This window comes from Nyctibius grandis, chromosome W, assembly GCF_013368605.1.
Source record: "Nyctibius grandis isolate bNycGra1 chromosome W, bNycGra1.pri, whole genome shotgun sequence".
NCBI classification, from domain to species: Eukaryota; Metazoa; Chordata; class Aves; order Nyctibiiformes; family Nyctibiidae; genus Nyctibius; species Nyctibius grandis.
Window position 1 is genome coordinate 19,330,847 of NC_090694.1, and position 72,089 is coordinate 19,402,935.

General features: G+C 43.3%; 1 protein-coding gene across 2 annotated transcripts; it reads left to right on the forward strand.

The window, feature by feature from the left end:
* The first annotated feature begins 3,153 nt into the window (after positions 1-3,153).
* On the forward strand, positions 3,154-26,462 carry LOC137675791 (activated RNA polymerase II transcriptional coactivator p15). Of its 2 annotated transcripts, XM_068422008.1 has the most exons (6): positions 3,154-3,229; positions 5,170-5,242; positions 6,980-7,099; positions 20,377-20,485; positions 22,928-23,040; positions 24,631-26,462. In XM_068422008.1, the coding sequence occupies exons 2-5, from the start codon at positions 5,171-5,173 to the stop codon at positions 23,005-23,007; spliced, it is 381 nt and encodes a 126-aa protein (XP_068278109.1). In that variant the 5' UTR covers positions 3,154-3,229; position 5,170; the 3' UTR covers positions 23,008-23,040; positions 24,631-26,462. The 2 variants fall into 2 exon arrangements, with proteins under 2 accessions (XP_068278109.1, XP_068278108.1); XM_068422007.1 differs by lacking the exon at positions 24,631-26,462 and having other exon boundaries at positions 22,928-23,254.
* The last annotated feature ends 45,627 nt before the right edge of the window (positions 26,463-72,089 follow it).

Here is a 72,089-nt window from a genome sequence, read left to right on the forward strand (position 1 = left end):
AACAGAATAAAATATAGTAAGGGTAATTTACCAAAAAGCTCAAACAGCCACTAAACTCAACTACCAGAATAATTCTTAAAAGAAACCCATCATTACAGAAAAACATAACATGAAATCCCCAGTCCTAGTGTGAGAAACGAGCCTCAGTCTGAAACGCCAATCATAATTTCGGTTTATTGCAAAGCAAAGGCAAAACAGCACTGGGCAGCACGGGGGGTAATCCCACCAAAATCGTGCGCGCCTTTCACAGTAATTCATTTTGTATTTATGTGGTAAAGTGTTACATATTCATCATCATTTTAAGGATGCCTATACATATTCATGACTGTCCCCGAAAAGGTGGTCTTTATTATAATGAGCCCCGAGAAATCATTTCCATAGTCTCCGCCTTTAATTGCTCCTGGTTGCGCACACGCGGTTTCTCCTGGTGGTCGTGAGCCGGGGTCTCAGGGATGAAGGCCGTATGTCTTCCTCGCTGTGCACTTTTTACCCCAACTGCAAAACCTGCTGAGACCAGCTTTCTTTTGACAGCAGTTATGTGATTTCCTTGACAAGTCCCTTCCTTGTATACATTCTACTCTATCTTATGTTTTTCCTGTGGTTAGTAGTTAGTTCCTATTTAGGGGCTAAGATTATAGATATATAGCTTAAGCTAAACAATGGTCCTGATGGTTCTGTTATTAACCCTTAAGTGTTAGTTTCTCCTCATCATAGTGGCTTAGTATTTTGTGGTCACTTACTTATACATTGCCAAGAAGTCTCTACTTTTTCCTCTTTATTCTGACACGAGTCATATTTCACTTCTCACACTAGCAAACACTCTTTTCCCTCACTGACCTGTTTTTTTGGGGAATTCAGCTGTAAAAATAAACTTGGTGCTTGCTTTGGAGGAAACACTGCAGATGGGAGAGGTTAACTCATTAAGATCCAGCAGAAAAATCTCTTTCTTTTAGTAATTTTGATTTATTTCAAGGCTGAAGGACTTGATTAAAAATGCATAAAGAATTGTTGATTTAAATGTGATGCTCCTAAAACCTTAGCATTCTTTGTGTACCAGGTATTGACCTATAAGAAAGCAAAGCAGACAGGGATTACAAAGACTGGAACTGCCATTACTATTCTAATATGAAAAGTTAGTAAAAGCCTTTAAAAGAATAGCTATGTTTTTTCAAATTAATATTCCATATGTGGAGACTATCTTGTGTGGAATAGGTTTGTTTGGTTTTTGTTTTTTTTTGAGTTAAGCATTAAGTATTAAAAGATCATCTGTTCATCTTCCACAATTATGTGGCTTGACAAGCTTGATATTTGCACAGTGATAATTACTATATTTACATACATATGATTTACTGTGCTTTGATTCTGTGTAAACAACCATAGCTTTATTTTCCAAAGGCCAGGCATGTAGTAAGAACTGTATATTTTTGCTATTTTTCTTTTTGTTTTGCAAGATATATAACAACATTATGAAACAGCCAATTTCCAAGAATTAGTTAAAAGAGTGCACTTTTAATTTCTGGTCTTAACTTCCTATTTTCCTGCTACTAAAGTGAAAAAGGGTCATACTGAGAGCCAGTTTACCTCAATTCATAATGAGGGCTGTGCAGACCTCATGGATCCCTTCTAAAAACCTCTTCTCCCACCTCCCATAAGTATTTTTTCAGAAACTGCTTAGGATTGCTCATGCTGACTTTTGGGGATTATCCCCACATGATGTTTATCTTCCTGGCCCATGTTAATGAATAGGGATCTTTGGAATTTAGAAAGCATAAGACTTTTGGTTTTAAACACTTTATTGAGAGGTGTTTGTTCTTGGAACTACAGAGGCCGATCACCCACCACCATCTGTACCAACAATAACTTTACCTAGAAGCTAGGATTGGGACTAGAGTCCACTTCCTATTTCTGATAGTTTGTTTACACTTTTTAAAAAAAGCTTGCATTGTCGTGGTAGCAAAAGCACAGGTCTAGAGGTAATAACAGTGAGAAAAGGACTAAACTAAACTGATAATGGGTATCTGAAGCACTTGCATCCTGCCATGCTTACAGCACAACTACATGACCTATTGGTGCAGTGATAAGCAAACAATGACAGGCTACATTAGTTTTGTGTGAAGTTATATTGACTACGATAATAATTTAATGTTAATAAATCTAATCATAAACTGAAAGAAAGTACAGGCTCAAATATGTAACACAGGAAGACAGAACATGAAACCACTCATGCTCCAACAGCATGCTTGGCCTATTGCAGTTTGTGAAGGCTGCTAAACGTCGTCTCCTTTCACAAAGATAGGGGCAGGGGACCCTTTCCCCACCTCTCCTCCAAAGAGGTGTTATTTTGGTTTATCCCAGAAGCTGTTGCATACTTGTTTAGATGAACTAAACTTACTGCCCTCCTTCAAATCCTGACACAGGGAAACAGCATCAGCAGGGCACTTATGATGCAGTGTTCTGATGCAAACATGCTACAGAAATAGGCAAGATTGTCAGATTATATTTTCAAGGGTTTTTTGCTTTTTGCTGCCAAGATAGGAGCCATAAAGCTCACCCGCCCCCCAACTGCAAAGCCCGTCAGGAAGAAAACAAAACGCAAGTCACCCGGCGAAAGAAAGGGGAACCAGCACTTTCCTGAACAGCGCCTCAAGGTGCCACGATTTCAGTATGCAAAGTCAACGCAGCTACACCACCTTACAGCGTTTCCTCCCCTTCCCTCGGGCATGGCTGCTGGCGGGGCAGCACTAAACGAGATCGAGGAACCGCTGCAGCATGCAAAAGAAAGCAACAATTTACAGATTTATTTTTTAAGGGTTCCTTTTAGGTATTAAGGACCCTCCTCCCGACCCCCTCTCATAATCCCTCAGAGGAAGGCAGGCAGCTGGTGAAGGCCCCGGCCTCGCCTCACCTCCCCTCCCCTCAGCGGGGCCGCAGCCCCGACGGGGCCTGGCTCCAGGCTGGGCTGCGGGCAGGGCCCTGCCGTCAGCCCCACAGGCCTCCCTCGGTTAGCGTGAAGCGGCAGATGCAAGGACTAGCCCCACGGGAGACTTTTGTTTTGTTTTGTTTTTTTGCTGCTGTCCCAGCGGGGAGGGGGGACGAGTACCAAAGGAACATGTCCCCTTTAACCACCTCCCCCCGCCCCCATCACGTGGTGCAGGGCAAGGGCGGGGATTCCGCGATGCGTCACTTTTGTTTCTCTCGTAGTGTAGAGGAGCCGCGCGTGGAGTAGGACGTGAGTGTTGGGGTTCCTCCTCGTGCCCAGTCAAGGCCGCCGCCATTTTCTCCACTTCCCACCCCTGGCTGTCGGGGGTTCGGCACGTCCCAGCTGGCGCAGGAGAGGCGCGCTGGGCAACTGTGTGGCGAGGCTTCCCCTTTTACTCGAGTGCCCGCTGTGTCCCGCGGGAGGAATGCCCCGCCGTGGAGCGGGCATGGGGTGGGAGGAGGAGCCGCTGCCATGTTCGGGGAGCAAAGAAGCAAAGAGGATTTGAGTGAGGGAGAAAATGGTGGTGGGGAACCGCCTGGCTCCGTTCCCCCCACGCCAGGATGTGGCCCTGCCCGCTGACGAGCCCCGACTTTTTTTTTTTTTTTTGTGTTGCCTTTTCTCTCCTTTGCCGTTGGTAACCCGCACCCCCTCTTGTTGCCAACCTGCCCTGGGAGGACCTGGGTGACCTTGCCCGCACCCCCCCTATTGGGCCTTGGTTCCTTTCACCTGGGGGAGGGGAACACGAGCCGTAGAAAAGATGAAGAGGAGAGAAAAATGGCGGCTGGGATCTGCCTACCTGGTGTTCCTAGCTCGTACTCGCTTGTCTTTCTCATCTTTCTTTCCCTCGTCCTCGCTTGGCCCGTCTCATTTCACCCTCGCTCTCCCCGGTGCTTTGGTGTCTCCTCACGCTCTGCCTGCCAGCTTCTTCCGAGGGGCACCCACCACCCCCCATTTCTTTTTCCTCCAGTTTCTGCCCCCACCTTCCTCCATATTGTTACTCCCCCATCCTGATGCGGTCTCTGGGGTTATCTTCTGCTGGTGCACCCGCCCCCCCCCCCCCCCCCCCGTATCAGACTTTTCTTGTTCGGCTTCCCGATTTCATGTCATCACTGTGCTTATTTTTGCATTGTTCCATTCCAGCTCTCCTCTGCCTCTATCCTGCAGCGTGGCTTATGTATGCTTCCCATACTCTGTTTCATTTTCAGTGCTACAGCTTCCATCGTTGGTGCTCTAAACTATTATAACAGAATTTGCCCTACTTTAGAACTACCTTGATCCATTAGCATTATTCAGACTCCGTTTTTTCCTTTGCAGATGGTTTATTTCATTGCCAGTTTAAAAACTGCTATTCCTTTTTCTTTCCTGACGTATGCTTCTTTAATCTTTTATTAGCCTTTCTTAGCTGTAGTTTATTTTATACAGTTTCTCCCTGTGCTGCTTATTTTTATTCTGAAAGAACAAATGAGCTATTTATTTGTTACAAAGAGTTTCTAGTAGTAGGCAAGATGTTCAACTGCTCTATCTAACCACATGTTTGCATACTAGAGAGATGTAGAAGCACACCTGGCAGAATGCATTCAAGGAAAGTTGAATGTCCGCTTGTCTGGCAAATGAATAGACTCTAGTGACTGATGTGGTAAAGCTGTAGTGAAAATGTTAATTGCAGTACTGTAGTTCACTGTAACTAGGATGTTTTTTTCAGACTTTTGTGTTATCGATGGGAACTTTAGATTTGTGTATGACGATTATGCAGCTGTTGCTTGCAAATTCAACTAGGCGAAATGCCTATGTAAGAATATACATAATGCTGGGGCCTTAATCGTTTATATTTATGAATGTAATATTGAGAATTCAACTGGAGGACAGTATTGTATTGTATTTTTTACATTATGGTTTCTACCATACCCGGGGGTACATGAAACTGGTGAAAAATTGTCCCTTTGTAAACAGTTCAGAATCTAAAACACTGCATTTAAGGCAGTTGCAGCAAAAAGGCGAAGAGATATAAGAGGGAAGGGTGTTTGAGATCATATTAATAACGTGTATTAAAGCTTATATGAAAAGGCAGGAAAGTCTTCAGGAGGGTTTTGAATAAGATGAGCCTTTAAGAACAGATTTGAAGATGGCTTTCTAGCCATAATGGGATGTATTCATTGTATAGTGTTCTCATGTTATCTTTCTCTTCCTAGAATGCCTAAGTCAAAGGAACTTGTGTCTTCAAGCTCATCTGCCAGTGATTCAGATAGTGAAGTTGACAAAAAGGTGAACATTATATGCAGTTTATAACTACTGTATTAACTCTTATATTTCAGGCTGGGGTTAAAGAATTAGGTGAGCATTATGTCACAAAATGCATGTCATTACATATGATTTATCAGACACTTAAAAAAAACAAAACAAAACACCCCTCCCAACAACAACAAAACAAAACCCACCCCTCAAACCCCCTAAGATTAGGGTTTGGGTGGATGCTTTTTGCTTTGCAGTAAACTTTTCTTAAGTTGCATTTTGCTTTCTTCAGTATTTTCCATATGCTATATCTAGCCACAAGCTTCTTGGAATTCTTTGCTGCTTTGTGGCAAGTGATAGAAGGCTTCTATATAAGCTGCCCCTGGTGGCAAGAATTTGGACTAATTTTGAGGACACTCCCCCTGCCCCCCTTCATTTTGGTATCTGGATTACTTGCAAGTCCAAAACAAAAACCTCCACTTGCCCTGTCATCCATGTGCTGCTTGCTTGTCTTGTTCATATGTTCTTTTTCTTTTGTTTCAGATTCTTATGTTTACTGTAATACCATCTGCTAGTTTCTTACTTAAAAGCTGAGCCAACCTGAATGTCTTTGAGTTGATAATTTTAACATTAACTGTTTTAAATGTATAAATTTAGTGTTCTCATTTATTTTTAATAGTTATTTAATTTATAAGTTTGTATAGATGTACCAGTCATTATGAACAAAAACTGAATAGAACAGTGAATTTATCTTTTTAAGAAATGCTAGGTGGTAATGCAGACATCAGGTCTTTTAGTGCAGTATGCAAAGAGACTTGGTCTGCTTTACTGAGTTGGTTCAAATGTGACTTGATTGCACTTAGCAAATTAGGTCTTTTGTCAAATCTTAATATAAGAGAAAATGGTCAGGTGATTTTTTGTTGTTGTTAGGGAAATCTATTCCTGAAAAGACATAGTCTAACAGTCTGCTTCAGTGGGCAGTAAGGTTGTTTTTTTTTCTGTGACAACCTCCCATATTTGTTGGAATTGTTTGTCTTTAAAAGAGGTTATCTATAATATAATTCTAGCAGGTGAGACTAATTTTTGGTATCTTTGTATTACTCTTTCCTTGGGGCAGGCATGATTACTATATAACCATTAGTAGAAATAGTAGCTTTGTAGCATCTGCTAGCAAAGTAATCTGATTTACAGGTGATATCATCTGAATGTTTTTAAAACATGTTTAATTTATCATGCTATGGACAGAGATTGGACTCTGATTTTTAAAAAAAAAACCAAAAAAACAACAAAAAAAAACAAACACAAAAATCTCCTTTGGATTTGATTTCCAGATCCTTTTTTCATTATCTCATCTATTATTTTTTCTTTTTTAGAAGAGTTGTTAGCTGTCCTGCATTTTTCATTGCATTCAGTGGAAAGGAAGGTGAAACTTCTATCGGACTTTAAAACTTTAATTAAAGCTACTGAACCGACAATATTACTGCACAAAAAGAGTAGACTTTTTGAAATGTATTTTGATCTAATTCAGTTCTCTTTAAAGCCAAAATATTATGGTAAACTTCACTGGGAACAGAATTAGGCTCATTTGAAGATTATTTTTTTTTTAAAATTCCAGTCTAAATGTACAGTATTGGATTCCTGCCTTCACAGAAGGAAGGTGATAATGTGTATTGCGTAGTAGTAGTTTGTGACCTCTAACGTAAGCTTTTTTGTAACTTATAAAATGAGTTGTGGTTCATGCATTTCTTTTTTTTTTATTCTTGCTCCAAGGCAAAGCGGAAAAAGCAAGCAGCTCCAGAAAAGCCTGTAAAGAAACAAAAGACCGGTGAAAGTTCAAAAGGTGCAGCTTCTTCAAAGCAAAGCAGTAACAGAGATGAGAATATGTTTCAGGTAAAATTGATGACTCTCTTAGAGCCTGGTTAAGGTAACCATTTACATCATATTGAATATAAATTTTATGAGGCGATCTGAATATCTTGATAGCATAGTGCTTGGTCTCCTGGAGCCTTGGCCAAAGGGGATTACGATGCTAGCATGCAGATGAGATGCTCAGAAAAAGCGTTGTCAGGTTTCAGCAGAGTAAAAGAATCTGAGTTGTGACAATTGATTCTAACCTTCATGTCTTTGTCCATGGTAACTTTCTGGGTAGTCATTTTGTCTGTAAATACAGCACTTACCATGAGTATACTGTAAATATTAGATCAGGACAGTCTCTACATGGAGATGTTTTTTAATCTGGGCTCTTGAAAGAAAGGTTGTTAGAAACCGAAGTATGGACTCTTCATTCCTATTTAACTAGGTCAAGGGCAATTTGGCTTCTGTCTTATAAGACAGCGTCTTGGAATAAGTTTTGCTTGTTCCTTTATGATGCAGGTTTTTCTCACTGAACATCCAAAAAGATTGTAATTTTTGACATTGTCCTTATTTTTAAGATGGGATGAATGTACATTTTTCAGTAGCAAGAAGCATTTGTGATTCAGGGTATTGCAGTTTCTGGGGTTAGCCGAGGCAGTAGCAATGTGTGCTGAAAGCTGTGCAAGAATATATGTAGCTCAGAATTACCTCTTTTAGGAGTGTGGATTAAGACTTATTAAATGTCTATGACTAGCTGGCTTGAAAGGGGCAGGGGATAAGAAAGGAACTTAAATTCTTAGAGACTTTGATTCTTAAATTTGTGAAAGGGTATGGGAGAGGTGCCTAATAAGATGGTCCCAACACTGAATAAGGCAAAAGAAATGGTTTTGGGCTGTAGCTGTGCAAAGTAATATGGCAAAAAAAAAATCTTTTCTAGATAGAAGACCTGCTTAACTGATACTGTAATACAGGGCAGTTATTTTTAATGTATCAGTTCTCACTTTCCTCTTCATGTATAATTGGAGGGAGAGCTTCAGTTTAAGACACTGAGCATCAATGCCTGGACTTACTCATTGAAGAAAGAATATAATATTTTTAGTTCTGTTGGGGCATGTAGGAAAAATGAGATAGTATCTTCTACACCTAATGAGGTGAACTGCACTTAGAACTCAAAAAAAATATGCTATGTTTGTAAAAGTTTCAGAAATTCCAACCTTGGGGAAAACAGTTAAAATTTTTAATGGTCTCCTGATGTGCCAAAAAAAAACCAAACCACCACCCCCAAAAAACCCCACACTTTCAAATAAAAGTGAAAGTATTTGTGTGCTCTGATTTCTTTCAACCTTTTTGACCTGAGATAATACGAAGTTACTAAAAAAAAAGACAACAGAGGACTCATATTAGTCTGATAAGAGCAGGATTATTACAGTGTTGAGTAAAATATAGAAAAAATATTTCATTATCACCTTGACCTAAACCATCAGTGTTCCTTAGTACCTGCCTGCCTTTTAGTTACTCAACAACAAAAGTTTTTTAGATTGCTTATTGTGTTATATGAAGCATTGTTTTTTTTTTTTCATGCTACATCAGCTTATGTGCATTAACCAAGATACAACTGTTTCTGTGTAGAAATAGCACTGTAGGTCTGAGGATACTTACCCTCTCTCCCCACTACCCAGAAGATCTAGTTGTGTGTTAATTTTTAGGTATGGTTTTGTTTGTTCTAAGACTATTATTAATACTAGAAACTCTTCTTTCTGCTTCCCCATGGTAGTAAAATGATCTCTGTGCAAGTGACTTTGCAGTATAACTTATAAGTGTGGCTTCAATTGATGGAAATCAGGCTGTAAAGCATTCATAGGATAGTCAGAAGTTCTGTGGTGTCCATATTGTGTGTGGGAGTGGGAGCAAATGATGTGAAACTTAGTGGTTTGCTGTTCTACACCTTCAGGCTGTGTTCTTAAAGTATGCAGCTTCCCTTAATATTGAGCTCATTGTGACTGCTGTATTCAGAACATTCAACATTTTCATAAAGATCTAAGTTTTATTATTTTTGTTTGAAACTAATGTTGGTGTAATGGTATTCTTGTAACTAATTATGAAGAATAGAATAATTGTAAGTAGAAGGGAATTAATTCAGTGTAAGAGACCAAGTGTATTTTATTTACATATCTTGGCCTTTTTAGGTTTTCTAGGTAGCCTAGTATACTTTGGAATTTGTTAAAGGATTTGGGTGCAGTTGGGGTGTGGAAATTTATCTTACTCCCATTTGTGATGTATTACTAGAGGCCCTAAGGACAAGCATTATTCATGTTAATGTGGAAGGGTTTAGTGTTGATACATTAGATTCCTGTCTGTGGCTTTGAGCCAATGTGAGTTCTGCATCATGTGCTTTGGTTAGTTTGACAAATCCTGTCATCTACCTATGCCTGATTTGGATAAGGTTTGTTAATGCTGTCAGGATACAGTATTAATGACTCTTCAGAGTGGAACCACATGATGTGATCAGGCATTTAACAGAAATTGTTACTTCAAAAGTAGTTTGCCTGTTGTCCGTCCCCCCCCCCGTATTTTTTTTATATATATATATATATATTTTTTTCTTTTTTTAAGTTTGGGTCAAATTTGCTTTTTGACTTGTGAGAAATAAGTTCTTCAGTTTTCCAGTGTAATGTCTTTACCTATCGTAGGCTCCTGAAAGTAGATAAATATATCAGTTTGTGATGCTCTGGAAGGTGATTGTGAAATGCATCAGTGACCACCTAAGTTTCAGAATTAATGTGCTAAACCCATTTGCTGTGTTGCAGATCTCAGCTGTTTACAGGACTCTATTCTAGGAGTTTATATTAGCTTATTGTGCTGATTCTAATGCTATACATATAGTTATCAGCTAAGAAAGAGGGATGCTTTTTTTGCTGTTTATACAGTTTAATCAAGGCAAACTGGAAATAGGAAAAACAGTGAAGGTGGTGGTTGCTGAAATTCATACAGGAAGTCAGTTGCATAGCTTTGAGAGAAACCTAGACACAGTTCAGTGCATTTCATTCTAAGAAATGGAAACCTGGAAATAGTGTTTTTAATGTCTTCTGATTTATTTAATTCAATAGAACAGTATATCTAAGGAGCTGTGATATTTAATAAAAAGCATATGAACTTGTCTATGAAGGCTGAACTGCAGTAACTACCCTGCTATAAATCAATACAGCTCTTGAAACACTGATGTGGTTACAGAGATACAAAGGTGTCTTAGATCAGTGAAATTATTCTGGGACTATCAGCTGCTGCGTGAACAAAGAATTGTTCAGAAGTGACTCAGTGCCAGAATTGTAGGTAACTGAACTTCAAGAAACATCAATTTACTTTAAAAACCTCAACCAAAATCTAGATTTATTTATTTAACTGTACTTTAGAAGCCTATGTAAAGCTTTTAGCAGTGGCAACTCTTTTGCATAGCATTCAACTAAACATTTGAAATTTAATGTGAACATTCAGCTGAAATCTAGACAGTGGTGTAAAACTGTCACGGTTTAAAGCTGGGCTGGCTATTAAACCTGTGGCAGATGCTCTCTGTTATCCCCCCCCCTCCCCCCAAAGGGAAAGGGAAAAGGGAGAGAGACTTCCGGGTTGGAAAGTTAAAACAGTTTTAATAAACTATAATAATGGAAAAGAGTATAATAATAATAGAAATAATCAAATATATACAAATATATATACAAAACCAAGATTGAGCTCCCCTGAAGTCAGCCACGTCACCACCGGCACTGCAGGGCAGGCTCCGGGAAGGCCCAGGCTGGGCCTAGCGATGGTCGAGAGCTGGATTCAGGAACGCACGGATCGGGATCGGGGGCAGCAGGAAAACAGACGGAGTCCTCCTTGGACACCGGCCATAGCAGAAAGAGAGCGAGACCCTCGTGATCCCCCTGCTTTATACCGAGAATGACGTGTATGGGATGGAATACCCTCGTTGGTCAATTTTGGGTCACCTGCCCTGTCTGCTCCCCCCTGCAGCTGCGACCCCGCTTCGGCTCTTCACTCATAAGCAGTGAGGAATTCAGCAGTGACCTTGGTTTCTCTAAGACTAAGTACAGCAAGAGCCTTACTGCACAACATCCCTACCGGTGCCTCAGTGATAACTACAAACTTCGAGCGTTATCAGTCCTGGAAGCAGACACTGTCTGCAAAACATGCAGTTAGTTTCAGAAAGTGCAGTTACTTAGAGGAGACTTAGCTGAAAGTAAAAATCACTGAAAGGAAAAATCGGCCTGGTTTAGGCCAAACCAGGACAAAAACCTAACTTAATTTCAGCATTTTCATATGGAACTGTTTACATTTAAGGTAGACTTACTGAGTAAATGATGTGTACTTTGTATTATTGCCCCTCGCCTTACTGTAGTGGAATTAAGACATGTAGTCTTTAATAGTCAAATCATAAACCATTTTACTGTATTTGCAGCTATAATCTGCTATATTGTATCAGATTTTATTTCTTAGAGCTAACCTGGAATTACTTGACAATACACTAATATTCTTTGATAGACCTGGGAAAAAAAGATGTTATGGAGTACTACTACTTGAAGCTGGTTTTAGAGGTGACCTTAAAAGTCACTGAATCTTTATAGGGTAAAACCAAGAAATGTTCACATAGGCTATTTAGGATATCCTTTGCTAGCAGTGCTGACGGACTTGGACATGGTACCAAGTTCGATCTGAAAGAACTCAGCTACCATGACATCATACCTTATTTTTGAATGTTAAATTTGTAGTACTGTGAAAGTATTTAATAAACCGATCACAAAATACTATCTTATAAACTTGTTTATTTTAAAGGATGCTTTGAAGTAGGAAAGCAACTGCTTCAGGCTTATAGTATCTAAAGATGTTCCAATTCTTTTAAATAAATTTAAGTTAATTTAGCATGGTCTGCATAAGAAGAAAAATTAGTTTAAGCAAACATAAAGCATACTTGTTTATATATATTTTGTGAAATAACAGCTTTTATGACTTAAACATCTGTGGATGATTTTAGTTGATTGGAGAGTTGTTCATGCTTTCTGGTCAGACTTAATGCTAGTAAGATGTTTTTGGCTCCCCCATTCAAGTGGAAGAAGAGGGTGTACAGATCATGGAAGGAGGGGCTGGCCACTTGGGAGGAATATAAGTCTGTTGTCAGAGGATGTAGGGAGGCAACTAGGAAAGCTAAGGCCTCCTTGGAATTAAACCTTGCAAGAGAGGTCAAGGACAACAGAAAGGGCTTCTTCAAATACATTGCAGGTAAAACCAACACTAGGGGCAATGTAGGCCCACTAATGAATGAGGTGGGGGCCCTGGAGACAGAGGAGACAGAGGATAAAAAGAAGGCGGAGCTACTGAATGCCTTCTTTACCTCTGTCTATACTGCTGGAGGCTGTCCTGAGGAGCCCCGGACCCCTGAGGCCCCAGAAGAAGTCAGGATAGAGGAGGAATCTGTCTTGGTTGATGAGGACTGGGTCAGGGACCAATTAAGCAATCTGGACATCCATAAATCCATGGGCCCTGATGGGATGCATCCGCGGGTGCTGAGGGAGCTGGCGGAAGTCATTGCTAGGCCACTCTCCATCATCTTTGTTAAGTCGTGGGCAACGGGAGAGGTGCCTGAGGACTGGAGGAAAGCGAATGTCACTCCAGTCTTCAAAAAGGGCAAGAAGGAGGACCCGGGTAACTATAGACCGGTCAGCCTCACCTCCATCCCTGGAAAGGTGATGGAACAACTTGTCCTTGGTGCTGTCTCTAGGCACATCAAGGATAGGGGGATCATTAGGGGCACTCAGCATGGCTTCACCAAGGGGAAGTCATGCTTAACCAACTTGATAGTCTTTTATGAGGACGTAACCCGGTGGATAGATGATGGCAAAGCAGTGGATGTGGTCTATCTCGATTTCAGTAAAGCGTTTGACACGGTCTCCCACAGCATCCTCGCAGCTAAACTGGGGAAGTGTGGTCTGGATGATCGGGTAGTGAGGTGGATTGTGAACTGGCTGAAGGAAAGAAGCCAGAGAGTGGTGGTCAATGGGACAGAGTCCAGTTGGAGGCCTGTGTCTAGCGGAGTCCCTCAAGGGTCGGTACTGGGACCAGTACTATTCAATATATTCATTAATGACTTGGATGAGGGAATAGAGTGCACTGTCAGCAAGTTCGCTGATGACACAAAACTGGGAGGAGTGGCTGACGTGCCGGAAGGCTGCGCAGCCATTCAGAGAGACCTGGACAGGCTGGAGAGTTGGGCGGGGAGAAACTTAATGAAATATAACAAGGGCAAGTGTAGAGTCCTGCATCTGGGCAAGAACAACCCCATGTATGAGTACAAGTTGGGGACAGACCTGTTGGAGAGCAGCGTAGGGGAAAGGGACCTGGGGGTCCTAGTGGACAGCAGGATGACCATGAGCCAGCAGTGTGCCCTTGTGGCCAAGAAGGCCAATGGCATCCTGGGGTGTATTAGAAGGGGTGCGGTTAGCAGGTCGAGAGAGGTTCTCCTCCCCCTCTACTCTGCCCTGATGAGGCTGCATCTGGAATATTGTGTCCAGTTCTGGGCCCCTCAGTTCAAGAAGGACAGGGAACTGCTAGAGAGAGTCCAGCGCAGAGCCACGAAGATGATTAAGGGAGTGGAACATCTCCCTTATGAGGAGAGGCTGAGGGAGCTGGGTCTCTTTAGCTTAGAGAAGAGGAGACTGAGGGGTGACCTCATTAATGTTTATAAATATGTCAAGGGCAAGTGTCATGAGGATGGAGCCAGGCTCTTCTCAGTGACATCCCTTGACAGGACAAGGGGCAATGGGTGCAAGCTGGAACACAGGAGGTTCCACTTAAATATGAGGAAAAACTTTATGGTGAGGGTGACCGAACACTGGAACAGGCTGCCCAGAGAGGTTGTGGAGTCTCCTTCTCTGGAGACATTCAAAACCCGCCTGGACGCGTTCCTGTGTGATATGGTCTAGGTAATCCTGCTCCGGCAGGGGGATTGGACTAGATTATCTTTCGAGGTCCCTTCCAATCCCTAACATTCTGTGATTCTGTGATTAAATTATGTCAAAGTGCAAGATGCATAAATTAAGGAAGTTGAAAACTAAACCTTATGTTTTATCAGGGAGGAATATTCTATTTTTAAAAATGCTTACTTCAGAATGTGTTCTTTCTTCATAAAGCGTATCCAGAAGGTGCATACAGAATACTAAGAATTTCTTACATGAATTGTATTTGATTGTGTTTTTATTATCTAATTTCTGTCTCAAATTCACATTATACTTTATGTGAATGAATAGTTTTTTATCAAATCTGGAAAAATTTGATAAAGCCTAAATATGTAGTGTAATGCGTAGTTGTCAGTGTGTCTGTTGTCTCTCTTCCCTTCCTCCCCTCTTTTTTTTTTTCTCGTCCTAAGAAAAAAGAAGCCCTCATAATTCATTTAAGCCACTGTGGTGTGAAATTATGAAATTCCAAAGTCATTTTGTACTGTGCTACATGCTGGTAAACTTAAAGGATTTGGATTTTTTTTTTTTTTTGAAACGTCTGGTACAGTGCGATAATCTTTTAACTACAGTTCCAATGAAGTGCCATGAGGACTTGGGAGCAGGCATGGGACAGTTGGTGGCTTACTTTTGTTTCCATCTGTATTTACTGTGTTTAAAAAAAAGAAAAAGGAGGAGAAAAAAAAAAAAGAAAAACAAAAGGAAAAACCCCCACCCTCTAGAAATTGTGCTTATTTCATGTGAATAATTTGATTTCTCTACATATGGAATGGACTAAAATTTAGATTTGGGAGTAGAGCTCCCTCTTCCCTGTTTGTTTACAACTGCTACTAACAAAGATGTTTATAACAGAGGCAACATTTTTTTTTCAGAAAACAGTAAATTAGTGGGTTTTATAAGAGGTAAGCTTGTTAAGAATATAGATATTTTTATTCTCGGAGAGCCACTTTTGCATTGAATGCTCAACTGGTTTTAAGTAGTTCATCCATTTATATTGTTATTACTTATTTGCCTACTGACTGCTCTGGATTAAGCTCTTGATCTTGATACAAAAAGACAGGCTTATGTAGCGGGTGGACAGCTTTGTCCACCATCTTGATATGTACATAGTGATTATCTTAACAATATCTTAACAATCTTGGCAATTTTTTTTTTTAACAATATCTTAACAATCTAAAGAGCGACAATTTAAAGAAAACAGAAACTTAACAATATCTCAACAATTGAAAGAGAATAGAAACGTATCTCAGGCCATGTTGGAGGTTTATGGCTCTGGGGGATCAGAAGAAGGAGGTGATTGTCCACAATTGCAAACATAAGGCCAATGACAATTACAGGATAAATTATAACCATAAAAAACCCAGAAGATTAAGTATTCCAATAATGATTAAAATAATAGTTAAAAGGAAGAGTGCGATCAAAATCATAATTGCAGCTCCTGGTGCCATCCACATTCAGTCCTTTTTTAATTCTTACGATTCGTTTGGCTATTTGCAGATGAGTTCGCCGCCTGTGTCGCGACCGGGAGACTGGTGGCCACGCTGCCCTGGTCTGCTGGAGTTGGGGTCTGCATACGCAGTAGGAAAATGGATTTCCACACCCCCAGCCCAATAAGGAATGTTCCAGCACCTTCTCCCAGAAGGGCTGGAAGGCGCATGTGTGGTTTGGGGGAAAAATCTGTGCAATGAAATCTAACAGATATATTCTTTAGATATGTCTTTTATGTCTAGCAATGTTACTTTGATCACCAAGGATACTTGCAAGTAAGTATAGGACCCTGACAATCAGGAGGATCTGTATTTTACGAATGTAATACTCTGCTGACCTTTTACCAACTTATATAGATCCACATCATTTATTCACTTTCACACATTCTGATTTCTTTCAGCTTATGTATTCATTTCACTCAAAGCTATCAACTTGTAGTGCATTTCTTGGTTGGTTTAGCAACACAACAGACAAAACAAAAAAAACCCCAATTTGGTAAGGTAGTTGATGTTTTTCATAGTATTGGAGACTTAAGCTTCAATATTCACCATTACTAGAAAGTTCAATAATTCCTTGTTTTGATGACAAACTAAAAATTGTCCATAAAGCAGAAGGGTCTTCACAATTATGATGATTCTGCCAATGGTTACAAAGATCCTCTTTTCTTTCAAATAACTGTTTACGTAAGATGCAGTTATAGCCTGCTTTGGTTGTCAGCTTTTTGGGCCACCCTGAGACCAATTTCTCTAGCCTGTATGTGGGTAACCCGTCCATGAGGTCCCTAGGGACACCTTTCTGACGCCCCAGAGACCATAAGGTGTTTCGCCTATTTGGTATGTTTCTCCCACCAGGAGATCTAGGGGGAGGGAACCCTGTGCAGCTGCCGGGGATTTTATCTCAGTATGCCACAAGCCCTTTGATTCCGATCTCGCCGACGAGGTGTTAACTGGGCCATATTTTTGCCCACAGTTAATCAATTCCTGAACTACTTCCCCCACATCCACACCTTTTCCCCTGGGTATGGCGATCCGGGGTTAGAGCTCCGGTTAAAGCAGCTGTCACCCGTGCACTCTGAAGAAAGAAAAAAATCGGCAATAGGTTTTCCAATACACAAACGGTTTCACTACAAAACCCCAGTCCTTAAGCAAGCTTCCACAGAAATCCTAATGCACAAACAGGTTTCACACAAGATCCTAGTTATCAAGCAATTTTCCACACAGAATTCGGATGCACAAGTTACACAATCCGGGCACACAAGCCACAAAGTTCTGATGAAGTTCTGGTCTACAAACACAACAAGCAGGGGGGGAGGTAATCGTCTCAGGGAGGCTGCACATAAATCTTCACAAGGCTCTGGTTAAACAGGAATTTTCGTCACACAACCCCCACCCCAATCGTCCCTGAGAGGCACACACAGAAAACCGAACTCCACACACAAGAACTCCCATCCCTTACGTCCTTGAGAGGTGAACACATAATACAGACACGTGATACAGATCAGACCTATCCGGGGTACACAGGAGAAACGAGGCAAAGTTAAAGCAGATTAGAAGCACAAGCCAAAGTTAAAGCAGGCAAAGGGCGCAAACTGAAGTTTAAAGCAGGCTGGAGGGCGACACTGTCGCTTTAAGGGATCCTGCCGAGTACGCAAGTCCTCTATAATACCTTTCACTCCTCGCCTATCTTCCAGTTTCAGGGGATATTGTTTTATCCTAACAGGCTGTGTTCTCTCTTTAAGTTTAACAACAACCCATTCTGCATTTTTAGCTTTTCCAGGCATTCCTGAGGCCCACACTCCTGGATATACCTGGTCCTTTATTTCGTGTATGATTTCTTCTTCCCTAATTTGGGGTTCAGTGAGAGCCAAACTTAAAATTTCAATGTGATTCTTTTCTGGTATTTTAACTCAATTTCTCCATTTTTAAATTTTATCTCAGCATTCAATTGTTCTAATAACTCTCTTCCCAAAAGTGGTCTAGGAGCATCAGGCAGGTAGAGAAATTTATGAATTACTACACTTTACCCAATTTTGAATTCTAATGGTTTCAAAAAGAAAGCTTTCTCAACCTGTCCAGTTGCTTCCACAATATTAACATTTTGTTTGCTTATTGGCAATAAGGTCTGATTCAATACTGAAAATGTGGCACCTGTATCTACTAGAAATTCTACAGTTTTCTCTCCTTTCCCAAGCTACATTTTTACCAAGGGTTCTGCTAGGGAAGATTCCCCTGGTTCCAGTCAGTCATCTCCTGTGTCAGTAACCATTACCAATTTCAGTTTCAGAGAATCCTTTTTCCAATGCCCCATCTGCTTGCAATACACACACTGATCTTTCAGGAGGGGTTCACTTCCCCTTGGTGGGGCACTTGCACTTCGTATCACAGCGTTAGTGTTATTTACCGGTAAGTTCAGAGAGGGTCTCTGGCCCCCTGTGGTGCACAGAGCAGCCGCTGCAGCACCGGCAGCCGCTCCGCCCTCACTCTCCCCCTCCGAGTCTCCCCATTCCAATACGCCTGCCATGCAGTCTCCAGCAACCTCTCTAAATCTCTCGCATCCATTCCTTGCACTTTCTGCAGCTTTCTCCTAATATCATCTGCCGATTGTCCCAAAAAAACAGAGATCCGCTGTTCCCGGTAGAATTCCAGCCAGAATCAGAGCCTGCACCTGGGTTCTGACCGCTTTCACAAACACCACATCCAACATTGCATCCACATCCTCCCATCCTTTTAACCTCCCATTTTGCTTTTTTTTTTTTTATTTTTTTTTTAGTTTTTTTTTCCTATCGCCAGGACCATAGGGTCCTGGGGTGCTAAATTAATTCCACATTCCTTTTGCCACTCTGGGTGATTCCACAGAGTAAAGAACATATCTGTATAACCCACTTCATCCCATTTTCTTTCCCTTCTTAAAAATAACATAAGTTGTAACAAAGTATTGTAATCTAAAGTTCTGTTAACAGGCCATTTTTCTCCATCATATAACTTGTATAAAGGCCACCAATTGCAATATTTTATCAAAGTCTTATGGCTCACATTTCCTCCAGGTGGTCCCCCAATAACTTTCCAGTGAGTCAGAATACAGCCCAAAGGGCTCTTTTTTCATAACTCCACCCTGTTGGTTTCCCATGCAAAAATTTATAACACACAAAGACAGGGACTGGGGCCCGAACACTTACACACACACACACACAGACAACAATTAACAATTACTATAGACAGTATTTCAGGTTCCCACATTTATCAATCACTTTGTCCTTCTCCATCTGTTTCCCTCGTGGGATAACAGAACCACGGATCCGGACTCCACACTCGCTTTGTACGTATTTGTACGTCTCACACAATCATACAAATTCAGATACAAAGTCAAGTTACAATAAACAAATTTTTCCTCTGAACATTCACTCACCCCCCCTCCAAAACCTCGGGGAGACAAACAAAGGTACAGAGATTACAAAGTTAACAACAGCAGCTGCTACTCCCCAGATGACAAATGTTGACATAGGTTATTCAAAGATTTTCAAATACGCGTATACCAGACATATACGTATTACTACGCATACGTAAACCAAATGCCACCCGGCGGGGTTCTTATGAACCGTAACTTATGAGCAGCTCCAAATACAAATGCACAAACAAACAATCGCACTAACCAGAAGATCAATACGAATCGTACATGCAAATGTCAAAATCAGATACAAATGCACAAACAAACGATTGCACTAACCAGATGATTAATACAAATCGTACATGCAAATGTATGCCACCCGGCGGGGTTCTCATGAACCGTGACTTATGAGTAGCTCCAAATGACTGGTCCCAAAAACAGAAACAAAAACAAAACAAACCAAACACAGAAAGAATGCCTTTTCTTACCAGTGGTCCTTGTCTGTCCCCACACGGATCTGCTGAATCGGGGAGTCCCTCCAGAGAAGTCTCCGGGGCCGGCCAAGGGAGTCTCCGACCCAGGGGTCCTGCAGCCAGACAGAGAGGCTCCTGCCTGACTTGCCAAAACTGATACAAAAATCGGAGATCTCCAAACCCCCTTGCTTTCTAACTTTCCTCACCGAAGTGGGAAGCTAGGTGTGGCTGGGTAAGGAGTCTGAAAGAAAACTCAATAACACCAGAGTGTGTTATTAAGCAGGCGTTCTTTATTGCAGCACTGGGGATTATCCACCGTGAGTGCTCCACCGGTTTGGCAAATTTTCAGAGAATATATACCATAAAGTTATACATAGTCATAAGATTCCCAATAACTCATTTGCATAGTCATGAGATTTCCCGGAACTCATTAATATATGTAAATGTCTGTTCCGCATGCGCAGTCGTTTTCTCTGGTGGTCGTCAGGGGTCTTCAGATGAAGGCTGGTAGTCTTTCTCACTGTGTTCGCTGACTGACCCCTGCTTCTGCGCAAACTCAGTCCATGGATCACGTAGGTCATGTAGGCTATGTCCTTCAAGGCAGCTGTTGCAACTCTCTTATCTTTAGGTTTCTGTGCCTCTGTTTTCCCAAGGCCAAGTTGTCTGAAGTGAAATACAGCCATCCTAATTAGAAACTATCTTTTCAAGGCCCAGTTGTCCGAAGTGAGATATACCCATCTAAATTAAAAAAGGCTCCCCTTTATTTATATAACTAGGTTAGTCGAATGTCTAAGGTATTTACAACATCCTCCTTGTTCTTGGGGCCCCCAACCGTTTCAATCTAGTTGTTTCTCTGGTGTCTAAGCTGCAGTGTGCAATGTCACATGTCCAAGTCTGATACTGCTGGAAAAGTGAATGCTGTAATATGTAAAATATCTAAAAGATATCCTTATATGTGTTTTGACAGATTGGCAAAATGAGATATGTTAGTGTTCGTGACTTTAAAGGGAAAGTCTTAATTGATATTAGAGAATATTGGATGGATCAAGAAGGTGAAATGAAGCCTGGCAGAAAAGGTATCGTTCTGCTTCATGATATTTTGTATTAAAACATTGTCTGCAGTTTGCTGGAGAACTTTATGTATCAGATTTTTATACTTTGTTACTACATGGTATTTTTATAGTAATATTTTTACTTTTTTATAATTTATATTTTAACAAATGATTAGTTTTATCTGTAGATTATAAACAAAAGCAAAGTGGTTTTGTTGGCCTGAGTCTGTTTTTCTAAATGGATCTCCCATGATTTATGGAAAACAAGGCATCAAATACAAGCAAATTTGGTATGGGAGTTATATACATAGCCATACGTTTTCCCATTGATTAACTTAATCAACTCGATTTCTTGCTTTTATTACAATTGGATTTCTTATTTCAAAAGTCACTGAAGATTTAAGTTATTCATTTGTAATAAGATGTTAATTTCTTTAAAACAATTATGATCTTCAATTTCTATCAAATTTTAGATTAAAATAATTAAAATATTTAATGTGACTAATTTCGTAAAAAATATTTCAAGATTTTAGTTCAGGTGAAAATACCTGAAGTGTTCAAGTTTTGTTACTATGCTTCTAATCTGCAACACAGTATAAGCCATTGTACCTTTAATTGCTACTCCCATACCTACTTTTTATGGCATACCTTCACTGAACCATTTTCAGAACTTTGCCACCTGCAGATTGGGATATGAGGATAGTTGCAGTAGTAGTGCTTTCCTTAATGTCAAGTTGCTTCTGTTAGAAAAGCTTACTTTTAATCATTTTTCATATTGTGCCAAGGAAAGAGGTAGGTATGAAACATCCTGTTCTGGAGATTGAAGACATTTAATGTAGAATCAGCATAAGGTTTGTTACATTCTCCTAGTGTGTCCAGGAGCAAATAGATGTTTGGAAAACTCGAGAAATGTTTTCAACAGCTCTTAAATAACCACTGTGAATAGGTTTGTACGAACAGGTGTATCAGTACTGTACAGGAAAATTTCTTGGTTTGGATGTGTTGCTGCTACTTAACAAAAAAGATTACTCCAACTTCTAAGGACTTTGAACTCCTGTGTTTTGAGGTGGAAATCAAAAGTATATGCAGTTTGAGTGGTAAATTACAATGAAACTTGATGGGTATGCCAAGTGACAAAAATTACATGATATAGATAGAAATGTTTATCAATGTGGCAAAAGGATCTGAATTTTATTAGAATAAAATTAATAATCTGATACAGTATGTGAATCTAATGTTCCATTGATGCACTTATGAGCCCCTTATCTAGCTATCCTAAAAACAATATGAACAGTTGAAATGGTGTAATAAAATACAGAAAAAAATAATAATCCAACAGTTTAGAATTGTTGTGTCAGATTGTTTCCAGCAGCAGGTCTGAACTGCATGCAGTTTACTGATATGTTGTTCAGGGGCATCTTGATGACATTTGGTCCCCTAATAATGGTTAGCACACCTGGCCTACCTGTTTTCAAAAGAAACCTGCCTTCTAAAGACTGGTGGAAAACTGCTTAGAATAGCTCTGTGCAGACTGCTCACTGCTCTAAGTGGTGCTCTGATAAGACAGTGATGGTAGAAGGAAAAAAAAAGAGGTGATGAGCCCCAAAAATGGAATTCAAAATTTCACCTGCTTTCAGGTCCTGTTCCATCTACAGGGAGAAGGCAATGAAGGAAGCCTGATCACTGAGGGGGGAGAGTGGGGGTAAATAGTAGAAGAGCCTTGCTGGAGGGAGTATGAGAGGTAGGCCTGTGAGTCTGTACTTGCATAGAGTTGGCATAGAGATTTTGGGGGAAGAATGAGGAGACTAAAGCACAAAGGAAACATGTGCCTGGACTTGAACTTGAGGAAGTACAAATTTAGAACTGAGGAGATGGGTTGTGGGGCACTGAATAATTATTGATTGAATGTCACTAGAAGCTATAGGGAACTTGAAGTGAAAAAATAACTTCCATGTTGGTTTGTGAGTGCTAGAGAGTGGAATAGAGTCTCTCCAAAATGTTACTTATAGTATGTGTTATTCACAGTGCTTTAAGAAACAGGAGGAAAAAAAACCCCAGAATTATGGTACTTTAAAAGTGCATAGAAGTTCAGTCCACAGAGGTATGGCTTCTAGGAGTCAACAGGAATACAATTGATTTCCTACATTTCTTTTGTGCTGCCTTCTATCAAGGCCAGAGCTGTATTTCATTTCCTGTGTTTAGCCTAACACTTGTGAATGAATTTGTTATACTGAACTCATTTTCTTCGTAAGTTAAACTTGTCCAGAGATAAGCTAAGGTCTAAAGTTAAACTGAAGTGTTCCAAATGAGTAGTTTAACTTTGTAACTGAGATGGTTGTTACACTTGAGGTAGCTTAAGCATTAATAGTTGTGACATAGACTTTGTGTATGTAAACCAGTAATTTTGCAAGATCCTGCACTACAATTTTCTTTTTGTCCTAAGTATTTATTTTTAATGCATTTCAGGTATTTCCTTAAATCCAGAACAGTGGAACCAGCTGAAGGAACAGATTTCTGATATTGATGATGCCGTAAGAAAACTGTAAATACAGAGCCATACAGAAACCTTTATCATTTTAGTTAAGTGGTCTTTTTACATTGGCTTTTGTTTTCTAAAATATTGTTTTTCAAGCTGTTGTATATTTGAATTGCAAAACAATTTGTAAGATGAATACTTTTTTTATGTGCATTAAAAGTGTATTCTGAGTGAGGCTACTTGTGTATACTTTACTGAAAGAAAATGTGTTGCTTTCACCTCATGGTATAAAATAAACAAATCAAGTAACATGTAAAGCATAGTTGTTTATGGCCTTTTCATTGAAGGTGTTTGCTGATAAGGCCACCTAATAGCTTTAGTCTTTGTTTTAGTTTCAGTTTAGTTAACCGTTAATATGAATTTGTTTTCTGAGGAAATTTCTTAAAATGTCTCCATTTAATTTTTTTCTTTTATTTCATGCTCTTTGGTATTGCCCTGACAGCTTTCTGCTTTTAAGACTTGATACAAACAGTGAATACCTGGTAAAACACATTTTTGTAGATAATTTTAAATACTATATTTACTAATTTACCATATTTATTCAGGTGTAAACAGTCCGGAGTATATTGACTTTTTTGCATTACTTGCATGAAATGTTATGCTAAACAATAACATTTGAACACAAAGCCACACACTATTTCTTCATGTTTTTCTGTAGTTTGCTTGACTTAGAAAATACAATTAGCCTTTATTCTTAGACCCTAGATTTTAGAATGTGATACATAAACTTTTACAGTAATAGACATATACCTCAGAGTAAGATAGTATTTAAAAGCTCCAAATGTGGTCGTTAGGTACCCTTTTTAAGCTTTGCATTAAATTCATTCTTGAACACATACTGACTAGTTATTCTATAAAAAAGAACAGTTGACCTGTCTTTGTAGGGCTTTTGTTCATTTGAGAGTATTGTGTAAACAACAATGCTTGAACTAGGCTGTAACACAGGTTAAACAGTCAAACAGGGTTAAAATTGCTTCAGCCAAAATGTCTGGCTATCATGCTTCTGCCCTGTCCACACTGCCTACCCAAACCATTTGACTTGGCTTGCCTTGTGTGGCTTACATGTGCGCAACTGTTTTATCTTTTGTACAGAAGATACTTAGCACTTACAGTAGAATGCTGGTACATAGTGGATCATGACTCTAGCGAAATTCGCTTGTCTACCAGTTTACTATTCTGGTAAGAGAAGCTTCTGTCTAGTGGAAGCTCTATTATACTCGATGCTGCCCCAGTTGAAGGGCTTTTTGGTAGATGTCACAAACTATGGGATGAAGAAGGGAAAATATGATGTTTGAGTAGAACTTGGAGAGATAAGGGGCACGCTGGTACAGAAGTTAACAGTGAAAGATCAAAGTTAGCTGACACATAATAACAACAGTGAAGAAAAGTATGTTAGCGGAATTGGAGAAGAGTTTATTTTCTGACTTAATTCAGTTAATCGAAGGAAGAAGATGAAACAACTTCATGAAAATTGACATTTCAAGACTATATACTGAATGTACAACTTATTGGTTCACCTGTAATTTTCCCATTTGATTTTAAATTTAATGTATTTTTTAAATTTTGTATACATAAACAGGATTTACTATTTGTTTAATTTTGGAATATCTTTGTATAATTGTTTATATTGCAGACACGCATGGAAGTCCTGTTCTGCTAAGTGCCATACACAGACTGTTCCTGTGCTGCAGAGTTTATAATTCAATACAAATGGGTATTGAAGGATGACTTCATCAAATTAATTATATATTATTTAAATTATTATTTAATTTAAATATTATGTCAGATACCTCCACCTGCTTTTTAACTTATCCATCATTGACATATTTCAAATAAAGTCAAGATCTGTTTTTGTATAGCTCAGGAAATCTGAGTTTTTAAGAACTGCTTGAGGGTGAATAAAAGGGTGAAAAGATGTTTTGTGGTAGCAGCTGCATTTTTGGGCACAACATTCTTTTTTGAGTGACTCTTAATGGCATGTAGGGGTATTTGGACCAAATAGAATAAATATGAAATATCTGCTAAAATTTCACAGACGAGTGAATGAAATTGCTTCAGATGACTATCAACAGATTCTAGTGGGTTTTTTTTTTTATTTGCGGTATATATATATATTTGTTTTTCCTTTAAATCTGAAATTTTTCAACCAGATTTTACCCATTTTAGCTCAAAACTTTCATGTGGCTACTTTAAAGTGTATGATTATCATAATAGAGAGACCATTGTCCTCACTTAGACTACTGTGGTAGTAGGTCATTGGATGGCAGTTGTGTATCAGAGTACAATATAATTGTGTTAAGGAAGGTGGAGAATTAAATTCATTCATTTTGGGGGAGTAAGTGGAAAAAGTTTTAATATAGTGATTAGTTCTATTGCGGAAACTGATGGTAGAGATGTTCAAAGAAATTAGTATTTGTTAACCAAGAGCTATTAGTTCCTCTTATAGATAACACCCTTTCTGAATTTGTGGTGATAATTACTGGAGATGTTTATCCCATTTTACTTGAGAAAACTTGGGGCAGTTTGATTTTACTTAGCTTGTGTATTTAAAAATAGTTTTCCATCTGCCAGTTATATTTCTGCCTGTAATAATGATTAAATAACATATTTTACCTGAGCCAGTCTTAATGTCTGCATGACTGTCCTACAAAAAAGGTAACTAATAAACTAGTCAGTTTCACAAATTAACTCAAAATGGGATATGTTTAATTGTGAGGGAATTCATTGCACCTCAGATGACTGATGTGCTGGTTACTTGATAAAAATTTGACACAATGTTATTTTGAAATAAATAGTTGGTAGTGATTTGTCATGTAGTTGTCTATGGCTGTAGTCTTTCTAATTTGAGAAGAAAATTCAGGGTTTTTTTGAATAAAGGTTATTTTCTTGCAGACAAAATCGTAGGGTACATGTAGAAGTATCCATGGAAGAAAATTGTGCATGTATGAAAAGACTGTGTAATATGAGATAAAAATACTGCTCATTTTCCCATTGAAGTGGCAAAAGAAAGATGCATTTGGTTCTTGATATTTATGCTGGGCATATTAGCAATATGTTTTATAAATTAAACCTACTGTGGAGCTTAGGAGGAAAAATACATCACAGAGCTGCAAAAGTACCATATGTGTGCTAAATCAAAATGTCATGTACAATGTTGCTCTTATGTAGAGATGTTCATATTGAAGTTAAACAAATGCGGTACTAAGTTTGATATTTCTGTTAAAGAAAATGCCCCAGTTATGTACTACTTATGTGATCTGTTAGCAAAAAACCTGATGATTGTAATGCTGGTAACTCAAATGTCATATTGTTAACCATGTGGAATGTTTCATGTTTAGTTCTGGTGGTATCTACTGCAGAGAGCCCACTGGAAATATGTGCCCTCCAACTGTAATTAGCTTAATGTTCAAATAAAAAGTAGTTAAATGGCATATGTGTAATAACAATTTGAACACTTGGAAATAAATGAAGACTTCTGTTGACATAGTGTTATTTTTAATAGAAATTTAGCTGCACTAAAACTTATTTTTTCTTAAATAGCCGTTTTCATAACAATTTGTTTATTGCAACTGTTGTAATTTGGAAATTTGAAAACTTAATCATCTTATACTTGGTCCATGTTTGCAGGTGGGTGGTTGCTTGTGTTAGCCAAGAGGGATAGTAGTTTTTCATTATGGTAGAAGAACAAGTATCATGTGGATATGGAAGCAGCAGATATAAACGCTCTTTCAAACACCAAACAGAAGGAAAGTGCCTGATAAGTTGCTACTGTTAAGAAAATGGCTGATTATCTTTTGAGTGGAGTTTCTTTTTGATCTAACAATAAATATAACCATAGATTAGATAGAAAAAAGCTTCTCACCCATTTATTTATCATTGGTCATAGTTAGATTAGTGTAGGCTTCTTTAGGAAGGATATTTGTTTTTCACATGCTTGCTGTGACTGATCTGTAGGGAGTTGATTAACTGATTATAGCCTTGAACCAGATTTTTCTTCAAGTAATTTAAATTAGTTTAGTAATTTATAGCCACAGAAGCAGAAAGGACCTCGGCTCAAAGGGAAGAAATGCAGTTTGGGGTTGATAGAGGGTCATCGTGTCCTACCTATTTCCCGTTTACTGCCATCCACTTATTGGTAGGATTCATCTTTGACTAGCTCTGGTGACTATGGAAGAGCAATCTGATAGGCAATGTCTTTCCTGTTGTGAATCAAGCTTATTGTCCCCTGCACTCAATATTGTTATGTAAAAATGTGAAGACACCTGCTAAAGAACTGAAACGGTTGGATTACTTTTGCCAACATGCATACTTCCCAAAGAAAATAATTTTCTTCATACTAGCTTGGATTATTGTCTGCAGTGAAAGTACTGGACAAATGTGTTTTCCCCTGAAGTGATTATTAACAACTCGGAAAATGCTACAAGGAGACAGTTCCTGGGGTAAAAATGAATAGAGTTTCACCTGGACATCTGTTTGCCATAAGCAAGGGTATTTGTAATTGCAGTGGTTTGGTTAATGGAAAAAAACCTCAGTTGCTTGGGTAGCCTGATAGAAGTTCCTAAAGTGCCATGTAGAACATGAGTAGCATTTATGATGTAAAGACTGCCCTCCTGTCTGTTCAGAGAAACCTTTGATCAATGTTAATTTGCAGCATGCTTGTCCCTACATCTACCCTACTTTTTTAATCCATGGTTTGTTTTTATTTAATTTTTAGAGATTTGTCAGCATATGTTATGTAGTCCTGTTTCAGTAGTAGGAGAACTAGTCATCCCGATTTATTCTGAGTCACTCTGAGATTGCTGTAGGGAAAGTGCATATCTTTTTCTCATTTTCACACAGCATCTGTTATGTTACTATTCCACAGTAATGTGCCTTTCATCTGTCAAAACAATTTGTAGTAACCTGTGGAAAATGTTTGGGGTGTTTAGGGACAGACATTAAATAAGTTATCTAGCTCTTTTCCCTGCTTCTCCTAGAAATTTGTTCATGCATTGGTATTTTAATTTTGTGGCACTGTTTTACAGGAAACTGAAATGATTTTTTTTTTCTGTGATCACTAAGGAGTTTTGTAACTCCTTATTTTTTAACAGGCTCCAGTTGCAGCTTTTGAAAATGGACTTGCAAAGGTCATGCTTGGATGCATTTCTTAGTAGATTTTGTTAGATTCCTAGATTATCTGGCTGAGACTGTTTGCTCTGTAGTCTTGAGCACTTGTTGAAAAGAGATAGAAGTGTCTGTCAGGACTATAAAATTGCAAACTTGTGATATGCCTTGTGAAAAGGTGAGGAGAGGGAAATGTGCAGCTAAAGAAATGAGTTATCTTCTGAACTTTTTCAGGACGTGTTCCAGAAACAATATTTTTCTCATTTTTGAAGGCAAAAACTAAACCCAAAACTGTTAAAAAATGCTAAGCTTAAATTTGGAACTGCTTCTACTCAAACGTGAGTTTATCAAACATGCCATTTTTTAATGCAATGTTTTTGAAAAAGTTATAGCAATGAATTTCTTAAAAAATCTGCCTAGATAACACTATGTTTAGCACCACAACATTTTTAAAGCTAATTGAGTCTATAACAATATATAGTTTTTAAGTGTTTTATTTGTGCTTTTGATACTTTGAAGCATTCATCTTGACTGAGTAGGTAAATTTCTGTGAAGCTTTGTGAGAACTTTGGAGCCTTCCACAGATGGAGGTCGCATCCTTGGATGAAGGAAGAGACCTGTTAACTTCTTGTATGAAAGTTCTTGGACAAAGAGGCTGCTGTGTGCTTTGGGCAATGAGTTTGATCTGCTTTAGGTCAGTATTGCCTCAAAGCCTTGGTATTAGCAGTCTGCTATGTTAATGAAGGGTACAACTGGCATTTTTAGTTTTTGGTGTATTTATTTTGTTGAATTCAACTTTGGATGGATATTTAGCTTTTTTAATTAAACATTCTATTTTGTGTGGGTTTTGTCTTCAAGAGGATTGAGATGAGCACATAATCAAGAAATTTATAATTCTGCTAACTGATTCATAGTTTAGATAATTTTCCAGTTCTATTTTGCATCTGGCTACATTTCTGCTTGAGGCATTGCTGATGTACTTCCATAGGCATCATTGGTACAGCATTAAGGATGGGAGTCATGGTGCAAGGTAAGGTAATACTGTTCTGTTGCTAAGCAGATCTTTTTTCATTATGGATCTTTCAAATGCAACATGTATGGAAGGTATAAAAAGTGGAATAGAAGAACTCAAATCACTGCTTTTCACATTAAAAGTATACAAGATCTGAATTGAAAATATTTGTATAAAAGTGACAACCTGTTGGTAAATCTTCAACAGTGTACGTGATATTTCAGAGAGGTGAGATTTTAATAACTCTTAATTTTCTCTATCAAATATACAAATCTCTATATAAGTGGCTGCTAAATGCAAGTTCTGTGCTGACAAAAAAGCTTAAGTAATAATTCAGTATAGGTTAGTGCAGTGTATGTGTGTACTGCAACTATAAATTTGTAAGTGGTACTAAGTCTCAATCTATACACTTGGATTTCTTGGATGTTATAGAGTAGAAAGGTCATTGCAAGTATTTGTTGTAGAAGAACTGAAAATCTACATGTGTGCAGTCCATAATAACACTCTGTTATTGGATTGGAATCCTTCAGTCTGAAAGTATTTCTAAACCTTCTAGATACTTTCTGTAGTTTGCTTGATCTTTAGGGGTCGACCTCCTCCATGTTTTATGGAGGACACTGTTGTGAAGAGAGTAAAGTCTGAAGCTATCTCAGAGGGAGTGATAGGTTATGATAGTAAATAGTTTTGAATAAAGCTTGTTTAAGTGTTCTGTACTGCTGGCTGCCAATAGTGCCAAGGCACTTACAGCATTTAGAAATGAAACATCTGTTGGAGTGCTTTCCTCTACCTCTTGACACATGAACCTTTGGTCAATACTTTGACTTCGGTGGGACAAGGATTGGAGTAATTGTTTTCAAAGTAATGAGAGTTGAAATTAAAAGCATTGTCTTAAATAACACTTTTATTGTGTTAATGATGGGACTGGGGATGTTAGAAAACAGTTGTCTTCAGCCCTCAGGAAAACCATTCCTGTGTCAATTCCATTTGATGACTCAATTTTGCAGATACATTTTTGTCTTGGTGTGACTACATTGAGCAATATGTTCAAACAAGACAGTGTTCATTGTTCAAGATATTTAGAATAACATATGTGTTTACTTGTTGCTAAGAATTTTGTTTCAGCCTGTAGGAAAGTTGCCAGATGTCCTGGTTTCCTGGGGATAAAATTTATAGAATCAAATTTCTGTTAGATTTTGTTTCAGTTTGTGGCCAGCCATGGTGATCAAGGCCATTAGCAGTTAAACTCAGGGCAGCTGACCCAGGCTGGCCCACAGGTGTATTCTATATTACTAACATCAAGTTCACTATAAAAGGGAAAGCTTGCTTGGGGGGGGTGCTCTTTTTGCTCTACTCTCCTCCCTGTTTCTTATTCTCAGTGATTGCTATTCCTGGATAAACTAGCTGCAAATCTGTGGGCTAACTATAATTTTGTGTCTTTTGTATTAGTATCAATATTGGTTTTCTTATTTTATTAAATTTGTTTAAATTTCAACCCACAAGTCTCCCTCCTTTTCCCAATCCCTTTCTTGGTTGGGGAGGGGAGATTGGGTGATAGAACAAGTGGTTATTGTTTAGCCCTGGGTGCAGACTAAATGGAGACACGGGAGCAATGAGATAAAAACCAGCACAGATCACACTGGCCACATAGTGCCTCTATTGCCTTGGGACTTTGCTATTTCAGACAGCACTAAGCATTTACTGCTGTAAAATATATGAAAATTTGAGGAGTCCTTTGCAAAATTTATGAAGATGGATTACTTCATGTGGGCTTCTTGGCTTGTCCTCTGATGAGGTGGGCTCCACTCATATCTGTTCTTCTGGTACTGACATATGGTATTTTTTGTGACATGAAGTGTGAATTCATCTCTCTACTACATACAGGTTTTCCTGAATGATCAGCAATCTTACTACGGCCCTGCCTTTTGTAATTCTCCCTAAAGTATCTTTCACCCTATCAGCTTCTCAGTGCCAATGGACATACCTCCTGGGATACTGATAGCAGCAGCAATGGCACCTATGAGATCTTGCTGTCTGCTTTGGTACCTGTTTTCTCCAGCACTTCTTGGCACTTGGGAAAAAAAAAGTAGCCTTCCTCCACCAAAGTCTGCTCTGAAATGAAGCAAGGTACTGTTGCAAAGTACAGCAACGGTCTCTTTGGACTCTTCTTAGTAGGAAAAAAAATGCAAGAACAGCTGTATGAAGTGTGTCTCTAGTCCAATAATTTGTTTCTAGAGAACACATCTTACAGAGATGAGCTGGGGCCCCTGAGGTAATAGCCAACAGGGAAACACCAGTGAAATACCTCAAAGGAATTAAGGGGTGTTCCTCTAAAAAGGTGACATGGCTGACAGCCCAGCTGAAGTGCCTCTACACCAATGCACGCAGCATGGGCAACAAACAGGAGGAGTTGGAAGCCACTGTGCTGCTAGAAAGCTATGCCATTACTGAAACTTGGATGAATCCCATGACTGGAGTGCAGCTGTCGACAGCTACAGGCTGTTCAGAAGGGACAGGGGAGGAAGGAGGGGTTGCCCCCTTTGTCAAGAAATGGATGGATTATGAAGAGCTGTCTCTGAAGAATAGCCACAAGCAGGTTGAAAGCTTATGGGTAAGAATTAGAGACCAAGTCAACAAAGGGAACCTTGTGGTTGGTGTTTACTACAGGCCACTCGATCAAGGGGAGCCTGCTGATGAAGCCTTCTTACTCCAGCTACAGGAGTCATCACGCTCACAGGCTCTCGTCCTGCTGGGAGACTTCAACCACCCTGACATCTGCTGCAAAAGTAGCACGGCGAGCTGCAGGCAATCCAGGAGACTCCTGGAGTGCATTGAGGATAACTTCTTAAGCCAGGTAATAGACATCCCTACCAGAGGGGCTGCGATACTGGACCTGATGGTCACCAACACAAGTCAGCTAATCAGAGACATCAAGATTGGAGGCAGCCTGGGCTGCAGTGATCATGCACTGGTGGAGTTTGCAGTCCTGAGGGATATGGGACTAGACAAAGAGTAAAGTCAGGACCCTGAATTTTAGGAAAGCAAACTTCCAGCTGTTCAAGGAGTTAGTCAACGGGAGCCCATGGGAAACTGCCCTCAGGGACAAGGGAGCAGAACAGAGCTGGCAGATCTTTAAGGATGCTTTCACAGAATCACAGAATGTTAGGGATTGGAAGGGACCTCGAAAGATCATCTGGTCCCATCCCCCTGCCGGAGAAGGATTACCTAGATCATATCACACAGGAATGCGTCCAGGTGGGTTTTGAATGTCTCCAGAGAAGGAGACTCCACAACCTCTCTGGGCAGCCTGTTCCAGTGTTCGGTTACCCTCACCGTAAAGAAGTTTTTCCTCATATTTATGTGGAACCTCCTGTGTTCCAGCTTGCACCCGCACTCTTTCCATAGAGTGCAAGAGTTCTCGATCCCCAGGTGTAAGAAATCGGGCAAGGAAGGCAAGAGACCAGCATGGCTGAGTCAAGACCTGCTGGTCAAACTAAAGGGCAAGAAGGAAATACACAGGCAGTGGAAGCAGGGACAGGTATCCTGGGAAGAGTATAGAGATGCTGCCCAGTTATGTAGGGATGGGGTCAGGAAAGCCAAGGCACAGCTGGAGCTGCACTTGGCAAGGGACACAAAGAATAATAAGAAGGGCTTCTATAGGTGTGTCAGCCAGAAAAGGAAGGTCAAAGGAAGTGTACCACCCACTGATGAACACGACTGGCAAACTGGTAAGAACGGACAAGGAGAAGGCTGAGGTACTCAATGACATTTTTGCCTCAGTCTTCATTGGCAACCTCTCTTCCCACACCTCTTGAGTGGATGGACCTCAAGGCAGGGACTGGGGGAGCAAAGTCCTTCCCACTGTAAGAGAAGATCAGGTTCATGACCTCCTGAGGAACCTGAACATACATAAGTCTATGGGACCTGACGAGATGCATCCCAGAGTCCTGAGGGAATTGGCTGATGTAGTTGCCAAGCCACTCTCCATGATATTTGAAAAGTCATGGCAGTCAGGTGAAGTCGCTGGTGACTGGAAAAAGGGAAACATTGCACCCATTTTTAAAAAGGGTAGAAAGGAGGACCCTGGGAACTACTGACCTGTCAGCCTCACCTCTGTGCCTGGGAATATCATGGAACAGATCCTCCTAGAAGCTATGCTAAGGCACGTGGAGGACAGGGAGGTGATTCGGGACAGCCAGCATGACTTAACCAAGGGCAAGTCTTGCCTGACCAACCTAGTGGCCTTCTATGATGAAGTGACTACATCAGTGGACAAGGGAAGAGCTACAGATGTTGTCTATCTGGACTTCTGTATGGCCTTTGACACAGTCCCCCACAACATCCTTCTCTCTAAATTGGAGAGAGATGGATTTGATGGATGGACTGTTCAGTGGATAAGGAATTGGTTGGATAGTCGCATCTAGAGAGTAGCAGTCAACAGCTCAATGTTCAGATGGAGATCAGTGGTGTCCCTCAAGGGTCCATATTGGGATCAGTATTGTTTAATATCTTCATCAACGACATAGTGGCATCAAGTGCACCCTCAGCAAATTTGCAGATGACACCAAGATGAGTGGTGCAGTTGACGTGCCTGAGGGATGGGATGCCATCCAGAGGGACCTGGACAAGCTTGAGAAGTAGGCCCATGTGAACCTCATGAGGTTCAACAAGGCCAGGTGCAAGGTCCTGCACCTGGGTCAGGGCAACCCCCAGTATCAATAAAGACAGGGGGATGAAGGGATTGAGAGCAGCCCTGCAGACAAGGACTTGGGGGTACTTGTGGAAGACCCTTGGCCTGCAAACAGCTGTGCTTTACTTGGGGAGCAGAAGATTTGCTTGGGAACACTGCATTGAGAATAGTTTTTGCTTGCTTCTAAGATAAAGGAGCCGAGACCAGTTCACAGGGCCTTTTGAGGCATGAAAGAAGTAAACATGTGTTGAAGGTCAGTTCTGAACACAGAGCTGAAGACAGGGAATGGTTGTTGATGTTTTGAGCCCAGAACACTGTGTCTCTTCCCAGAATGGGTGATGAGTGCTTAGCGTGTGAATGTTGATGTTATCTTGAACTGCCTAGTCCGGCTCCTGCATTACAGCAGTTAAATAGGGTAGTAGAATACCAATAAAAAAGCCTTAGGCCTTTCGGCTTCAGGCCCTTGCCTCCTCGATCGCAGAGTCTGTGCCTTCCTTTCCGCCCGCTGCAAATGGCGCCCAAACAAGGTTGAAGATTAATGAAGCGGCGGCGACTCTGATCAAACGATTGTCAGGGGCTAGCGCGCGCCAGGACCGGAGAATCCCCAGGACTGGAGAGCGAGTCCCCAGGACCAGAGAGCGAGTCCCCAGGATCAGTGAGTTCCGCGATCGCAATAAACATGGGACAGGCTAGTTCCCAAGAGCATAAGCTCTACACTGAGGCATTACAGCGTATATTACGTGAACAGGGCTATAAGGTCCAATGAGCGAAATTGGTGCAGTTATTAGTATGGATCAAAGACAACTGTGCCTGGTTCCCTGTATCAGGGACTTATGATGCAAAGATCTGGGCGAAAGTGGGAGTAGAAATACAAAACCGGAACACATTGCAGTCTGATATTCTAGAGGATTTAGAAGCAACGTGGAGGGTTGTTTTTACAGCACTCTCTGCACTCCAGCCTGCAGAGGAGTATTTGCAATCTCTGGCATCCACTCCTATTAACACCTTGGTGGATGTGAAGGAGCAACAGGAGCCTGTATATGAAACAGTCTCTGGAGAATCAGACGATCCTTACGATCTTGATTTCACAGATCCAGACATACAGTCCAATTTATACCCACCATTAACATCGGTAAAAGAAACGGCTGCGTCCGTCCCTTCGGTACGGGGGGTGCGTGAGCCGACACAGGCAGGACGCAGGAACAGCCTCAAAACCACGGATAAAATGCAAAGAGCAAATTTATTCCCGTTACCTCGCAAACCGGGGGATCTCCGAAGCAGCACCCGGGGCAAAGGCACGCAAGCGGGGACGTGGGCACCGCGGAGCTCGGTTCCTGCTAGAGAGAGAGTGAGAGATTCCGGGCCTGCTGCCTTCGCCTGTATATTAAGGGTTTCTTGCAGGCGGCAGTTTTCCACTGCGCTTTGATCTTTCTCACAGCAGGGCAGGAATCTCAGGCATGAACAATTAGGTGCTCTGAGTCTTATCACAGGCCTATGTTATCTGAATGCAGATGTTCTACTTGTCCAGCACACAAGACTAAACAACAGTTACTAGTATGATATATGTGTTTTTTGACAGCCCAGGTGCAAGTCACTTGAGCGTGTTTACAATCCTCCTCACCAATCTTCTGTTATATTCCCACAGGGGGTCTCGCAGCCGGCAGCAGCAGCGGCAACGGCTATGGCGAGAGCACAGTTAACACCAACAGCTCCTCCGTATCCTGCGTCTGCCAAGCCACCTATTGGCTTTTCTGAAAAGGTACCAGAGTCTCATGTAACGAAATACAAAACGCTGGCAGAAAATTGTAGAGAGGAAGCTGCTCGTAAAGGAGATTTTACCATGCTGACGGCGATGCCGGTAATCTATCGCCCAAATCATTCTCCTGAGTATCACTACCTTAGTTATGAAATGATTAAGGAAGTACGGGCCACGGTGAGAGACTATGGTTTGCACAGTAACTATACTTCAAATTTAGTAACAGTCATTGGGGAATCCTATACTATGACTCCACATGATTGGAAGTCACTTTTACGGATGATTTTAACACCTGCACAATATTCAGTGTGGCTGGCAGAGTACCAGGAGGCTGCTTCTGCAGACACTTTGGAAAATAGGCAAGAATATTTGGGAGTTAATCAGTATGCGTCACCAGAGGTACAGGCATGGCTACCTCGGCAGCGTTTACAACAGATCCCTGCATTGGCTTTAAAGTGTCTGAAATGCGTTCCGGAGGCAGGGAAACGCCAGTCCTCTTTTGCGGCAGTCAGGCAAGGAGCTCAAGAACCCTGTGTTACATTTATTGATCGTTTACAAACAGCACTGAGCAGGCAGATTGATGATGAAAATACAGTAGAAACGCTGTTACTACAATTGGCTTATGAAAATGCAAATGCAGATTGTCAGAGAATTTTGGGCTCCCTAAAAAACTCTTACAAAAGTATAGCAGAATTTATTAAAGCCTGTCAGAATGTGGGTTCCGAAGAGCATAAAGCTACTTTACTTGCAAGTGCCTTGGCTCAGCAACTCGTTGTGGGACAAGCAGAAATGAAATGTTTTGAGTGTAATCAAATGGGACATATTAGAAAGAACTGCCCAAATGTGACAGTAAAGAAAAAAGATGAGCAGAAATGATCAAAAAGACCTAGAACACCCCGAGGATTATGTCCTAAGTGTGAAAAGGGCTATCATTGGAGCAATCAGTGTCGATCAAGGTTTGATAAGGATGGAAACCCCATGCAGGGAAACTGGAGGAGGGGCGCGAGGCCCGGTGCCCCTCAATTCAACAGGGTCTGTTGTGCACATGCACAGTCCGAGAATCCGATAAACGGACAGTCTCAGAACTCGTTGCCAGCACAGCCGGCAGCGCCGGGTTGGATCTGGCCTCAGCCACCGATACAGAATTGAATGATAAAAGGACTAAGATCATAGATACCAATGCATATGGGCCTCTCCCTTCTGGACTGGTAGGATTGATTTTTGGGCGTTCTTCTGTGGAAAAGCAAAATATATTTGTCATACCAGGAGTTATTGATTCAGATTATATGGGCCAAATTAAAATCATGTTATGGACATCAGAACCACCTTGTTTTATACCTAAAGGCCAGTGTGTGGAACAGTTGCTATTGATACCATATACTGTGCCGCCAGCTAATCCACATCCACGCGGCACAGGAGGATTTGGCAGTACTAATATGCCACAGGTGTTGTGGAATCAAAAGGTAACTAATGATCGGCCTATGCTCACAATAAAAATTGATGGACGGTTATTCACAGGTCTGTTAGATACTGGAGCTGACGTGTCCATCATCAGCAAAAATGACTGGCCGTCAGATTGGCCTCTTAAACAAGTAGCTGCTGCTGTGAATGGAGTAGGAGGGTTGCAAATTCCATTGCAAAGTGCACGTACTCTGTGTGTGGTGGGCCCTGAAGGAAAAACGGCAACCTTAGTTCCTTTTGTTCTTTCAGTTCCTTTTACATTGTGGGGACGTGATCTTTTAGCTCAGTGGGGAATTGTATTGTCAGCTATGATGGCACATTTAACCCAAGGGTCACTGATCTCTTACCCCGGCTCAAACTGACTTGGCTAACAACAAAACCGGTTTGGGTAAATCAGTGGCCCCTTACCGGGGAGAAACAAAAACAGGCAGAGGAATTAGTAAATGAACAATTAAGGGCTGGACATATCGTACCCTCAACTAGCCCTTGGAATACACCTATATTTGTGATACCAAAGAAATCTGGCAAATGGCGATTATTGCAGGATCTTAGACCTGTCAATGCGGTAATGCAGCCTATGGGAGCTTTACAGCCAGGTACACCCAGTCCAGCAATGATCCCTTCTGATTGGCAGTTATATATAATTGATTTGAAGGACTGCTTTTTTACTATACCTCTCCATCCTGACGATCAGCCACATTTTGCTTTCTCTGTACCTTCCATTAATAATCAGGCACCTATGAAAAGGTACCAATGGACGGTTCTCCCACAGGGCATGATGAACAGTCCCACGATTTGTCAGTTAGTGGTCTCTGCTGCAATAGAGCCGACTCGAAGTGTTTCTAAACAGTCTCTTATTTACCATTATATGGATGACATTCTCATTGCAGCTTTGACACAGACAGAACTGATGAAAACTGTAAATCATCTAAAAGACTCTTTACAACAATTTGGGCTTCATATTTCCCCAGAAAAAATACAGACAGAACCACCCTGGAAGTATTTGGGATGGGTACTGTTTACCAGAACCTTACGACCACAACAACTTCGTTTGGTAAACAATATCTCTACATTAAATGATTTGCAGCAACTACTAGGGACAATTAATTGGAATCATCCTGTGCTGGGTATTTCTACTGAACAGTTAAGTACCCTGTTTAACACCTTGAAGGGGGATTCAGATTTAACTTCGCCTCGAATCCTTTCTGACAAAGCAAAACAGGAATTGGCATTGGTAATTCAAAAACTTACAACTTCCCAAGCAGGCCGTATAATCTTACATTTGCCTCTTTTATTTTTTGTGATTCACACGAAATTCCAGCCTTATGGGCTATTTGCTCAATTGATAAAATCACAGCAATTAGTTACCCTGGAATGGATTTTCTTATCACACACCTTTACAAAAACAATTATGACCCCTTTGGAGATGATCATTATGGTGATTCAGAAAGGACTGTTCAGAATACAGCAGCTGACAGGTCGAGACCCTGACATTATTTACCTACCCTTTCATAAGGAAACGCACATTACTCTGATGAGGGACAGCCTTGAATTTCAGGCTGCTCTGACTGATTATTTGAATGATATCCATTTTACTTTGCCACAGAATAAAATCTTGCAAGCCTTACCTTCCTTCTGTTTACAACCACAGAGAGTGATGGTGCCTCACCCTATACCAAACGCAAAAACGGTTTTTACAGGCGGCTCAGGTAAAACAAAGGCAGCCGTAGTGGCCTGGAAGGAAGAGGCACAATGGCAACACACATCAATTACTGTGGAAGCATCCACTCAGATTGTTGAATTGTCTGCAATACATTTAGCTCTGACATTGTTTGCAAGTGAACCTATTAATATTGTATCATCAGATTCACTATATGCTGTTGGCGCTATTAACCGCTTAGAAGCTGCATTTATCAAAGAAATTAGCAATCAGGAGCTGTATAAACTTTTCCTTGCTATTGCAACTCTGCTTCAGCAACGACAGCATCCTTGCTTTATTGTTCATATTCGGTCTCACACTCGCTTGCCAGGACCTCTGGTAGAAGGGAATGCAGTAGCTGATAAGTACAACTCCTCAAGAACAATTAGATATGGCTGTGTTCACTTTAAATTTTCTAAATCGGTCATCTTCTCGATTAGGTACCACGGCAGTGGAACGACATTTTTGGGGTAAAGTACCCTTTACACAAAATCCTAAGGTTTGGCATAAAGATCTGCCAGGCCCAACTGATTGGCGTGGACCAGTAGAATTGTTGACATGGGGGAGGGGATATGCTTGTGTTTTACTCCCAACAGGTCCTCGTTGGCTACCTGCGAGATACGTGAAGCCATACCATGAGTTGGAGAAACCACAACCAGAACCCGGTACCAGAAATGCAGACGCTGAAAGCACAGGGACCACGCAAGTGACGTAGAACAGTCAACCCGACACCAGGCATTACTTGGGGAATGCTGAAATGACTGGATGAGCATGCAAGTAGCATGCTGCGAGGGGTCTTGGGTGGTCTCTGGTGGTCGTGGTCCCCCCATAGTTGTGCTGTCTGCTATGTGACCTCGCTTCCGCGCAAGCGTGGTTAAGGCCTTTCTGTTGACACATGCAGGTGGCTCTGAGGAGAAGATACTGTTTTGGTTCTCACAGCACTTATCTCTTCTAGACCGTGTGAATCAAGTAAATTTGGACACTACAAGGATGTTGTTCACAGTCTTGTTTATCTTTGGCCCTTCTTTGTAATTAGTGATGCTACAGCATTATTGTATAGATATCTATGTTTATTCCTTTTCTATATGTATTTATTGCGTGCCTCTGTAGATTACTCTGCTCTACACCCCACAAGCCAAATGTGCACATCCAGCTTTGCACTCCACAGGAGAAGCAGTCTCTTGAGCGAGGGGGTGGAATGTGGGAATATAACAGAAGATTGACGAGGAGGATTGTGGGCACGCTCGGGCGGCTTGCACCTGGGATGTCGAGGAACACGTATATCATACTACTAACTGTTATTTAGTCTTGTGTGCTGGACAAGTAGAGCATCTGCATTCAGATAACATAGGCCTGTGATAAGACTCAGGGGCACCTAATTGTTTATGCCTGAGATTCCTGCCCTGCTGTGAGAAAGATCAAAGCACAGTGGAAAACTGCCGCCTGCAAGAAACCCCTAATATACAGGCGAAGGCAGCAGGCCCAGAATCTCTCTCACTCTCTCTCTAGCAGGAACCGAGCTCCGCGATGCCTGCATCCCCGCTTGCGTGCCTTTGCCCCGAGTGCTGCTTCAGAGATCCCTCGGTTTGCGAGTCCTTCACTTTACCTGGTCTGCAATCAGAGGACTCTGAAAAGCTGAAGCCCACATCATGGCCACCCTTGTCATCGAATAAACAAAAAAGGGGAAATGTGGAAGACCCTCGGCCTGCAAACAGCTGTGCTTTACTTGGGGAGCAGAAGATTTGCTTGGGAACACTGCATTGAGAATAGTTTTTGCTTGCTTCTAAGATAAAGGAATCCGAGTCCAGTTCACAGGGCTTTTTGAGGCATGAAAGAAGTAAACATGTGTTGAAGGTCAGTTCTGAACACAGAGCTGAAAACAAGGAATGGTTGTTGATGTTTTGAGCCCAGGACACTGTGGGCTCTTCCCAGAATGGGTGATGAGTGCTTAGCGAGTGAATGTTGATGTTATCTTGAACTGCCTAGTCCGGCTCCTGCATTACAGCAGTTAAATAGGGTAGTAGAATACCAGTAAAAAAGCCTTAGGCCTTTCGGCTTCAGGCCCTTGCATCCTCGATCTCAGAGCCTGTGCCTTCCTTTCCGCCCGCCGCAGATGGATGAAAAGCTGGACATGAGCCAACAATGTGTACTCGCAGCCCAGAAAGCCAACCGTATCCTGGGCTGCATCAAAAGCAGCATGGCCAGCAGGTTGAGGGAGGTGATTCTGCCCCTCTACTCTGCTCTCGTGAGACCCCACCTGGAGTACTGTGTCCAGCTCTGGAGTCCTCAGTACAGGAAAGACGTGGACCTGTTGGAGTGGGTCCAGAGGAGGGCCACGAAGGTGATCAGAGGGCTGGAGCACCTCTCCTATGAAGACAGGCTGAGAGATTTGGGGCTGTTCAGCCTGGAGAACAGAAGGCTCCGGGGAGACCTTATTGCGGCCTTTTCATACTTAAAGGGGGCTTATAAAAAAGATGGGGATGGGCTTTTTAATAAGGCCTGTAGTGATAGGACAAGCGGTAATGGTTTTAAACTAAAAGAGAGTATAATCAGACTAGATATAAGGAAGAAATTTTTTACTATGAAGTTGGTGAAACACTGGAACAGGTTGCCCAGAGAGGTTGTGGATGCCCCCTCCCTGGAAGTGTTTAAAGCCAGGTTGGATGGGGTTTTGAGCAATCTGGTCTAGGGGAAAGGTGTCCCTGCCCATGGCAGGGGGTTGGACTAGATGACCTTTAAAGGTCCCTTCCAACCCAAACCATTCTGTGATTCTCATGTCACTAGAAAATGGCACAACTCAATTTCCAGCAGGAAGGCTGACTTGCTTGTCTCTGGATTATCTGTTTTACTCCTCTACCAGGTAAGATGCAGGGTCAGCTTATGCTCTTCTATCGCCCAATGCTCTTCTAACAACCAACATTTTGAGAAAATTTCAGATTGGCTTTGCATAACTCTGAAGAGAGGGAACCATCTCACAGTTTAGTCAGCGTGTGAATATATATGTAGCTTTCCACTCTCGTCTTCAAGGGCCTCACATTTAGGTTACACTGGAAAATTTAAGTGCACTGAATAAGTAAGGGGTCTATTCTTGCTTTTTAATACATCAGGAGGCAAATGCAGTGTGGGAGTGGTGTACAGGCAATTATGTTAATTTATTGGAGATGTATCTATTTAGTTTTTTCCAGTTTTCTGGCAGTTAAAGTGAGCAGAGCTGCAGTCCTGGGCCAAAATGAGATCCCTGAAAATGTCTTTGCAGAACTTATAAATAGGGTCATCCTCGTAAAGCTTTATTTGATTTGTAGCTTATAGGTGTCTCAACAAAAATCTCGTTATCCAGATAAGACAGGACAAGGCATTGTTAATCTTTATTTCCCTGGCTAGGTTTCAGGCTCCTCTTTGGCTGTCTTTGGGATCTCTCAAGGTCCTGGCTTCTTCAGGGTGTGTTCTCTTAGTATATGTGTCACTTAAGACATTTCAATCCAGAAAGTCTCCTCCCCACTCAAACCAGGAGCAGCAATGCTCTAGTGCAGAGCCAGCCAACAGCCATATGCTGCGAGGGAGCCTGTTAGCTGGCACTGAGGAGTAATTGGGGTAGGGTTAGTATTTGATGTGCCTCACTTTAGCTCATCAAGTCTGACAGTTTTCAAGCACCTGATATTTCTGGGAAAGTCTGGGCTCTTCTTTAGTTTTCTTCAGCTCCAGTTGGCTGCAGTCTTGACCGCATCAGCTTTTAATCACCTGGCTTCTAATTTCTTTTATTCCGTGGTAATTTCCATCTACAAAAAGGGAAGAATAATATTTTCTTCCTCTCCTTTTTTTTACCCATCCTTTTTTATTTAATTTATGATCTCTGCAGAAGTAGGATGCATTTTCTTTGTTTGAATAGTGCATGACTGGGAGGCGTGTGACACTTCCAGCTGGAGCCTCTTGTCTCCAAAGGGTAAGAAATGATGCTGGATGCAGACATAGCTTTAATATCTGCATAGACATGTATGAGTGCAGCCAGCCACTAGATGTCAGTATTATTTTAAATATTAACAACTGAGATATACCACTTGGCTTAAAATGTGTTGAAGTGAAGTTGATTTCTGACAACATGAGACTTGGTAACTAGTAGCAAGAGGCTACAGGCTTTTGAATTTATGAAATGCTCAGTGAAACCCATGTTGCTAGCAGCATACCAGGGTGAATTTTCCTAATAATTCCCCACATTTTAGTCCTCATGAGAAAGACATCACTACCTGCTTAAAATGGCTAAGAACAAAGAGAGATTTAATAAGACTTTTGAAGTTCAGTAGTACTTGTATTCAAGCATGGATCCATCAGAGAGGTGAGGGAGGCTGCAGCCACCTCCTGAGCAGCTCCCTGCCAGCAAAAATGATTTTGCATCACGGAGCCACTCAGCGAAGCTGAAGAGCTTTTGTGTGCAGATTAGGGCTGCATCTAGGGGGAGATTTTGCTACACCAATTTAATGGCTCACTGATGCAGAAAAGATACAGTCCTATTCCTCTCTCCATTGCTCTTCAAGTGGCTAATTTGACAGAAAAATAAGCCTGCAGGAACAAGCAAGTAGTTTTCTTTCGGGGAGAAGACAACTCCTCTCTGATCAGATGTGTCAGCACCAAGGGTGAGACTGTGCAGCTGAGGGCAGAGAAAGGCAGAGGGGCAACTCTTTTTTGACAAATGCGAGTCATTAGGTTTTTCCTAATTTCTGTTTGTTCTCTTTGCTCAAGAGGCACAATATCTACCTTTCCTGTACGAGACTCAGTTTTCACACCCTCTTTCTCCTTTTGCTTTTCATGGCTATTCCTTCCCTTTTCTGCCTTATCAAAGATGCTGAGTAGAGCTCTACAAGTGTCTTCTGCAGTTCTCTACTCTGTGCCAGTTTTCTTGTCCTCAGGAGAGGACTAATCCATTGTTTCACTAATCCATCTCTTCCCATTCAAATCACTTAAAAGTTTTTTTTTTTCTGTATTTCCCACAGTGATTTGTAAAAGTGCAATTAACTCTTCCTGTATTTCTAGCCTCGTATAATTTCTTCGTTGTGTTTTTTCATGCAGTCATTGGGTTTGTGTTGGCAGCTCTCTTTATCCATCTTCACGTTAGGAGTTTGAGAGGACTTAAAAGTTGGCTGGAACAAATGGCAGAGGGCCTGCAACTGTAAATCCATTAGGACAAGGGCTCTCTGGCAAAGAGCTGAATGCAACATCAGTGCTTAACAACTAATAAAGAATAACATGATAATAGCTCATCTTGGGCTCTGCTTCATGTCAGCATTAAAACTACCTCTGCTGACTTGCAAAGGATGTATGAACTCCATTCTCTTCCATTTTGGTATATTGTTATGGTTACCATGCTGCATGGTTACTACACAGTTCATAATTTTAAGTGGTTTATAACATTTTGTATTTTATGTGGGCTTTTGAACACTTCTGCTAGGCAGATCTTTTGCTGAATTCCTATTTTATCTATTACCATTATTCACTCAGAGTGAATCCCGTTTGGGTTTCTGGAGGAAGGAAAGAAGTTAGCCCCCATGGCTCTTGAATCCATTTGTCTCAAGTGTATACAAGATAAAGAGATTTTGAACTGTGATTTAATCTTAAACTCCCCGAAGCCCTTGTATGTTTTGCAAAATTGTTATGTTTGGTAGAATCCAGTAAATGCCAGACATCATATACTTTGAGTTGGGAATTTCATATCCTTCTGGAACAAAATACTTTATTTCCCACATATTTTGACTACATTATATCGGTACCATTCATGTCACTCAAAATTATGTCAGCATTCTCATTATAAGCTGTTTTTCAGAGGTTATAACTTGGACATAAAAATTTGCTTCCACTTGGAAACTTGGTCTCAGCCCAGAAGTAATTACAAAAAATAAATACAGATTTTTCCATGTAATTTACGTCGTTGTTTTGGGAGGGGAAGGGAGAAGAAAAAAAATAGCACTGAAAAATGGCAGTGTGTGCATTATAATTTGTTCTACTTTGACCAATTAAATGATGGAAAATTTCAGAATTTGTCAATCTTGTTCAATTGTAGTAAATTGCAATATCTTTTTTAGTTTTATACATTTGTTAGGTGGAAAGATGGAGAGAAATAGATCTGAATATGTAAGATGATGCATCTAATTCCTACCCCTATGCATCTGCAGGTAGAATCCCTTCAGCATTTTTCAAAAGCTGGTAGGATTGGACACATTGAGAATCCCCAGCCATACTCTGAACTTTAAATCCCATCAATTTGAAAGTGCCTCAGCATTCTGAATTTATTACACCTCTTATGTGTCTCACAAGTTATAATGGATGTACCTTTTCCTGGGGTGCACGAAGACATTATATAGAACTAAGGTAGGGTGTAACTAAGCAACTCCATTTTTTGTGGTAGGTGTACGTGGACTGGCTGCCTGGGAGGAGCAGATGGACAGAAGGGAGTTGGGGTGCCCCAGGTGTGGCCCCTCTCTGGGTGGATTGTAGTCAGGAGATACTGTTTGTAGGGCTTCAAAGTACATCTATTTTGTTAGTGATAACTGGTTTACTGAAGTTCCAATGATTCTTGGGTTTTGTAGGATGGAAGACAAGTGAAAGAACAAAAGGATTGTTTTGTTTGGATTTGTTGAAAAAGCCCTGCAACAGTCCAGCTAAATCAATGTACCTCTTGCCATGTATGCTTACAGAAAGCTTCAGGAAAAAGGCTGGTTATAAAATATTATGGGGAAGCCAGGTGAATATTTCCTATAATAGAAGTGGGAAGACATGGTTCTCTAATAAATCTACTGCTAAAGTTATTTTTTACTGTGAGAGGGGAATCTAGGAGCAAACTTTAACTGCCGATTAAGTTAATCAGGATTATGTCAAAGATGCACTTACTGCATTTCAGCAAGCAAGTATTCTGTGTAGTTAGGAATTTCAGCAGTAGTAATTGCTGAAGATAATGGGGCAAATACCTTTACTGACCAACAAAGTTTAGGATGAAAAAAGATGGCTATCTTGTTACAGTGAAATGTGGAAAAAATAAAGCAGGCTCTCCTCACATTTAAAACCCAATGATTATAGTGTTTTATGCTTTCCAGTTTGTACAGAATTTGGGGAGATAAAGGGAGACCTTGCATCCAGTGTGAGGCATCAAACAATATTAGGTCTTTCTTTCCAGTTTTCTAAACATAAGGAAGTGCAAAAAGAATATCTTCTAAAATTGCCAATCTGAATAATGCCCTATCAAAAGTAATGCCGAAGTTAAGCCTTATCCTGAAGGAAAATCAGACTATGTCTGTGAAACAAAAAGCTGCAGGTTCAGGAATGCAAGTAATAGTGGATGGACCTGGAGAAACCAGTGTGGAAACGTGCCTGCCTTCCCCCTGTGGAGTTCTAGATTTGCTGTGCACACTTGGGTAATTTGTTATGCCAAGGTAGTTTATTTGGATTGAAGCAAGATCTGGGATTAACTGATAAATGGCAAGTATCTCACGAGTGCCTCAGTCCAGTAAATACACTGGCATATAGCTCTGTACAGCAGGACCAGTCACCTGAGTTTTCACGGACTCAATGAGAAGTGGAGAGGAACTGAGATCAGAAGGGAGAGTCAGTTATGTAGCTTTGCTCCTGATGACAAGAGGCTTTATTTGTGATGACAAATGGTCAAGGGAGGTGGTCCTTCCCCTCTGCTTGGTACAGGTGAGGCACAGCTGGAGTGCTGGGTCCAGTGCTCAGCCCCCCAGTACGAGAGAGAGATGGACTTACTGAAGTGAGTTCCAATGAAAGGCCACAAAGATGATGGAGGGACTGGAGCATCTGTCTTGGGAGGAGAGACTAAGAGGGCTGGGACTGCTCAGCTTGGAGCAGAGAAGGTTTGGGATGGGGTTATCAATGTGTATAATCCCTGATGGTGGGGAGTAAAGATGACAGAGCCAAACTCCTCTTAGTGAAAGGACAAGAGGCAATGACACAATCTTTAAATACTGGAAATTTTATTTAAACATAAGAAAACTTTTTTGTTCCAAGGGTGATCCAACACTGGAATAGATTCTCCAGAGAGTTTGTGGAGTCTTCATCCTTGGAGATATTCAAAACCAAGCTGGGCATGAGCCTGGGCAACCTGCTCTAAGTAGCCCCCTTTGAGGACAGGGATTGGACTAGATGATCTCCAGAGGTCCCTTCCAACTGCATCCTTTCTGTGAAACATTGACTCGTTGAGAAGTAGATCACAGAGCTGGGGCCAGACAAGCCTCTTATGGAAGATTTAACAAATCTAAATTTTTATTAAATATTTAGTTTCCAGCAACAGTTTTGTGAATCAGGACAACAAACCAGCCTGACTCTTATCACAGCAACAAAGGGAGTAAAAACCAGGCTCAGAAACCATGGAGAATCAAGGATCCTCAGTGTCATGGTGTCAGTTGTTTTGCAAGTTTGGCCTTGAAACAAAATGTTCAAAGTGAAGGCTATTATGCCAGGCTGAAAAGGACAGTTTTGCTGGTTACACTGCAAGTAGTTTTTCTTTAGAAATGCTTTTTACAGAGCTTAGTGCAAACAAGTTGTTTGTTTTTGCATGGGGCAGCTGTTCCCGCTGGCTGTTTTGTGATCACAGCTTTCCCAGAGAAAGCTTCCACATCTTTCTGTGGAAGATGCTCCAACCTCCCGTCTTAGCTAAAATCCATCTCATCTGTGACTAAGAGCATAAAACTTCTTTCAATATTGGTACATTTAGTGCAAGTCCATAATTAGGAGTGATTAATTTTTTTTTATCCTATTAGAAAAAATATTGCAAAGATGTAATGAGATCTTACCTTTCAAACCTTATGTCTATCTACTCTCTATCACAAAACAAGGAGTTTACTAGTTTAATTCAAAGGCAGATGCTCTTGGACATCTAGACAAATCTATGGTGTTGCACCTGTGTGAGACCCCAGCAAAGACTGGGGAGATGGATGAGGTGGTTTATGATTAAATTTAGGAAATTTAGGTGGTGGTGAATAAATGAAATGGAGGACTGCTGTTCTCTAAGTCCCACAACTAAAGAACTAGGTGGCACTGGGTGAAGTTAGTTGGAGAGAGTTTTAAGATAGAAAAAGGAAAGCACTTCTGGAGCCTACTGCCGCAGGGGGTGGTGGAGGCAGGTTCAAAAGGATGTGACAAAGGCATGTGCATAAAGGGATACTGAAAAAAAAAGGGAGGGATGTACTCACTAACATCCCTGGTTCTGGATGTTGGGGAAGGATGGGAGAATGGACAGCAGAAAGTGGTGCGCTTATGAGACCATGCCCTAAACAGTGTCCCATTTACCACTGCTAGATATATAATACTGAACTAAATGGACCATTGGTCTGACTCAACAGGACAGTTTTATAACAAAATCAGGATTGTTACAGATCTTGTCTCATATCTTCACTGAGCAGAGAGAGACGAGGTCCTCGTGTGTAAGAACTGGTGGGTCGGACCTAATGCAGTGACAGAACCGAAGTGCAAAGTTTCCCTTTAAGTGGCTGTGAAAGCAAATGAACCTGCAGGACAGTAGATGATAGCACCAGAAATTTGGCTCATTGCATTAATTTCTAGTTTTCACAGAATCACAGAATGTTAGGGATTGGAAGGGACCTCGAAAGATCATCTAGTCCAATCCCCCTGCTGGAGCAGGATTACCTAGATCATATCACACAGGAACACGTCCAGGCGGGTTTTGAATGTCTTCAGAGAAGGAGACTCCACAACCTCTCTGGGCAGCCTGTTCCAGTGTTCAGTTACCCAGTTTTGTAAGATGTAGTTACATGGCTGGCAAAGCTGATGCAAAACTTATCAAATGTAATTCTGTTGTGATCAGTGTGATGGCAACAGAGATTAATTTGGCCCTGGGTATCTTTTCTTAGCTTATTTAAATATAATTCTAAAATATTTTCTTTCAGCTTTTAATAATATTTTCCTTATTTTTGGAAGATCTGCAACTTAAGCAACATATTGCAGACTGCATAGAAACCTGCTATAGCTAGAGAGCAATGTCTTAGTTCATTCTTAAAAAAATATTATCAAACAAGCATCAAAATCTATCCTAAACACATAGATGGAATAATGTTCAGGTGTATATTTGCCTTTCTGTGGCTTTGCTTAAAGCCAGTTTCAGGTTAAATATCTTTTCATTTGACCGAGCGTGTCTTTGACTCTTTTCAGTCTCCTTCCTGTGCAGAGCTGATCCACAGATCCAGTGGAATTTGATCACTGCTAATTTGTGTGATTTTTCTTAGATGTTTTCTCAATAAGTTTATTAGCCGTGTAATAATCTGATCCATGTGAATCTTTTCTGTCCATTTTTAATATTGAGTATAGAGCAATTACCTCCCCTCTTCAGTTACATAAGGTACCTAATTAAATAACCTGGGTTCTCAAGCGCCACAGTAACAGGCAGGGATAAAGTTGTCTCTAACCTGTTATGATTTTTGTGGTGCAGCTTGTAATCCTACAGACTACATTTACATTGCTGTTAGTGCAATTTGCTGACATAGCTAGAAAAACAAAGAAGAAAAAGTTATTTTCTGGTGAGGGAAGGGAATTCCTTTTGGGGTATAATGGGTGGGAAATTGCCATGGCCTCTTGGGGTAACTTCATCTATTCTGTGCTTTCACGTTTATCATAAAAGTCCCCATATTTCTTGCTGCATGGAAGATGGTGAATGCAGAAATGTTTCCCAGTCATGGCCTAGAGATGGAGCAAAGCTGCTGTAGGGCAGTGCCCAAACCCCACTGCTTCTGGGGGAGGGAAAGCTCATGTGGGCATCCCAGGGGGGCAGACCTCAGGGCGTATCCAGCATGCGCCTGCTGCTCACCCCAAACGCACCCAGTACTGGGGGATCGCTTGTGTGAAATTCAGAGAGTCACAGCTCTCTTCCAGGCTTTGTAAGTATGACTTTCATTGGCCTTAAAATCTGTGGGACAAGGATGCTCTCTGACTTGGTGGTTTACAGTCAATGTTAATTGGCAGCAAGCTTTTCTGTAAGGCAATGATGGAGGGGTTGTAAGAAGAAAAAGGAGAGAAAGGGCAGCTTCCCCTTGTGGAGCAAAAGCTAAGTATGCTTGGGATAGGAGAAGCTCCATCACAAGGATATGCAGTCAGTTATTTTTGACAAAATCGTTTGGTCTTATGGCAAATGTGTTTAATAAAATTGAATATATCTAGAGATAGTTATATTTTAAAATGTAATGACTGTAATGAAATGTTCTCATGGTGTTTTGTATCCGAGCCCAACAGCAAAGTCATAATTCTGCAGGGCATAGGCCAATATGTAATGGATAGCAGTTAGGAGGCAGCTTTCCTTGGAGTTAGGTGTCCTGTATTGCCTCTATCAAAGAGGTGCTTGAAGCAGCTGGTATTTGAGACAAGATGTTGAATTAGAGGTCAATAGGCTTATCTAGGTTGGGTATTTCCTGGCACCAGAAACTAACACTAACTGCAAGCCTGTCCAAGCTGAAAGGAAGGCAAAGAATAATTATGTGGTTAGAAGGAAATAATATATTTTACATGATTTCTGATTCAGGAATAAGTAATTGCATTAATAAAAGTGATGAGGCCTTGTGACATCTTTAAAAATGCTTACTGTTTTTTGGGGAAATACAGACTTACTGTGGAAATGGCACAGTCAATTCTTCTCTTTCAGATGTATATGTTATTGAACATACAGTATATGACCTTTCATCACAATATCACATATAGCATAAGCTTGACAGAGTACAGACAAGGCTGCCCATAGGGGAAATAAACTTACAAATAATCTTTCTTCCAAGACATAGTTTGAGGGATTGGACTGGGCTGCTGGCAGCCCTGACCTTGAAGGAATGGAGCTATGTCCTTGAAACGGTTAAACCTGAGAGTGAAGAGGAATTTAGCAAGAAAACAGGATGTGAGAAAAACAAGATACGGAGTGACATTCCAGCTGCCAACCATGGACTCGTGGCTGGCGCGTGACGGCCAGTCAGCGGTTGTGGTCGGGCGCGTGAACAGCGAGTGCAACCAATCATAAAGCTAGCCAGCTAGAGGGGGGAAGATATAAAAAATGGAGCAAAATAAATGCAGGTGCTCTTTTTGCTTTTGCTCTTGCTTTGCTGCCTGCTTGGAACTATCCTTCTGTCTCCTGTCTTTATTTGACTGCCGTGACAAATATAATGACAAATGGTGCCCTGTGTGAGGAACGACCGGAGCATTTAGAAGTGCTGAGAGACCGCGGACGATGAGCGGTGACGCCGTGCCCAACGTAGCTGAGACAGGCGGAGTGAGCCTGGGGTCCGGACCACTGTAATAGACACCGAGAGAGGTGAGGCGTTGGGGACTAATTAACATGGGTGCTAAAATTTCAGCCGAGGAAAATTCCATACTAACGATATTGATGAGCATACTTGAAAGGAGGGGCATCAAATATGAGGAGAATGCCCTGAGAACATTGCTGGTATGGTGTAAAAAGAATAATTTGCCAGCTACGGCGCAGACTGCTTTCGAAGTTAGTACGTGGCAAAGCACTGGAATGTCTCTCTTTGAGGCTGTCTCAAGGGGGGACAAGATCGCCACTGCGTCGTTGACGACGTGGAGATTAGTTATAGACTCACTGGAGCAAGTGAAGGCGGACAGAGAGGCAAAGGCGGCGGCTGAGGCGGCTACAGCTCCTTTCACAGTGACTTTGCCCTCCGCGCTGCCAGAGCCCCCCCCACCGCCCATAGAACAGCAGCAGAACATTGATCCTTCTACCGTCCTGTTACCCGAATGTGAGGCTGAGCCACCCTTAATAGACCTTTCTGAAGAGATGAAAGCAGGACATAGTTGCTGCAGAGCCCGAGGGTCGGGAAAGTCAGGCGGTAGCATGGAGGAGTTATTCACGCTGCAGCCAGTCCAGGTTACTGTGTCTGGCCCGGACCCGGACAGGTTCTGGAGAAAATTAAGAGAACATGCACTTGCGGACGGTGATTTTGGGGCCGTGGCTGCTATGGGTGGCGGGCTATTGGCTTGCCCGGTATATCAAGGGGATGGAAACGGCCCGCCCGAATGGGAGCCATTCAGTTGGGGAGTGATTAAGGAGTTAAGAGCTACATGTATGCAACATGGTCTGGGCTCGCCCTATGCTCAATCATTATTGCGTAGTATTTTTACGGGAGATTTGACAGCCCACGACTGCTGCGCGATTGCTCAAGTGGCACTGACCCCTATGCAAATGTTGCTTTTTGAGGCAAACTAGAGGCGATTTGCTAACGAACAGGCATTGCTGAATTTGGAACTATAAAAAAAAAAACACAAACCAAAACCAAACCCACCACGTTTCAGATGGAGCATTTATCAAAAACATTTGTGGCAGCAGTTAAGGTAGCTCATCGTTGTTATACATGCGGGCAAGAAGGTCACTTTAAGAAAAATTGCCCTAAGAAGTCGAAGCTGAGTGGGAGAGGTAACTCTGTTTTGATGTGTCATCGCTGTGGGAAGCTGCGGCATTTTGTGAAGCAATGCAGGTCTAAGTATAATGCTCAAGGTCAGCTGAAGTGACCCGCTTAGTAGATGAGGGCAGGGCTTTGGATGTAGTTGTCATGGCTTAAAGCTGGGCCGGCTATTAAACCTGTGGCAGATGCTCTCTGTTAACCCTCCCCCCCACCCCCGAAGGGAAAGGGAAAACTGAGAGAGACTTTCGGGTTGGAAAGTTAAAAGAGTTTTAATAAACTATAATAATGAAAAAGAGTATAATAATAATACTAGAAATAATCAAAAATATACGAATATATACAAATATATATAAAAAAACAAGATCGAGCTTCCCTGAAGTCAGCCACGTCACCACCGGCTCTGCAGGGCAGGCTCCGGGAAGGCCCAGGCTGGGCCTAGCGATGGTTGAGAGCTGGATTCAGGAATGCACGTATCGGGATCGGGGGCAGCAGGAAAACAGACAGAGTCCTCTTTGGACACCGGCCATAGCAGAAAGAGAGCGAGACCCTCGTGACCCCCCGCTTTATACTGAGAATGACGTGTATGGAATGGAATACCTCATTGGTCAATTTTGGGTCACCTGCCCTGTCTGCTCCCCCCTGCAGCTGCGACCCCCCCTTCGTCTCTTCACTCGTAAGCAGTGAGGAATTCAGCAGTGACCTTGGTTTCTCTAAGACTAGCCTTTCTGCATAGCATCCCTACCGGTGCCTCAGCGATAACTACAAACTTCGAGCATTATCAGTCCTGGAAGTAGACGCTGTCTGCAAAATTACAGAATGTTAGGGATTGGAAGGGACCTCGAAAGATCATCTAGTCCAATCCCCCTGCCGGGGCAGGATTGCCTAGACCATATCACACAGGAACGTGTCCAGGCGGGTTTTGAATGTCTCCAGAGAAGGAGACTCCACAACCTCTCTGGGCAGCCTGTTCCAGTGTTCAGTCACCCTCACCGTAAAGAAGTTTTTCCTCATATTTAAGTGGAACCTCCTGTGTTCCAGCTTGCACCCATTGCCCCTTGTCCTGTCAAGGGATGTCACTGAGAAGAGCCTGGCTCCATCCTCTTGACACTTGCCCTTTACATATTTATAAACATTAATGAGGTCACCCCTCAGTCTCCTCTTCTCCAAGCTAAAGAGACCCAGCTCCCTCAGCCTCTCCTCATAAGGGAGATGTTCCACTCCCTTAATCATCTTCGTGGCTCTGCGCTGGACTCTCTCTAGCAGTTCCCTGTCCTTCTTGAACTGAGGGGCCCAGAACTGGACACAATATTCCAGATGCGGCCTCACCAGGGCAGAGTAGAGGGGGAGGAGAACCTCTCTTGACCTGCTGACCACACCCCTTCTAATACACCCCAGGATGCCATTGGCCTTCTTGGCCACAAGGGCACACTGCTGGCTCATGGTCATCCTGTTGTCCACTAGGACCCCCAGGTCCCTTTCCCCTACGCTGGTCTCCAACAGCTCTGCCCCCAACTTGTACTGGTACATGGGGTTGTTCTTGCCCAGATGCAGGACTCTACACTTGCCCTTGTTATATTTCATTAAATTTCTCCCCGCCCAACTCTCCAGCCTGTCCAGGTCCCTCTGAATGGCTGCGCAGCCTTCCGGCGCGTCAGCCACTCCTCCCAGTTTTGTGTCATCAGCGAACTTGCTGACAGCGCACTCTAATCCCTCATCCAAGTCATTAATGAATATATTGAATAGAACTGGTCCCAGAACCGACCCTTGCGGGACTCCGCTAGACACAGGCCTCCAACTGGACTCTGTCCCATTGACCACCACTCTCTGGCTTCTTTCCTTCAGCCAGTTCACAATCCACCTCACTACCCGATCATCCAGACCACACTTCCTCAGTTTAGCTGCGAGGATGCTGTGGGAGACCGTGTCAAACGCTTTACTGAAATCGAGATAGACCACATCCACAGCTTTACCATCATCTATCCACCGGGTAACATCCTCATAAAAGGCTATCAAGTTGGTTGAGCATGACTTCCCCTTGGTGAAGCCATGCTGAGTGCCCCTAATGATCCCCCTATCCTTGATGTGTCTAGAGACAGCACCAAGAACAAGTTGTTCCATCACCTTTCCGGGGATGGAGGTGAGGCTGACTGGTCTATAGTTACCCGGGTCCTCCTTCTTGCCCTTTTTGAAGACTGGAGTGACATTCGCTTTCCTCCAGTCCCCAGGCACCTCTCCCGTTGCCCATGACTTAGCAAAGATGATGGAGAGTGGCCTAGCAATGACTTCCGCCAGCTCCCTCAGCACCCGCGGGTGCATCCCAGCAGGGCCCATGGATTTATGGACGTCCAGATTGTTTAATTGGTCCCTGACCCAGCCCTCATCAACCAAGACAGATTCCTCCTCTATCCTGACTTCTTCTGAGGCCTCAGGGGTCCAGGGCTCCTCAGGACAGCCTCCAGCAGTATAGACAGAGGCAAAGAAGGCATTCAGTAACTCCGCCTTCTTTTTATCCTCTGTCTCCAGGACCCCCACCTCATTCATCAGTGGGCCTACATTGCCTCTAGTGTTGGCTTTACCTGCAATGTATTTGAAGAAGCCCTTTCTGTTGTCCTTGACCTCTCTTGCAAGGTTTAATTCCAAGGAGGCCTTAGCTTTCCTAGTTGCCTCCCTACATCCTCTGACAACAGACTTATATTCCTCCCAAGTGGCCAGCCCCTCCTTCCATGATCTGTACACCCTCTTCTTCCACTTGAGTTTGCCCAGCAGTTCCCTGTTTAACCATGCAGGTCTCCTGGTACCCTTCCTTGACTTCCTACCTGTTGGGATGCTCTGATCTTGAGCTCGGAAGAAGCAGTCCTTGAATGCTAACCAACTATCTTGGGCCCCCTTACCTTCTAGTACCCTGTCCCATGGGATTTCCCCTAGCAATTGCTTGAAAAGGCCAAAGTTGGCCCTCCTGAAGTCCAGGGTTGTGATTCTGCTAGCTATTCTGTTCCTGCCACATGAGATCCTGAACTCTACCATCTCATGGTCACTACAACCAAGGCTGCCCTCAACCTTCACCTCTTCAACCAGACCCTCCTTGTTAGTGAGGATAAGATCCAGCAGCGCTCCTCTCCTAGTTGGCTCATCCACCATTTGCATCAGAAACTTATCATCAATGCACTGGAGGAACCTCCTGGACTGGGGATGGCTGGCTGAGTAGGCCTCCCAGCAAATATCAGGGTAGTTGAAATCCCCCATGACAACCAGGCCCTGTAATTGCGAGACTGCTCTCAGCTGCCTGTAGAATCATCACCCTCCTCATCCTGATCCGGTGGCCTGTAATAGACACCCACAACAGTATCACCCCTGCCAGCCTGCCCCTTAATTCGCACCCACAAACTCTCAACTCGCTCCTGATCCGCCCCTGGACAGAACTCAATACATTCTAGCTGCTCACTCACATAAAGAGCAACTCCACCACCTCTCCTTAGTGGCCTGTCTTTCCTGAACAGGACATAGCCATCCATGACCACATTCCAGTCATGCGAGGCATCCCACCAAGTCTCTGTAATTGCCACTAGATCATAGCCCCCCGACCGAACACGGATTTCCAACTCCTCCTGTTTATTCCCCATGCTGCGTGCATTGGTGTACAGGCATTTCAGGGAGCGAGCTGGGCACACCGATTTCACCCCAGGGGGATGGGAGGCCTCCTGGTCTACCTCAACACTAGAGCGTTGCCCCAGTGGTGCAAGCCCAGCTACTACCCCATCCCCCTTCGAATCTAGTTTAAAGCTCTCCAAATGAGCCCTGCTAATTCCTGTCCCAGAACCCTTTTGCCCCTACGACATAAACCTTTCCCATGTATCACTGTCACGCCTGTTGTCTTATAAAACCAGCCATTATCAAAGAACCCAAAGCCCTGCCTGTAGCACCAGTCTCGTAGCCAGGCATTAATAGAGAGAATCCTACTATTCCATCCCACGTCATCACCTGAAAATGGAAGGAGGGAGGAGAAAACAACTTGTGCCCCAGACTCTTTCCCCAACCGTCCTAGGGCCTTGTAGTCTTTCTTCATCCCCCTCAGACTACGGGATGCAGCTTCTTCCCCACCTGTCTGGAAGATCAGCAGGGGGTAGTAGTCTGTGGCCTTCACCAGGTTGGGGAGTTGCCTGGTGATATCCCTGATTCGGGCTCCAGGCAAGCTGCAGACCTCCCTGTGATGGGGGTCAGCTCTGCATATTGGGCCCTCAGATCCCTTTAGGAAGGAGTCTCCAACCATTAAAACTCTTCTCTTCTTCCTTGAGGAGGAGGTAGCTATACGCCTGTCAGGTTTTTCTGACTGTGGTGGGACCTCTGATATAGGTTGCCTCTCCACCACATCCCCATTGGACCAGCTGTATTCCATTAGGGCTTCATATCTATTGCTCAGAGGCACCTGTGGAGGCAAGGTAGGCAAGGAGGGCACTCGCCTTTTGCCATGGCCATAGACTTGCCTCCACTCACTCCTCTCCTCTAGGTTATTGTTTTCCACCTGAGAGGGGCAGAGTACAGGGGCCCCTCGATCCTGGGAGCTCTCTGGCAGGTGCTCCCATTTTTGTTGCAGGGAGGGCAGAGCCTGGCTCCACCAGTCTATCTCCATTTCAGCCTCCCTAATGCTCCTAAGCCTTTCTACTTCTGCTTGAAGCCTTTCAACCTGGCTTTGCAGCTGTGCCGCTCAGCCGAGCAGATCATCTACTTGCTCACAGCGCACACAGCCCCCTGACACCACAGAGACGGTGTAGCATTCCCTGCAGCCTGCGACCTGCACCATCGCCTCCTTCCGTGGGAGCTCTGTCTGGGTTCCCACATCCATTTTGGTCTTCTTCCACCGGGTAGATACCATTGTTCTTTCACTGAACTGGGAAATACCTGTTGGTGCCACCCCTGGTTCACAGCTCCTTGGCACCTTCCTCGCCTTGTGCACTGGGAGGGAGTCAGCGCCCTCCCCAACGAGCTGCAAACGACTGCAGCCTCTCCTGCCCTGGAGGAGCCTCTCCTGCCCTGGGACACACCCAGTCACTGCTGACTCACACAGGCGCTGCTGAGTCTCCCTCTCCCCTCTGGCCAGGGACTAGTCCCTGCCCTCCAGGAGACTTTTTATCACCCGATAACAGGGGGTGGAGCGTTTAAATCGCTTAAATCGCCCGCGGTGCCTCCGCGGTGTCTCCGGCTACGCCCCCTCCTCTCCTGATTCGTTGCCGGGAACCTCCGTGTCCGGGTCCGGGGTCAGGGGGAAGCAGCTCGGGGCTGATGCTCGCGGAGGGCTCAGGGGGGGCCCAGAGTATGAAAAACCGCCCGGTTAAGCCTGATGTCGCCCTCGCCCCCGCACTAACCTCAAGTCGCTGCCGCCGCTTTCGCTGCTGCCGCCACTGTCAGCTGAAAACATGCAGTTAGTTTCAGAAAGTGCAGTTACTTAGAAGAGACTTATCTGAAAGTAAAAATCACTGAAAGGAAAATTGGCCTGGTTTAGGCCAAACCAGGACAGTAGTCTATCTAGACTTCAGTAAGGCATTCGACACTGTCTCCCACAGCATCGTCCTAGACAAACTAGCTTCCCGGGGCTTGGATGGGTGGACTCTTCGATGGCTTGAAAACTGGCTGGATGGCTGAGCCCAGAGAGTGGTGGTGAATGGGGCAAAGTCCGACTGGTGGCCGGTCACTAGCGGTGTTCCCCAGGGCTCAGTTCTGGGGCCGGTGCTGTTCACTATCTTTATAGATGATCTAGACGTAGGGATTGAGTGCACCCTCAGTAAATTTGCAGATGACACCAAGCTAGGTGGGAGTGTCGCTCTGCTGGAGGGTAGGAAGGCCCTACAGAGGGATCTGGACAGGTTAGATAGATGGGCTGAGACCAACGGCATGAGGTTCAACAAGAACAAGTGCTGGGTCTTACACTTTGGCCACAACAACCCCATGCAGCGCTACAGGCTGGGAGAAGAGTGGTTAGAAAGCGGCCTGGCGGAAAGAGACTTGGGGGTGCTGATCGACAGCAGGCTAAACATGAGCCAGCAGTGTGCCCAGGTGGCCAAGAAGGCCAATGACATCCTGGCCTCTATTAGGAATAGTGTAGCCAGCCGGTCTAGGGAAGTGATCGTCCCTCTGTACTCGGCACTGGTGAGGCCGCACCTTGAATACTGTGTCCATTTCTGAGCCCCGCACTTCAAGAAAGACCTTGAGGTGTTGGAGCGAGTCCAGAGGAGGGCGACCAAGCTGGTGAAGGGTCTGGAGGGTCTGACCTATGAGGAACAGCTGAGGGAGCTGGGGTTGTTTAGCCTGGAGAAGAGGAGGCTCAGGGATGACCTTATTGCAGTCTACAACTACCTGAAGGGAGGTTGTAGTGAAGTGGGAGTTGGCCTCTTCTCCCAGGCAACTAGTGATAGGACAAGAGGACACAGACTCAAGCTTCACCAGGGGAGGTTCAGGTTGGACATTAGGAAGAATTTCTTTTCAGAAAGGGTCATTAGACATTGGAATGGGCTGCCCAGGGAGGTGGTGGAGTCACCATCTCTGGATGTGTTTAAGAAAAGACTGGACATGGCACTTAGTGCCATGGTCTAGTTGACATGGTGGTGTCAGGGCAATGGTTGGACTCGATGATCCCAGTGGTCTCTTCCAACTTGGTTGATTCTGTGATTCTGTGATAACAAGCAGCGGCAGAGTGCAGGGAAACTGGAGAAAGAACAAGAGGGGGGAACTGCGTGCTGACACAAATGAATCTTCCCAACCAGTTCCAGGCTTATGCAGTCACCTCACAGCCCGAACCGCAGGGAGCGCCGGACTGGATGTTACCACAGCAACCGCAATCACAATAGAGAATAGCAGAGTGCATAAGGTTCCATTGAATGCCGTGGGACCCATTGGAAACGGGTTAAGTGCACTATTACTCGGACGTTCTGGTGTAACCTTGCAAGGTCTATTTGTTTTACCAGGAGTTATTGATGCAGACTATATGGGTCAAATTTGTGCGATGGTATGGACTCCTACCCGCCCCGTGTCAATTTCCGAAGGTAGCCGGATCGCGCAGTTGACTCCTTTCTGAGCGCAAGTCACTTGTAAACGGGATAAGATCAGAGGGGAGGGGGGGTTCGGTTCGACGGGAACGCCGCAGATCTTTTGGGCTCAGAGCATACAGAATACCCGCCCAACTTTAACTTGTATACTCACCTTCGCCAGAGGAACCCCCTTGACAATACAGGTGACGGGGATGATTGATACGTCCTGTCAGCCTGACCTCGGTGCCAGGCAAGGTGATGGAACAGATCATCCTGAGTGCCATTACACGGCACATGCAGGACAATCAGGGCATTGGGGCCAGCCAACATGGATTCATGAAAGGCAGGTCCTGCTTGACCAACCTGGTCTCCTTCTATGACCAAGTGACCTGCTTAGTAGATGAGGGCAGGGCTGTGGATGTAGTCTATCTAGACTTCAGTAAGGCATTCGACACTGTCTCCCACAGCATCCTCCTAGACAAACTAGCTGCCCGGGGCTTGGATGGGTAGACTCTTCAATGGGTTAAAAACTGGCTGGATGGCTGAGCCCAGAGAGTGGTGGTGAATGGGGCAAAGTCCAACTGGCGGCCGGTCACTAGCGGTGTTCCCCAGGGCTCAGTTCTGGGGCCGGTGCTGTTCAATATCTTTATAGATGATCTAGACGTAGGGATTGAGTGCACCCTCAGTAAATTTGCAGATGACACCAAGCTGTGTGGGAGTGTCGCTCTGCTGGAGGGTAGGAAGGCCCTACAGAGGGATCTGGACAGGTTAGATAGATGGGCCGAGACCAACGGCATGAGGTTCAACAAGAACAAGTGCCGGGTCTTACACTTCGGCCACAACAACCCCATGCAGCGCTACAGGCTGGGGGAAGAGTGGTTTGAAAGCGGCCTGGCAGAAAGAGACTTGGGGGTGCTGATCGACAGCCGGCTAAACATGAGCCAGCATTGTGCCCAGGTGGGCTCAGAGCATACAGAATTCCAACCTGGTTGATTCTGTGATTCTGGGAGCAGATGTGACTATCATATCTGCACGTATATGGCCTCGATCCTGGCCCACCTGCTCAGCTGGCTCCCTGCTGGCAGGAGTAGGTGGTGCGACACAGAGTGTCCAGAGCCAATTTATGGTGCAAGTTCAGAGCCCTGAGGGTCAGATGGCAACAGTGCGACCCTACGTGATTGGTGTCCCCTTGAATTTGTGGGGACGGGATGTTCTGGGACAATGGGGAGTGGTCATTGGTACACAAAAGGATTTTTAATAGGGGCCACTGTTGTGGAGGGTGCACAGAGACCAACTCTGCCTCTAACTTGGCTAACAAACACCCCCATTTTGGTGGAGCAGTGGCCCCTTCCTGAAGAAAAGTGTGTAGGCCTCCGACAATTAGTGGAAGAACAAGTAGCACAAGGTCACTTAGAACCTTCCCATAGCACCTGGAACACCCCTGTGTTTGTAATTAAGAAAAAGTCAGGTAAATGGTGACTACTGCAGGATCTGCAAAAAGTAAATGACATGATGGAGGGGATGGGAGCCTTACAACCAGGCGTGCCCTCTCCGACTATGATCCCACGAAACTGGGACATTTTGGTTATTGATCTGAAGGATTGTTTTTTCACCATCCCTTTATGTGAAACTGACAAATGCAAATTTGCTTTTTCAATACCTAGTAGGAACAACATGGCGCCTTGTCAACGATATCAGTGGATGGTATTACCGCAAGGCATGAAAAACAGTCCCACAGTATGTCAATGGTATGTAGCAAAGGCGTTGACACCAGTACAGGAGCAATTTCCACAGGTATACTGTTATCATTACATGGACGATATTCTTGTGTCAGCTGCAGATAAAGCAGAACTTCAACAAGTATATCCAGTTCTGTGGCAATCATTGGCCACTTTCGGGCTGTGTATAGCACTGGAAAAAGTTCAGCAGCAGGCCCCCTGGAAGTACTTGGGAGTTAAGGTCTTGGATCAGACAATTGAGCCACAATCCATCCAATTCCGAGTAAACATCAAAACCCTGAATGATGTGCAGAAATTATTAGGGACCATCAATTGGGTAAGGCCGTACTTGTGCCTCCCGACTGCTCAATTGAAGCCGCTTTTTGACCTATTGAAGGGAGACACTGATTTGATGTCTCCCCGGTCACTGACAGTGGAAGCCACCTTGGCTTTAGAGGAAGTGGCCAATGGTATGCGACAGAAAAAGGTACATGGTGAGGATTTAGAGACGCCAGTAAGTTTATATGTAGCCATTGCCAACTATCATCCCATGGGATTACTGGGCCAGTGGAACGAGCGCTGGCAGGATCTGCTACACGTTCTAGAGTGGCTGTTTCTATCTGTTCAACCACGAAAAACAGTGAGCACTCAGATTGAGCTGATATCGAAAATAATCACGAAAGGACGCACACGATGCGTTCAACTCATGGGCCGAGACCCCGGCTGACTGATAATTCCCATTGAACACGATTATGTAAGCTGGTGTATGGCAAACAGTTTACCATTTCAATTGGCCCTGGAAGGATTTGAAGGGCAGGTATCTTATCATCTTCCCAGTCACAAATTATTACAAGCTCATTCAGAGTTACAAGTGATTCAAAAGCCTCTGGCAGCAGATAGCCCAGTACAAGGCCCCACGGTCTTTACTGACAGCTCTGGAAAATCGGGAAAAGCAGTAGTTACCTGGAATGACGGAAGGCAATGGCAGGAATTGGTGCATTTAGTACAGGGATCACCTCAATTGGTTGAACTTAGTGCTGCCATTGTTGCTTTTAAAACATTTTCGCATTGTGCTGTAAACATTGTTACGGACTCTGCTTATGTAGCAGATATTGCGCAGCGTGTTGATCGTGCGCTACTCAAAGAGGTAAACTCAGAACAATTATTTTCGTTGCTGAAAATGCTATGGACTGTAGTGAACCAACGTATGCATAGGTATTATATCTTGCATATTCGCAGCCACACCGGTCTGCCAGGATTCATATGTGAAGGGAACGCGCGTGCCGACGCCCTCGCAGCCCCCGCTTGGACCTCTCCAGTGCCAGACCTAGTTCGTCAAGCGTTTCTGTCTCACCAGTTTTTTCACCAAGGGGCTCGGGCGTTAGTCCGTCAATTGAAGATCTCTTTTGCAGATGCGAAATCTATCACTGCCGCTTGTCCGGAGTGTCAACACCTAGGATCCGAACTGGTGTTTCCACGTGGGGTTAACCCGCGTGGGTGCCAAGCCTTGGACCTGTGGCAAAGAGACGTAACACACATTCCCTCTTTTGCTCGCCTACAATATGTTCATGTCTCTGTGGATTCTTTTTCTAAGGTCGTGTGGGCATCGGCCCATGCCGGCGAGAAAGCAATCAATGCCATCTCACATCTTCAGCAAGCCTGGGCTGCCCTTGGGATTCCAAAACGTATTAAGATGGACAACGGGTCGGCGTATGTATCTGCACACATGGCCCGATTTCTCACCTCCTGGTGGGTGGAACATGTTACTGGCATTCCTCATTCCCCGACCGGCCAGGCCATTGTGGAACGAGTGCACCACACTCTAAAGCAACTTCTCGAAAAACAAAAAGGGGGAATGAGCTCTGAGACCCCACATTCTCGCCTATGGAAGGCTGTGTACACATTGAATCATTTAACTGTGCCAACCGGGAAAGAGTGTCCTGTAACTATCTCTCATTTTTTTGTCTTTGCAGGGAGGTGATCCTCTTGTCAGGGCAAAGGTTGTAGCACGAGACCTGCAAACGGGAAAGTGGACAGGCCCGTGGGATTTAATTACCTGGGGACGTGGGTATGCTTGTGTCTCCACAGATGCAGGGCCACGGTGGTTTCCCACCAGGTATGTTAAGCCTGCTTCGAATCCTGGAGCTGACAAGAGGACACCAGCTGATAGTCCTTCCGCTGACACCTTGGGAGGGGAGTCACAATGTTTGTGTGACTCTGATGCGGAGCCTGAACCAGACGCAGTTTTGGGCCTCCTTAGCTCAGTCTGAACAACCCTTTCATACATGTCTAGTGGGGGGTCCCCTTAAATGGATCTGAAAGCAAAAATTACCAAAGGGTTTATTCCTAATTTGTGGGGATAGGGCTTGGCCAAGGCTGCCCAGTAAGAAGGTGGGAGGTCCGTGTACCATAGGCAAATTAAGTCTACTAATGCCTACGTGAAAAGTCATACTAACCATACTAACCTACATAAGGCCAGGCAAAAAAGAAATGTCACTACCATAGGGATAGAATGTAATGATGCTGCCCAAGGGTTGATGCAACTGCGAAATTTAGCTTGCTAGGTTGAAAAAAGAGCTAACCAAACTCCTAGAGTTTTAGAAGCATTGGCCAACGATGTAGATAGTATTCAACATGCTACCTTGCAAAATTGAGCTGCTATAGACTTTTTATTATTAGCGCATGGTCATGGGTTCTTTGATGACTGGCTGGGTCACCTAGGATTTGGGGGATGGCTGACAGGATTGATAAAGATGGGACTTATGGGATTGTTTGTAGTTTGTATCATCATGCTCGTGTTATCGTGTTTGTTTTCTTGTTTGCAAAGGGCCCTGCAACGGATGATAAACACAGCCTTTTTGGTTGAAAAACAAAAAGGGGGAATTGTGGGATTGGACTGGGCTGCTGGCGGCCCTGACCTTGAAGGAATGGAGCTATGTCCTTGAAACGGTTAAACCTGAGAGTGAAGAGGAATTTAGCAAGAAAACAGGATGTGAGAAAAACAAGATACAGTGTGACATTCCAGCTGCCAACCATGGACTCATGGCCGCCGCGTGGTGGCCAATCAGCGGTTGTGGTCGGGTGCGTGAACAGCGAGTGCAACCAATCATAAAGCTAGCCAGCTAGAGGGGGGAAGATATAAAAAAATGGAGCAAAATAAATGCAGGTGCTCTTTTTGCTTTTGCTCTTGCTTTGCTGCCTGCTTGGAACTATCCTTCTGTCTCCTGTTTTTATTTGACCGCCGTGACAAATATAACAACAGGTCCCTTGACCTTGCTTCTTTTTATGGCGAAACAAGCTTTCAGAAGAATCTGAATTACTCTTTTTCCCTTATCAAACACTACTTCTGCTTTGTTGCCCCACACGATGATGTCATTGATGTATTGTAGATCATGCAATCATAGAATTGTTTTGCTTGGAAAGGACCTTTAAGATCATCAAGTCCAATCATTAACCTAGCACTGCAAGTCCACCACTAAACCATGTCCCTAAGCACCACATCTACATGTCTTTTAAATACCTCCAGGGATGGTGACTCAACCACTTCCATGGGCAGCCTGTTCCAATGCTTGATAACCCTTTCGGTGAAGAAATTTTTCCTAATATCCAATCTAAACCTCCCCTGGCACAACTTGAGGCCATTTCCTCTCGTCCTATTGCTTGTTACATGGGAGGAGAGACCAACACCTGCCTCACTACAACCTCCTTTCAGGTAGTTGTAGAGAGTGATAAGGTCTCCCCTCAGCCTCCTTTTCTGCAGACTAAACAACCCCCGTTCCCTCAGCTGCTCCTCATAAGACTTGTGCTCTAGACCCTTCACCAGCTTTTTTGCCCTTCTTTGGACTTGCACAGGCACCTCAATGTCTTTCTTGTAGTGAGGGGCCCAAAAGTGAACACAGTATTCAAGGTGCGACCTCACCAGTGCCGAGTACAGGAGGACAATCACTTCCCTAGCCCTGCTGGCCACACTATATCTGATACAAGCCAGGATGCTGTTGGCCTTCTTGGCCACCTGGGCACACTGCTGGCTCATATTCAGCTGGCTGTCAATCAACACCCCCAGGTCCTTTTGTGCTAGGCAGCTTTCCAGCCACTCTTCCCCAAGCCTGTAGCATTGCAGGGGGTTGTTGTGCCCCAAGTGCAGGACCTGACACTTAGCCTTGTTGAACCTCATACAGTTGGCCTCAGCCCATCGATCCAGCCTGTCCAGACCCCTCTGCAGAGCCTTCCTACCCTCAAGCAGATCAACACTCCCGCCCAACTTGGTGTCGTCTGCGAACTTACTGAATGTGCACTCGATCCTCTTGTCCAGATCATCGACAAAGATATTAAAGAGAACTGGCCCCAACACTGAGCCCTGGGGAACACTACTTGTGACCGGCCGCCAAGTGGATTTAAAGAGACACTAAAAAATATCTGTCTGTGTTTACCAAAATCTATATACCCTTTTATTCTCAGAGATAAGGAGGTAAAATGTAGCTTGTTTCTTTCAGACTAATGGTCTGATTTTTGTTGTCAATACACACGCAGTGGGAGTTTTTTTCAAGTAAGCATGTTGGGGGATATTGTTGCAGCTAATGGAAAGAATCAAGAGCTGAAGTCAACAAGCTCTCCAGTCAAGGCCACAGGCCTATCTCCTGTGTGCTTCCCACAGAGCCTCTGCATACTTGACAGTAAACATCACTGTGAACAGTGCCGGACTTGGAACCTGCAGGATCATGTTACAGCACAGGGGGATGGCGAAAAAACAGACCAATGGGAAGTTGCGGGGGGGAGGCACATGGACAGCGTGTGGCAGAAGCGGGGCGACCAATCGGGTTTTGCATGGACAGTGCCTGGCTGCATGTACGGAAGCAAATATGTTATAAAAAGGGGCTTTTTTTTGTAATAAACGGCTTATGCTTGATTCACATTGGATCGTGTGCTGAGTCCTTTTCTCCACAACTGGCGACCCCGATGTGAACGTCCGGCTGGCGAGACATGTTCGGAAGAAGGTTTTACTGGTGGAACAGCGGCGGGCAGAGCTGCTTTACCCGGGACTTAGAGGACACCGTGGATTCGGTGAGCCACCAGGGGCACGATGGGGGGTACTATAACTAAAGAAGAAAGTACGGTCTTGTCTATGTGGCAGCTTGTCTTGAAACAACTGGGGGTAAGTCTCCCAGACCCATCATTGCGAAAAATGTTGTTGTGGGGGAAAAAGCATGGATGTGATACATCTGCTACTACTGCCTTCAGTTTAACAGTATGGGAAGGATTAGGATCTGCCCTTTTTGAGGCAGCGACAAAGGGAGATAAATCTGCCGTGGAACTGTTAACGACATGGCATGTAATAAAAGAGACTGTACAAAAAGTAAAGCAACAGCAAGACAAAGAGGAAAAGAAGGAGGATTTGGAGCCTCCTGTACTAGTACACAGCACTTCTGTGCCTCCTCCTGCATCAAAGAATGAAGGGACAAATGTTCCAGGAGAAGAAAAATCAAAGAAGGTAATGACAGAAGAATCTACAAGTGCACCGTCAGTTAAGGTGAAGTTGCTGATACCTACCACTCCTCATGCGGTGGCCGAGTATTATAAAGACTTATTGATCACGGGCACCCCAGAATCGGATGACGAAGGGGTGGTACAGAAGCCCCAGCACATAAAGCGACCACCCTCTGCGAACCCGAGATTGCCACCCTTCAGTGGAGCAACCCCGAAGATAACTGAAGGAGCTGCACATCCTTCTCCTTCTGCGCCACCTGCTGACGATGAAGAACTGTCTCAGGCGCTTAGTCGGCTAAGTATTAAAACCCCTCAGCCCACACCAGCTAAATTACTTAGTTTACCTGGGGTTACTGTGTTCCCTCGGGATCCTGGGAAATTTTGGGAGGCTGTAAAATCATCGGCAGCTCAGGAGGGGGAGTGGGAGGTGGTAGAGAAACTGGGAGGCATGGGAGGTGCAGCGGGTGAATCTGGGTCTTTGAATACTGGTCCTTCTGCTTATCCTGTGATTTTCAATGACCCTGCAGCAGGACAGCCTCATTCACATGTTCCTTTTTCATGGAAGGTGGTACAAGATCTACAAAGAAATGTAGCTCGATATGGGGTGAATTCTCCCCCACGTATGCAAATGTTAAGGCTTTTGACAATGGAAACTTTGACTCCTTGGGATTTTAAGCAACTAGGGAGGATAATTTTTCAACCCGTGCAATTTACAGTGTTTATGTCAAATTGGAGAAGTGCATGTGAAGCGCAAGCTGTAGTAAATTTTCAGCTCAATCAGAATGACCCTAGGTATGGTAATGGGGTGGATGTTTTAATGGGAGAGGGTCAATTTGCTAATCCTAGCCATTGGGCTCAATGGGACCTTCTTATCCTGGAACAAATAAAAATGCTGGGTATGCATGAAATTGTAAAAACTGCACAATTGGCGTCCCCAATACGCAGATATACTACCGTAAGACAAGGACCCAAGGAGCCCTATTTATCCTTTGTTGAGAGGCTACAAGAAGCAGTTGAAAAGCAAGTTTTTGATGTTGGTTTACGAGATACTCTAGTTAAGCAATTAGCTAGGGATAATGCTAATGCTGATTGTCAAAAAATCATTGAAACTTTACCTGGAGAGCCAGATTTGAATGCTATGATAAAGGCATATGCAAAAGTGGGTACTGTGGAACATAAGGCTCAAGTTATGGCTGCGACAGACTACTGCAGAGGTCCCACAACTGATTACAGAAGTAGAAAGCAGGCTACATTCCAAATTTGTACATCGTATTGATTTGAATCAGGAAATACAAATTATCACTTTGTTTGATAGGCAAATTCCGTATGCAATAATTGGTCAATGGAGTTCAGAATGGTCAGATCCGTTACACATATTGGAATGGTTGTTTCTACCTTCGAAAACAAAGAAAACTGTCCCCATGATTGCAGAGCTATTGGCACAGATCGCATCATCAAAGGACGGATGCGATGTCGGGAGCTTGTGGCCAGAGATTCTGCATCACTAACCATTCCTATTGCAGCTCAATACTTTGAGTGGTGTATGGCCAATAGCTTTGCTTTGCAAACAGACATGGAGGATTTCTCGGGACAGGTTGTTTACCACTTGCCCTCCCATCCTGTTGTAAAAATGAGTGCGGAACTTCCAATTGCCACAAGAGTGTTGTGCGCAGACACTCCTGTGGATGGAATTACCATTTTTACGGGTGGATCTGGGAACACAGGCAAGGTGGGCCTTGTCTGGTATTCTGACAGCAAGTGGGAATCTATGGTAGTACAACAAAAGGGTTCACCTCAGGTGGTAGAATTACAAGCTGTATTAGAAGTATTTCAAAATTTCCTTACTCCCTTTAATTTGGTTACTGATTCAGCATATGTAGCTGGTATTGTAAAACAATTGGACAGATCTGTTATAGAGCATACACGTAATCAGTGTGTTTTTGCATTGCTGCGAACTCTGTGGCAAGAAATTCAAATCCGAACTGCACTGTTTTATGTTCTACATGTGTGGGAATATAACGGAAGATTGGCGAGGAGGATTGTAAACACGCTCAAGTGACTTGCACTTGAGGTGTCAAAAAACACATATATCATACTACTAACTGTTGTTTAGTCTTGTGTGCTGGACAAGTAGAACATCTGCATTCAGATAACATAGGCCTGTGATAAGACTCAGGGGCACCTAATTGTTCATGCCTGAGATTCCTGCCCTGCTGTGAGAAAGATCAAAGCGCAGTGGAAAACTACCGCCTGCAAGAAACCCTTAATATACAAGCTAAAGCAGCAGGCCCAGAATCTCTCACTCTCTCTCTAGCAGGAACCGAGCTCCGCAGTGCCTGCGTCCCCGCTTGTGTGCCTTTGCCCTGGGTGCTGCTTCGGAGATCCTCTGGTTTGCGAGGTAACGGGAATAAATTTGCTCTTTGCATTTTATCCGTGGTCTTGTGGCTGTTCCTGCATCCTGCCTGTGTCGCCTCACACATTTTGGCGTAGCCGGCAGGATCCAGGAACAGCCATGCCATGGCTGAAAAAGAAGTCAGGGACTGGGGAGGCCGTGTCCGTGACTCCCTGCATTCCGGGATGGCCCAGTACTGAGGAATGGGCCCCCGTGGCCACTTTCCTGGCTATGCTGGCTCCGCCAGAAGCATGGCCTGAAATAGATGACGGGGTGGCGATGACCCCCCAGGCAATTGACACGGCTGTGCGCGGGTTGCCATGGAAAAGGGCATCAGATTCTTCTTGTAAATTAGCGGGGAGATTGGGATGGTTGTTAGCTACTGGTCTTAGAGCTTTTCACCGTGAAAATGTTGCATTACCGAGTAGAGTGAGAGAATTAGAGAAGGAAGTCCGGACTTTACAGGATGCAAAGGTGATTGCGCATGAAGTAATTACTATTCAAGCAGAGCGGTGCTATGAGTTGCAAGATCATGTAGAGCGGTTGGTAGCGCGTATTGCTAATAAACGGAGGGATAAATATGGAAATATTGAGATTGAATCCTCCGACTCTGAGATTGAGTTTGAATTTGATCCAGACTTAAAAGGCAGGGAGGTGGTGGAAGCACGACCCCTCATACAAATGATGGGGCAGCAGGAACAAGAGGACGGGGGAGTGCAGGTCACACGTACTTACACTCTGAAAGAATTAAGGGAGTTTTTAGAGGTCTATCAGCAGAAGAGCGGGGAAGGCATACTGGCATGGATTTTGCAAGCTTGGGACAGTGAGGCTGCATCTATTCATTTATTAGCAGGTGAAAAAGATTTATTAAGCCCTATAGCCCATGATGATCAGATACAGCGGGGATATGCTCAGTTGCAAAGTGTCAGGGGCCCTGATGGGCGAGCCATTATTGCACCTATGCTGTATCAGTGGTTGTGTGCAGCAGTTTTAACAGAATATGCAGAACCTGTTGAATTAGTGTCGTCCCTTGTAAGCTGGTGCACATTGGAAGAAGGTATTAATTTGGTGCGGCAGAAGGGGATGGCTCATGCGTTAGTTGCGGGATCTAGTCCAGACAGTACACCCGTAACGAGAAGTATCAAAATGCAGTTTTTGAGAGGAGCGCCTGCCTCACTAAAGCCCCTCATTATATCATCAGTGACAAATGCTACGAGTAATATAGGCGCCCTAGCAGATACCTTAATGGAAATTGGGGCTGTAATTTCAGGGCCATCTGTTCGGGTGGTGAATAAAGGAAAGACGGCAAAAGCAAAGGGGGTTTCAGCATGGGTGACAAGAAAACAAATGTGGAATGATCTTATACAAGCTGGCATCCCACGATCAGAAATAGACGGGATCACAACATCAGAAATGTTCCGCAAATGGCAAAAGTTAGCATTTACGCGAAAAAGCCGACCACCCCCAGCCCCACCACCAACTCCGCGCCCACCCTCCGCCCCTCCTGCCACCGCAATGCACGACACTACTTGGCAAATGAACTATAAAGTGGCAGTCTTGGGGCGGGGGGGGTTTTACATGTATTAGCTCTGGTGAATACTGGAGCTGAAGTTACTGTATTGCATAGTATTGTTAATAATAAAGATGCCACATCACAGATCTGTGGATTGGGGGGAAATCTGACCCCCGCCCTCCAAGCTAAGGTGACCTTAACAATAGAAAATGCTACACCATTTACTGCAACCGTGTTAATTGCCCCAATTAAAGAATATTTCTTGAGTATTGATATGTTGACAGGACGAACAGTTGAAACTTTAAATGGTTGCTTCTGCTTTGGAACTTCGCAAGCAGGATTTGCTATTCGATCTATAACTGTCTTGCGTGCATTCCCGAAGTGGGCTCCTGTTGTGCTGCCTGTACCTGCCAAGGTGATAACAGTAAAAACAGTATCGTATTCTAGGGGGGGAGGAGGAAATTACCCAAACCAGATGGCACTTGGAGAATGACTGTATATTACAGAGAATTGAATAAAGTCCCCCACCCCCCCCACCCCATGCAGTTACTGTACCAGACATGGTTACTCTTATTAAAAAAAAAAAAATCAGCAAAAGTTTACAACCCTGGAGAGTGGTGACAGACCTTGCTAATGCTTTCTTTTCTCTAGCCATTGCTTCAGAAAGCCAAGACCAGTTTGCCTTTACCTGGCAACAAAAACAATATACTTTCCAAGTTTTTGCCTCAGGGATACAAACACAGTCCCTCCATCTGCCACCAAGTGATAGCAGCTGATGTTGCCCTATGGTCAGGTACTGTTACTGTTTATCATTATATTGATAATCTATTGATTATGGCAGAGTCACAACAAGAAATTGCAGCTGCGGCAGGCAGAAAAGGCAGCACAGACTCTGAGATCAAGGATGCAAGGGCCTGAAGCCGAAAGGCCTACATGTTTTTGTTTTTTGTTTTTTTTTTTTTTTTAATTGTTATTCTACTGCCCTATTTAACTGCTGTAATGCAGGAGCCGGACTATGCAGTTCAAGATAACAACAACCATTCCCTGTTTTCAGCTCTGTGTTCAGAACTGACCTTCAACACATGTTTACTTCTTTCATGCCTCAAAAGGCCCTGTGAACTGGTCTCGGCTGCTTTATCTTAGAAGCAAGCAAAAACTATTCTCAGTGCAGTGTTCCCAAGCAAATCTTCTGCTCCCCAAGTAAAGCACAGCTGTTTGCAGGCCGAGGGTCTTCCACAGCAGCAGCTGCTGAATCACTGAAAGTGCATTTAAAGGACCAAGGCTGGGCAATAAAGATCAAAGAAAATACAGGGCCCTAGTACCACCATACAATTTTTGGGAATAGATTGGCATGTACTTCTCCTCTTATTTTACATCTTTTGTTAATATTGGATTCTCGAGTTCTTGTATTTCAGGCATCTTTGACGACTACCTGTACCTTATCTAGAGGAGATAGCATTGGAACGGTTTTATTGGTGTCACAAACCCAACATCGGATTGAAGTTAATCTGAAAAAAGCACATGCCCTGGATACATTTCTGCAAGGCCAACATGTAAATACTTAGATTTGGTGTAACTAACTCATCTGCTTTTTATATTAAGGGAAGATCAACAGCTGCAGATCTTTTAACAATGTGTTTCATTAGCATGCCAGTAGCTGTATTATACAATTATATTATGCTGAGTGATTGTGATATTAATGTTTTTTCATTTGCTATTTTTTCTGAGTAGGTAACGACTGTATGCCAATGAACATTGCAACATTGATTGACGATGGACTATTTCCTCCTCCAACACCATACATGCAACTTCAACATCACTGATGAATCAGCCAGCACA

Excerpts from the sequence above, each read along its gene's own strand:
- LOC137675791 (XM_068422008.1), top strand. The coding sequence starts at position 5,171 with ATGCCTAAGTCAAAGGAACTTGTGTCTTCAAGCTCATCTGCCAGTGAT. Across the intron at positions 7,100-20,376 it reads GAGATGAGAATATGTTTCAG|ATTGGCAAAATGAGATATGT; the intron begins GTAAAATTGATG and ends GTGTTTTGACAG. Across the intron at positions 20,486-22,927 it reads AATGAAGCCTGGCAGAAAAG|GTATTTCCTTAAATCCAGAA; the intron begins GTATCGTTCTGC and ends AATGCATTTCAG.